This window comes from Centroberyx affinis, unplaced genomic scaffold, assembly GCF_046629955.1.
Source record: "Centroberyx affinis isolate AG114_WGS23_722 - 3 ecotype Tasmania unplaced genomic scaffold, CSIRO-AGI_Caff_v1 ptg000755l_1, whole genome shotgun sequence".
Classification (NCBI taxonomy): Eukaryota; Metazoa; Chordata; class Actinopteri; order Beryciformes; family Berycidae; genus Centroberyx; species Centroberyx affinis.
Window position 1 is genome coordinate 107,401 of NW_027279367.1, and position 72,089 is coordinate 179,489.

General features: G+C 42.9%; 1 protein-coding gene across 1 annotated transcript; it reads left to right on the forward strand.

Annotated features, from left to right (window-relative positions):
- The first annotated feature begins 27,997 nt into the window (after positions 1-27,997).
- Positions 27,998-60,420, forward strand: sema3d (sema domain, immunoglobulin domain (Ig), short basic domain, secreted, (semaphorin) 3D). Its single transcript, XM_071519974.1, has 18 exons — positions 27,998-28,215; positions 35,724-35,990; positions 40,438-40,598; positions 42,272-42,334; positions 42,487-42,606; positions 42,735-42,828; positions 43,532-43,660; positions 45,317-45,453; positions 47,532-47,646; positions 47,902-47,971; positions 48,073-48,217; positions 48,869-49,091; positions 49,720-49,808; positions 50,137-50,178; positions 50,985-51,142; positions 53,401-53,465; positions 53,648-53,787; positions 58,975-60,420. Exons 2-18 carry the CDS (start codon positions 35,777-35,779, stop codon positions 59,440-59,442), a joined length of 2,433 nt encoding a protein of 810 aa, XP_071376075.1. The 5' UTR covers positions 27,998-28,215; positions 35,724-35,776; the 3' UTR covers positions 59,443-60,420.
- The last annotated feature ends 11,669 nt before the right edge of the window (positions 60,421-72,089 follow it).

A 72,089-nucleotide genomic window follows, 5' to 3' on the forward strand; every position in this document is an offset into this window, starting at 1 on the left:
AAGCGCCGAGCCAAGTGTTGCATACTGTTGGATGGCTTTGTTGCCAGATGAAACAGAGAGAGAGAGAGAGAGAGAGAGAGAGAGAGAGAGTGAGGGAGAGAGAGAGAGAGCGCTGAGAGACAGACAGAGCTGAACTTAAGTAACCCTGCTACAGTCTCTCACACTTTGAATATAGCAAGAATTTAACTGAAGAGTTTAACTTTCCTGATTGTTACCGCCTGAACTTACACCAAGCACACTGACAAGGTGGAAGTATCAGCAACTTTCTGAACCTTTTTACTCTATCATCTCAAACAAACAACACTGTCAATATGCCAGAGTACAATCATTATGCTAAAGTAGCAATGGAGGAGACACTGTGGAGTTTGAATAGTCCTATAAGGAAAGTGTGTAGTGTAGAGATAATGGGAATGCCGCAATATCAATAACCCCTTATGGCATGCCTGCTTTCAGCCATGCCCCTCAAACATCCAAGCCAGCTTTCTACACAGGTACTTCAGATCCTGTGTATTGGTAAATTGTGTATGTGTGTGCATGTCGGTCAATATGTGTGAGTGTCTTTTGTCCACATCAAGCCAAAAACAGTGTTACTGTACCTGCTCTTTCCAGTGTGTGCATGCTTGCAGGTACAGAAAACAAAAGGCCTACATCCTCCACACATGGCAACAAATAACATGCAGCAAAACTCCATACTTCATTTGCATATTGCCATAAACATTTTGGAGACGTCCTTCATGACTGGAGACTTTCCCGGCATTGTGTCACCATTGAATTGTCAAAATTTGATTGTCTCATGTTTAGAGAAAGAGAAAGAGAGAGAAGCAACAGAAAGAAAAACATTATTTTTGCTGCTGTGATCCCATTGAAAAGCTAATGAAAGAATCAATTTTCGACTGGTGACGGTAACAAGGTTGCTTACAGAATGCTCTGGGTGTCTACAGCTCTGATGAGTGTCTCCAGTATTTGTTTACTTCAGATTTTGCAAAGTGACTCATGCACTTCCTCTGAGTATAGTTTGAGGTCATGAAAAAAGTCCGGGTGGAGGGAGATATTCTCATTTTTTACTGATTTACTTTGCCCACAGCGGCATGCACTTTTATGCACAGTGGGGGTGTTTTAGCATAACCTTGATCCATGATTGAGGGCTGACTTCACTCCACTGTGTCAGAGTCAAAGGTGTTGCACAAGCACTCGCTTTATCTCATCTTACCACATATTCTCCTCGCCCTTATCCCAGTCTAAAACCTAATTCAAACTTCAAACATAAGCTCTATACACACAGGACTAATATTACCTGGGGCCGTGAAGTGATTTGTATTAATTGTGGAGATAGTCAGTGATTTTCAATCCCATTTGAATCTACCATGTCTATAATTTGTACTGTAAAAATTCCAGCATAAATTACCTACCTTATTTTGGTGAAGACGGAGGTCCCCTGATAATGCTATTCACGTTCAAATCAAATTGCTAATTTCAGCCGTAATTTGTTTTTGGCACGGCGTTTCTTTTTCTTTATTCGATCTTCCCCTTAGACATTTTTAGTGATTTAGCCTATAGTTCTTGGCAGAGCATACAGAGCAGACAAAATGCCTTACAAGGAGGCACAACTGATATTCTCATCTGGAGAGTAGATGTTGGCAACTCTGTCATGCACTGGCTATATAAAAGCCCTTGTAAGCATGATAACCATTCAGAATATGGGCTTCATTTTGTTTATGATCATTCACATACAGTAAGAGGCTTCATTGTCAGGAAGCCAGATGGAAAGATTTATTTTAATGGATAAAACCTGCAGTCTTGCTTTTGTTGTGAAAACTGTACCCATGTCAACAACTGCTCCATACATTATGAGGTGTGCACTTCATAGCATTCACTTTATATGGACATGTACATGTTAAATTGTATGTACTTTATAGTATGTACTTTATCTTGATATATGCGTGTCACCTGAGGGTTGCTGACGACAAAGCAGTGAAACTCTGAAACTGTGTGTACAGTATGCATCTTATTTTAATAGGTAATTCCACTTTATCATGTGATATGATCGTGTGCTGAATGTTGAAATAAGTGTTGTCTGCTGTAACTGTTTTTAAGCTGCAAAATAAATTGCCTCAATGAGGACATTAAAGTTTCCAGTTGGATGCAGAACGGCCAGCAGAGAGGAGAGGTGCTATTTTCAATACTAGTCTCAGCCGGGTGTTGCTGTGTGACCTGCGATATTTGTCAGTGGAAGCTGGTAAAATGTTCCATCCTGGTTCACACACACACACACACACACACACACACACACACACACATGCAAACTTTGAAATGACTTTAAATTGAACCCCCCGCCACCATAGCACCACTAACCCCCATCACACACACGCACGTGCACACACACGCATGTGCACACACACACACACACACACACACACACACACACATACATTAACACCCTAAAAGGGGCATGCTTTTATAAAGTAATGGAGTTATTTTATCAGTCTCTCCTCTCCCTCCCCTGCTCTTTGTAGTTTCCTTCTGTTGGGTGGATGCAGAAGTGTGGAGAGCTACAGTGGTGGGGATGAGGTGGATGAATAAATCCTCTGGTTTATCACTCTCAGCATGTGGTCCTGTTTAGGCAGCCTGTGAGAGAATTCAAATCGACTCCTCTGGCTCTGACTCTGGGTTTCTATTGTTAGACCCACTGAGACTGGGTACCTTTCTTATCCTTCCTTCGTTCTACTTGGTACCTTTTCCTAGTTTCTCCTCTGCTACTCTCCCCATCTCTCTTCTCATCGGAGGTTGTTAAAAATATATTTGAACATGGCTTCAAAAAAACATGAATTAGCTGGGTTGCTCTTGCTTTGGCCAGAAAACGGCCTTGAAAGTCTCACTTGGAGAATCACTTGTAAGATAAAACCAATCAAGCAACCTTGAGGCAACTGTTTGAATTTTGAGGACTTCAATAGCCAGAAGTCTTAACCTTGATGTTAACAAACTGCGTAGTCTCCTACCTAAAATTTCTTCCTCTTAGTGGCTGGGACAGGTGGAGATGATGAGGACATTTTGTTTTTGTAGCAAGTTCAGCCATCAGTCCAGCTTTCTCTCACTCGCTGCCATTTAGGAGCATGTTTTGTATTTCACTCTCAAGTTTTGATTTGTCATTTGCTGTGCATGGATTTCCTGCCAGTGACCATTCACAACACTCAAATTATAATAACAAAATGGGCAAATTTGGCGAACCTATGTTTTCTCGATTGGAAGGATTATTTTGGCTGATAAAATGGGGGTATTTTTACGTAACTTAATTTTCCACAGGGTGGTGGTGCTCCAGAGGTTAGAAAAGCGGGCTTGTGGCTGAAAGGTTGTTGGTTCGAATCCCCAGGCTGGCTGGGAAAATGTGGGTGGGGTAAATGAATGAGTAATGCTCAATAAATATCATCTTGAGCAAGCCACTTAACCCTCAGCTGCTCCAGTGGAGCTGCTCAGCGGCCAACAGTAGAAGACTGTTACTGGGCAGCTCCCAGGTGAGAATGTGTGTAGACCAAACTATATGTGTAGTGTGCTTGGTCGACTTTCCCTGGATAAATAAAGGCTAAATAAAAATATCATAAATTAAAACAGCAAAACATAAATATATTGCCTATAGTGCAGCTTATCCCATGTCCTCTCTTCACTCCTCTGCTGACCGGAGCAGGAGGACGGACTGTTTAGATTCTCCCCATGCTGAAGTGACAAGGTGACAGACGGTCAGATGAAGGTAAGTGACTGTCACATCATTCATCACAGAGAAAGAGAGAGAGGAGCGGAGGAAGACAAGAATATGTCATTGCATCCTTTTCAGACACCTCTGGGCCAGAATACAGAGAAATAGTCTGTCCCAATAATTTTGACAGGTCATTGAAAAATCCCGAGTCATTCCAGAATTTATACGTTACTAATCTAGCATAACCTTGGTGGGTCCTAATGCACGGAGTATAATATAAAAGCTGTCCAAGATTTTTCCTGACAGAAATCTGCAAGGTCTGAAATGAAATGGTCAGGCAGTGATGTCTACAATAAGTGACAGAGATGACTCGGGTCCTAATGGGGAACCATACTGTATGGCCTGCTTCACATTAACAATTTAGCCCTGAATATCTATTAATCTGCACGATAGGCTCCACAAGTCAAATATTTATTAGCTCTGATTAGGAAATTCATATTTTAGATATGACTGTGTCTCATTCCTCTCAGCTCATGAATATTCACATCATTTCAGATGATAACCTCTGAAGATTTCAGACCAGACAGAACTTCTCTGTCAAAGGTTCAGCTGTCCAGAGATGTAACATCTCTTAAAAAGTTTCTTTGAACTTTGTGTTATTGGGTATTGGAGGTTGGTGGATGATGATGTCAGACACTTGTTTGCATTTGACTCAAACAAGAACCCTGATGTGGTTTCTGTCTTTTGTACTTAGAAAGTTTATGAATGCTTGTGTATATTGTTTCTGTGTGTGTGCATGCGTGTGTGTGCTTAAATTGAGCTCTGCAGATGAGTAAGCCTGGGAATTCTCTTGGGGACAAATGAAATCTTCAGGAGCAGCATAAATAGGCAGCAGATAGAGAGGATGGTGTTTGCCAAATTAGCCTGAGATCAGACTATGGATTTACTGAAACCGGTCTGTGTGTGGTCACATTGTATGTGTGCGTCTGTGTGTCTGTGTGTGTGTGTGTGTGTGTGTGGTGTGTGTGTGTGTTCATTGGCAGAGAGTGGTGTGTTTGCGAGTTGAAGAGACCTCCTATTGGACTATGTGGGTCATGGGAACTTGCTCTCTCAGGGTCTCCATTGGCCATCTCATCACACACCCCCACGCCACACACTCACACACACACACACACACACACACACACACACACACACACACACACACACACGCACACACACACACACACACACACATCAGAGGTTTCAGTGTGACACGGTGATTCTCCCAGTTGCTCAGTTTCCCAGTATCAACAGTAGCCTCTGTAGAACAGATTAGCACCACTTGTTCTTGCCAACTAGTTTGCAGCTACACATGCCTTAACCTGTATTTAAGACTCCAAGGGCCAACGGTCCCACACTTAATGGTCCAGGCCTGGTGTGTGTTGGTCCATAGGTGGGATAGCAAGGCTGCCGCAGAGCAAACACAAGATTACACAATGTTAAAGAGAAATATAGTAGCTCTGGATTGATTCAAATACATTCCTGTGACATAGTGCAGTTTGTAGTAGTACTAGGATGACGTGTGTGTGTGTGTGTGTGTGTGTGTGTGTGTGTGCATGGATGGATTACTGAACGGGCCAACCGGGCACAGGCCCAGGGGCCCAAGAACTCAGGGGACCCCTGAGCCAGAACCTGATACATGATGATGTATCACTAACTTCACATTTACTGCCCCACAGTCGAAGGGCTTTGTCATTTATTTATTTACCAAAGCCCCAAAATTCCCCCATAATAACCTAAACATTTGTTTTGAAGGTGTCAACATGGCGCTGTCACAGTGAGTGTTCCCCTCAGTTTATCTATAGCGCTTTAGCAGTAAAGCTCTGCGTCATTGTCCAAAGGCCTCGTAATGTAAAGTGATGGTTTACGAAGACCCCAAAATGTTGTTTTCCACTCCTGATCTGTCAGGACCCACTGACTCATACCATGCAGCTACTGTGTGGCCATACAGTAGATTTTGGGGCATTACAGGCAATCAGAGGCATTTTGCACTTAAAAATATGTTTTTTAGGCCTAGAATAATATGTGTTTGCACCTTGTAATTCCTTTGTAATTATTAGAATTTAGTTTCTCTCCCATAAGGGGACGGTTCACATGCCGCGACCATGGTGCACTGAGATACAAATATCTCAACTTTTTGGAAGGCCGCAAGCGCACCGCATGTCACACAGCCTGACAGCCTGAAAAAAGCCTTGAATCGCTCACCATCCAAACGAAGGTCCAGGATCTACCAGCGAAATTTCCGTACTCTCGTATTTTTGCGGGCTTGGAGAGACACGGATGCATTCATAGCGGGGGGCCTTAATAGCTATCTGTGCCCATGGGCTCTTTGTCTCATAATCCGCCGATGTGTGTGTGTGTGTGTGTGTGTGTGAATTCTTAGAATGAGTGATATAATTGAAAATCGCAGTGTTGCATTCAGTGAGATTTAAACACAACAACGTCAGACACTTTATGATATGTACTCCGTTCCCTCAAAGACCCTTTGCTCAGTGCAAACAAATGGGCAAGGAGAGGCAAAATGTTTGAAAATGACATCGGAAATGATTACCCTTCTTAAATCAGCCGACAATATGATGCATTACTTCAATTAAGCCCGTTTTGGGGGGTTTGGTGATTTGCAATCCATTAAGCAATATGCAAATGGGTGTGTTTGTTTGGGGAGATTGGGGAAGGATGGAGGCACGGGAGGCAGAGAGAGGGGAGGGAAGGAGAGGGAGGAAGAGGAGAATTCAGTATAATTGGCCAGGCTGCTATCCTCTGCTATGGGCCTAATGAGGTACACACACACGCACACACACACACACACACACACACACACACACACACACACACACACACACACACACACACACACACACACACACACACACACACACACACACACACACACAGAATTTCAGAGGTAAACTGCAATGGTTGGTTGGCCTTTAGTATGCAAAAGTGCTTATATTCATAATCCATAAAGTTGACAAGGCAGAGTTTGGAGGGATCTGGGAACATCTTTTTGTATATTCATCATCTACCTGCGATTTTATTACTTGTATTGTGCCAGAAAAACTGGATCCCATGAAAAAAACATTTACTAAATGGCTATTTAAAAAAACAGTTTCATGCCAGAAAATGTTTGTGTGTTTTTGGGGAAACTGGGGAAGGCTTGGGAGACAAAGAGTGTGCAGTGTTGCTTGTTTGTCTCTGTTGTGCGTGTGTGTGTGAGTGTGTGTGTGTAATGGGAACAAATCACGGCATTGCACTGGACAGGAACACTGATCATTGACGCCTCAACAAACAGACACACACGCAAGCAAACTAACCAATCAATAAACAAAGAAAAGAAAAGAAAAGGAAAGAAAAGAAAAGAAAAGAAAAGAAAAGAAAAGAAAAGAAAAGAAAAGAAAAGAAAAGAAAAGGTACTGACTTGCAAATAAAAAGGTCCCACAGAAAACTTCACCTTGGCCCATCCCTGGCTGCCCTTTCGATTCCCTCTCTGCCTCCGCACAGAGAGAGTAAGTGTACGACCTGTAATGAGCTAATCCGAGTGCAGCCGCGGTCCGGCTGCTCAGGGAGACTGTGTTCTCTCAGGCTGAACCATCACCGCGCTGTCGCCTCTCCAACACTTAATGACTTTCTGCTCCGTGGACAACTTGGACCACGGAGATTATATATATATATATATATATATATAAAGAAAAAGACAGAGAGAGACAGACACAAGGACAGAGCAACACAAAGAGAGAGAGAGAGACAGAGAGAGAGAGAGAGCAGTGAAGCATGCCAGGTCCTCAAAGGTTCTGTAAATTGGTCCAGCGCAGTGTTGATCTTGATTAGTGTTAGGTTCGAGGTCCTGTTCCATCCCCTGCACTAACGCACCTACAGCAAACTGAACATCTGGGCGAAACCTCATTTTGCCAGTCAATAAACGTTTGCACAGGTTAAGACCTGGTGAGTTTTCAAAAGCAAGACAAGGGAAGGCTGAGCCTCCAATTTGGATGATAACAGATTATGCTGCCAGCTGCGCTCAAAGCTACTGTTGTCAGATGCGTTTTTGGAAATTTGCAGATGTTAGTTAGTTTGCAATTTCCACAAACAAAATAATGTGGAGCCTCTGAACTGTAAGGTGCTGCTGTTGTGTGGCATTGTGTCAAACCAGCGCTCATACCCTCACTGATGCTAATGTATCACCCCACCTGAATATGAAACCATGATCACCAATGGCACCGTGATTTCAATATCAGATGGCTCAGGCTGACAACAATGCCTCTATTATGCAGGCAGATGTCCCTCACAAAAAAATGGATCCAGATACAGACAGCACTGTAAATGTAACGCTTAGAAAATACATGAAATAAATGTTCCTCTGTCTCTGATAGCCCCTCGCCTCCTTTCTCCCCGTCCACCCATTACAGGCAGAATGGAATTTGTTCCCTCTGTGTGCACCTCTCTTCCTGTGACCCCTGGGCTCATTCTCATGCTAAACTACTTTTCATTTGCTAACGACGTGGCACGGCTTCAGTCGGCCCGTCTGAATATGGATGGAGACTGTGAGGGGGGAACAGGTTTTATGGAGATGTGGATCCATCGCTCTCGCTCTCTCTCCCTCTCTCCCATGGTCTGTTCCATTACGGGCGACCCTGAGCTCAACACATACAGTAGATGTCTGAGTGTGCGTGTGTGTATGCCTGTGTCTATCTGGGTGCATGCGCGCTCGCGCGCGTGTGTGTGCACATGTGTGCATAGGCGTAGGTGTGTGCGTGTACGTTAACCCCTCGTTCAGTCATTACATCCACTAATGCAGAGTATGCACGACTCTACTCATAATAGCACTTCTCTGATATGCAAAACGAGCTTTCCACTGCACCTGGCATCCAGACACACACCTCTCATCAGCAACAGTCTCCTCACCCTAATTTGCTTCTTGTTCAAATGTAATAGGAAACCACTCATAGAGAAAATGGTTTGTTTTGTCTGCCTTGATAATAATGTGTTGAGGGTGTTTGTTGAATGTGTGTGTGTGCGTGTGTGCGTGTGCGCATTTGTGTTTCTGTGTGGGATAAAGGCTTTGTTAAGGTGCAAACAACAGGAAAACAGGAAATGCAGATGGGGATGATAGAGTGACTACAGGTGTGTTAAATTCTGCACCTATAACACCGGTGTAAATTCATTTCCTTTGTCTGCACAAATAGCGGATAGATCAGTGCTCTACTCATGTGGGCCAAATTGTACATGAGGATCTTGATGACAGCCAATTACTCTAGTAAATGTATTCACTCTTGCTAAATCATCTCCAATATGTGTGATAATTAATCATCCAGCGTCATGTTTCTATTATCGACCATGTTTCATGTCTTCAAGTGTGTGTGTGTGTGTGTGCTCGTGCGTGTGCGTGTGTACATGTTTTTGTGTGGGTAGAGGCTGGAACACAAGGTGTGCAAAACTGATGTGACCACAGGCTGCAGATAAGCCAGTCAACCCTGTCTATCCACACCTCTCTTTTCTCCCCTCTCGTCCCCTCGACCGATCTAAATAAGATCAGCTAAGTGTTCAAAGGCTTGACAGCGGCCAAGTCCCCATCCCTCCGCCTAATCGATTACAAATGCCTGGCAATAAGAGTTCTGCACTGGTGAGCTCTATTGCACCTGAGGGAGAAGAGCAAGCAGAGGGATCCATTTAGAAAACAATTCAAATAAGAAGAAAATTGACTGAGGAAAGCCCAAATGACTCTGAATGACTCGAAGGGAGATGCTATTTTTAAATTCAAATCCCTTCAAGGTTTGTGTAATTTTTCCATCAGGTCCATCATAAGCTTGGGTCTAAGTTTAGCTTGTTTTCACGAATTGAGGATAAGTAAGTTTAGAATTTTAGTCCACAACACAACGAGCTGAGTCGGTAATGTGGTATATGTTCACGCTGGCTCTGCTCTATGTGTGTCAGATTGCTAAGGAGGAACAAACCCTGCATACCTATCTAAAAAAAGGTTGGGAAGGGACACATCACCATGACAACACAGGGAGGAGTAGGACCTACTCCATTAAAAAGATGGAAGCAATGTTGTGTGTCCTGGCATTTCACCCGAAAAACACAAAAAGATACATTTGTGTGCACGGATATAAGGAAGTGTGCATAGGACACACACACACACACACACACACACACACACACACACACAAACACACACTTACACAACACATGCGCATGCACTTATCCTCCAACACCCCCCCCCAAGTGCACAATTTTCTCCTAATCAATTTATTCACTCTTTGCCTAATTTGCCACAGTGATGACAAACTGAAGTAATTTCCTCCACATCTTTTTATTCCAGTCCAATGAACTCTTAAACAATTCAGCCTGAACTTTGATTACTTACTGCTCATTTGCATACCCCCAGTCCAAGCCAATATGTCCTTAAGCCAGCAGAGGTCAGGTATCCTTGAAACACTTTTTTCAGAAGCACACAACACAGACCAAGGTTATACATTATTGGCAATCAGAATTATTATCATAATAAATTGTATGTTTGTGTCTGGGAGATGTGTGGAGATATGTAAAGCCAAATATAATCCCTTAAATGCTTTCCAACATTTTCAGCTGCTTTGAAACCAACGACCAATTTGTAATTTTGAACAGTTTACTTAACTTGTTGGCGAGTGTTAGTGTGGTGAAAACAATAGATCTATCTTGGGCATCAGTTTGAGCTGAGCTGGGATAAAGCCAGCTCACCACCCATATTAGACTGAGTTTCAACTCAGAGATAATAGTGACATCTAGTGGTTACTCAGGAGAAATGTCAGCTTAGTGTCACATTCACATGGTGCATCATCCTGGTTTTAGAGAGCGAGGAGGGCAACCTGAGCCTGTAAAAGATACAAGAACTGCTTATGCCTCAGTTTCACATTTTTGCTCCCTAAAGAAAATGACTGAGGAAGTCCATATGCTGGGTAAGAAAATTGATATATAATAAGGCTCTCGTTTCGCTTGTAGGCTTCCTGAAGAAGCCTACGAGCGAATGTCTTTTCTGTTTGCCAAGCTGTGAATTTTTTATTCGAAACATGTAAAATAGGCTAAATCAATCAAGATATGTTTTTGAGAGTGCGGATTTCCCTTTTTTTGGTGCTTGAATTGCTCCCTAAAGAACAAAGTGCACAGGACTTTCTGTGTACTAACTGTATACTTTGATTCTTCTTTGTTTTGTGTTTTCCACTGGCAACTCAATGCCTCCCTCTCTCGTCTCTCTATCTTTATCTTTCTCTCTGCGCCTTTTACCAAACACACACACACACACACACACACACACACACACACACACACACACACACACACACACACAGAGTCTGTAGCTCTAGGAAGGCTGAATTTCCTCTGTGACATCAAATTTATTTAATCAATCCGGCACAACCCCAGCTGTCCAACATGAAGTGTTTCCCAATTATCTTAATGTGATTTGCTCCCTGCTGTTGGCTGCTACACTACTGATTACGATGTAATAAGATGCTGAGTGTCGACAGGCGTGAACACACACACACACACACACACACACACACACACACACACAAACACACACACAGATGCACACATAAAACACTCACAGGTACGTCGCTGTGTCTTCTGCGCTCCCCTGTCATCGGATGGCCAGTGTGAGTAATGACAGGACAAGCTGTGACAAAGGGGGGACAAGAAGACAGAAACCCCAGGTGAGGACGGATGGAGGGACGGAGCGATAGGCGGACGGAGGGATAAAAAGGCAGACAGAAGCAGAGCCTGCGGGCCCCAGCGGAGCGTACAGCAGCCGTCCCACTGTCATCAAACCCGCAGTGTGTCCTGAGGAACGGCGGGGCAGACGTCCTCCTAACTACGTGATGACAGGGCAGAGGAGACGTTAAATACACATTAGGAGACACATCCCAACCCCTACGGAGCTGCCTGGGGAACAGACAGACAGATGGAATAGAAGAAGACAGAACGAGATGACAGATCAGTATATCAATGCTTTGGCCTCAGAGGTCTCGTGAATCCCAGCAGACAGCCGACTCCCTCGCTCGCTCCCTTCGGCTTCACGTTAATCCTAAAAGGCGGATATAGGCAACACTTTTGTGACTTTGCGATGACAGTCTGAACTCAGGTCAGATAGAGAGATAGTACCTGCGAAATAGTGGTGCGGAGATGTGAATGTACAGTAGAGTACAGTCAAGGAGAGGGTCACACAGTAGACGGCAGTGTGAGCGCTGCAGTGGGTCTGCTGTCAGCGGAGTGGCTCGGTGACAAACGAGGGGAAGGAGGTTAAAAGAGGGAGGAAGCTGCGGCTCTCCTGGGCGTTCTTTGATGCGTGAAACCCAGGAGAGGGTCTGACCCCCGGAGCTCAAACCCCCCCCCCCCCCCCCCCACCTCCATGACACTCAGTAACCTGGGCACAGGAGAGAGGAGAGAGGATGGAGGATGGAGGCTTGTCGCAGCTCTTGTTTTTGGCGCCTAGAAGCTGAAGAGAAAAATAAAATCTTTGGAGCCAAGTCCCTTAGATTAACAGCAGAACAGAACAGTAGGAAAAGGAACTATAAAGAGCGAGACGAGGCGGGAATCTATTCATTCATTATGTATTTTTATGTATTCATTATGTAGATTTGGTACTGCACAATATTATTAGTACAGTACTATTATTTGATCACAGACAATACGCCTGCATGGGCTTAATTCTTATTAAACCAAGTGGGGAAAAACAAATGCAGTTCTTTTCAGGGGATTATGGCTTTTAGGGCGCTGAGCTGGGGCAACATCCAAGGATATGACCCGACCTTGACTTTTGAAATCCATGAGACACACTCCTTCTTCTTATTTCTCTTTCTCTCTGCTTCTCTTAAACATTTCTGTAATCCTTCTGTGATTTTGTCCCAAACCTCATTACAAAAATGTCTTAAGTCTTTCTTTCTCCTCTACTTTTAATTATTTGACTAATTAATTTCAGGGCCCTCTTATATCAAAGCTGTGATATTTATGTTAATTGCTACTTCAGTTCTGGCCCTGCAACAGCTGCTTTTGCTTATTTATACATTAACCACTCGAACGCTAGCCGCACAAGCTTGTTGTTTTGAACATTTTAAGAGTAATTGCCTCTTCACTCAAGCGTCACATTTTGTTTTGCATACTGTAAGTGCCAAAAATGAATTCTGCAATTACATTACAGAATTGTTAAAAACTAATTGGAACCCTTTTCACATTTGCACTGTAGCTTGGAGCAGAAGATGAAGTTTCTTTACTGTATGTGGCATCTGTCAGTGCCACAGTTACACACTTAGCAATACCTAACAATTGTCAGGGAGTTTGAGTTGGCACTGACTGTCTGTACGAAGCCTATCTGATCTTGTGCTGAATGGCCATTATGAAGTTAGTGCAGTGACATTATAATGGTGTCTCTGTCCCTGTTTTCAATTTCACACTCAATGGCTTCCATGTGGTGGAGAGTAATTGGGGCATCATCAGGGGAGTCTTTGGATCTCTATGTGTGTGTGTGTGTGTGTGTGTACTGTATGCAGAGTCCCACTGTTTTACTGTCAGAGAAGCTTTGCTAAAACACTTTTATGACTTTAGCATCCATAAAAGCAGCTCTGTTACAGTGCTTCACCCTTAGCGAGCACACTTAACACGCTCTTAAAAAACAACATCAATGGCTTTTTATATCAAAAACAGAAAAGCCCTATACTGAAGTAAACATCTGGAAGTAACAACAACAGCAGAACATGCCATTAACTGTGGTTTCTTTATTGTCTTGAGTCATCTGGATTAATGTGTTCACTGACATAACTTAATCAAAAACAGTATATCGAACAAATAACTAACCAAATGATCGGTATTGTGTGCTATTGAATGTTACAGTATATCTGTGTGCTGGATGCAACAGTCCATGGAAATAAAATGGGAGACTCTAGATAACCCTGCAGTGAAACTACAGAGGCAGTGAGATGGAAAGACTACACAGAACCCCCCTCCACCAACATTTCCCATCTCTGATTCAAATGATTGAATTTCTGTGTCCCTCCTTGAGAAAACCATAGAGAGGAATCTGGTTTCCCTGGAATAGACAACAAAGGGAGAGGATAGTTGACTTTGGTGCTGCCGCTTCTGTTTTCTTTGAATCCGTTGTCAGTGTTTATGGAGCGTTAGGTGTCAACATTTTGTTCCATCTCAGGATGAAAAAGGGTATCAGAGTGCAGGATCTGCATTTATAAAGTATTTTTGAATAGGAGTGCTGAGTTGAGGCAGTTTGCCGTTAAAGTCCTAGTGAATTTTATTGGGTCAGTAATCCAGTTACTGTGGTTCACGCATGCAGTCCTTGGTCTTTGAGCAACCTCTCATCTCATGCACTCCTCCTGTTTAGTTTCAAAAAGCCTATCAACACATAATGTATTCATTAAAAAGACTTGATTTAATATGAAGACAAACCTTGATATCTTTCCAGAAAAAGGAATTTACGGTTTACTTTGATAAAAATGTCTTTTTTTAGAATGTTCCAGGTGTCTGCTATTGGTTTGACTGTTTGACCTCCCATGCTCAGCCCAGCTCACACACATCAAACACATCAACCTCAGTGACCAGCAGCTAGTCTATACAAGCTCTATCACTACCCACACATCAAAGGTCTCAGTTCTCTCTCGCTCCATCCCTCCTTTCATTCCTTCCAGTCACTCCCCGGCGCAGAGGGATTGTATCAGCTCTTTGGGTTAGGCATTCAACAGAGGATTTCCTTATAAAGGTAATAATAAAAATTCACTGGCCTCAATGGAGAGTGAGTCCATGAAAACAGGTTTACAACTTAATTGGCACAGTCTCCGAAAGGGCTGCAGCTAAAGTCAGTAATCAACCATCACCATCTATGTCTTCACACTTACTGTACCAGATCTAGTTGTGGCACATTAAAAGAGATTACTCTGATAGCTGTGTTGACAGCCATTATTAGGGAGATGAGGTTACACAACCTTGATAATTGTTTTATCATAAGCAATATTTATTCCTGATGATTCAATTCTATGCAAGCAGAACAGCTGTGAAATACAGACACCGGCCATATGGATAGCCAGGTGGCTATATGTTTATACTGCAGCTCTGGAAACATAAAATAAAAACATGAGTGAAAAAAAGTGGAATGCATCAAGATACACTGTGTTGCAAAGGTAAAGTTAAAACATGTGAGTTATGTACAAAATATTAGGGACATCTTCCTGATATTGAGTTGCAGCCCCTTTTGCACAATCCACGTCAATTGTCTCAAAGCTTAAAAATCCTTCTCTAACTCATCTGCTTCTCTTTATCTACATCTCCTCCTATGTGATTGGTATAGATTTAATAAGAAAATAAGGGATAATGGGCTTTTACCTGAATTCACCTCATCAGTGCACATCATGAAAAGAGTAAATGTCCCTAATATTTTCAGTGTACATTCTGTATGGCTAGTTGAACTGAGAGCGTATCCCGCACGTTATAGGATGAAGGAATTGGAGACGAAACTAAAACGATCTCCTCCATGACTTGGACTCATGCTAAAACATGTAATGTACACACAGTTGTAATACAATTGAATGGTATGATGAAAGAGGATCTGTCACATGTGATGATATGGTACATTAACTGCAGCTATCAGCCGTAGCTATTAGAAAGATCTCTGCACTGACAGAAACGGCTTGGAAGGGAGGGAAAGAGGAAAGGTGGGAGGGGGTTAGGGGGGACTCGAGAGAAAAAGTAAAATCAAAGGGAGAGCGTGTGTTTACCAAGACCCTTCCTGCATCAGCCAACATGCAAGTGGAACAGGTGTGATGTATCAAGCCAGCATATGACTTTTTTTGTAATCACTTAACATGCGCACTATAATCATTTCCAGAGCTATTTCTTGAAAAATGCAAGTATCTTTCCCTGTATATGTGATGTGTGTGAGAGCATGCATCTGTGTGTGTGTGTGTGTGTGTGTGTGTGTGTGTTTGTGTGTGCGTGCGTGAAGGCAGGAAGCTAATCAAATGAAATACACTCCATATTAATGTGATTTATTACTGCAGCGTGGCCAAAATCTGATCTCGCAGGCCGTCAGCAAAGGGAATGAATCTATTTCAATCCTAACTAACGACACATGCCACAGGCCCCAGGATGTGCTGCTTTCCTGTTTGCTGACAGCCTGTGTTCCTCTGTTCTTCTGTCAGCCCCAGGGGGTTGTAGGATTGTAGAACTCTGCCGTATAGTTTCGCTGCGAATGATAAGGGTAAACACACAGTCTCTCATTAGAATAAAATAAGTGAGGCCAAGTAATGCTTCGACAAAACAGAGCGAGCAGACATTAAATAGCACAATCTGTATGTCTTCATGGAAAGGCATTGAGTTTCTCGCTGAGCATGAACTAACTAGGCCAGAGTCAACACAGAGGCCTCTCTCTCTATCACATAATCCCTCCATGGTTGGCTTCAGGAATATTAGCTCCATATCCTCAACAAGGCTGTGATGCTATAAGGTGAGAGGGAATTATCATCAAAAAATGACACAGGGGAACAACACTGAATTTGAAACAGACAGGAGAAAAGATTAGGCAAGTAGAACCGAAAAGTATACCTGTTTGCTGCATGAAGCGAGTGTGATAAGAGAAACGAGAGAGAGAGAGAGAGGCTGAAAGACAAAACATTTCATCCCGGTTGCCTCTGTTCCTCTGTCAAAGGAAGAAAAGGTTGTGAAGCTGTGGGAGAATATCGGCCCTATTACTGTGCCTACCTGTCAGTCAGAGCGCTGCCACTAATTGGCCGGTGCCATGTCGTAAGTTTGGAAACAAGGGGTCACACGGCATTCACAAACCCTGGCGGTGAAGGTCGTCCGACAATCACAATCGCGGCAAGGAGGGTCGCTGAAAAACACGCCTCTCATAAAGGGATTGTTCCATTCATGTCAGGCGTAATGAGGTTTCCATTCAGCTTGGATCCGAATTTTAGAAGTGAAGTCAAAATTTGCGGTAAGGCAGTGGTACATATGGCAACTCCGATCCAAACCTCCTGTCACATTGTTTCTGCTCTGTCTTTCACTGAGGCTAAACCAGGTCATGCATCATTATGTTGGCAATTCCTGAAGTAAAAGTGCATGTGATCCACCTCGATACCTTAGATATGCTACAATACTTTTGATATAATGAATGGTTTCAACACACACACATGCACACACACATGCACAAGCAGGCGACCTCACGCCAGACACTTCATGATTGATCACCACCCTAGGGCGACCCGCTCTGTCTGAACTTCCTGCTTTTTAAGGCGTGTTTCCTGTGAGGATCATTGCATTTTGTGATGTGATTAACTCACTAGAATGAGGTCATGATTCATGGTGGGTTCTTCAAACAGGTAGAGCTTAGAGACTAGAGACAGCTTTGTAGGGCATGCTGGAAAGCCATTGGTGGTGTGTCAGGGTTTAAGGTTAGGGTCTGGGTTGAGGCCAGAGAAGGGGAAGGGCGGTTTTGGGGATGAGGGGGCAAAGGATCGCTAACCCACTAATTCCCCAACCCAGATGAGAGGATGTACTTTGTTATGCAAATTTAATCGGCAGACATTGTGAAACAGTCTAAGAATCTGGGATATAATCTAAGCTAAATATAGTGATCCTAATAAATACATATACATTCGGGTTTACATTACTAATTGGCCTGCAGTGAACCTCATCCATCAGGACATCGACTCAGGAGAATCCATGCTCTGTCCCCACTCAAATAAACACACATGGAAACTATCTCTCCTTTTGTTTCTCTGCACTGCCCCGTGTAGCTCTCTCTCTCTCTCCACCTTCTCTTCTCTGTCTGTCCATCTCTCTCTGCCCTCGTTTGACCCCCTTAGCTCGCTAATTGAGTTTCTTCCGCTAACAACCATATGGTATTGGTTTCAGTTTCACTATTCTTGCTCCAATCTAATGAGCTATCCCATGTGGAAAAAAAAAATACTTTAGATTTACAACCAACTCCTTCCAATGATTCTAATGAATGACCCCATGGTTTGAACGTTTAAAAATTTACTGCAAGCTTGCACAAACTTAGCTAATGACCATTACCGCAGATGAAAAGCAGATAAGGGGTTTCATTTTCCAAACTTTACCACTGCTTTACCCCTTTCCCTCTCTTCCCCTCCTCTCCTCCGCTTTCTCTCCTCTAGATTTATGGTCCCATACTCAGGTTATGGGTGTCAGAGAGTCAGGCAGCTGAGTGCCCCAGACTCCCCAGGTGCTACCACTACATTTCATACAAGCAGTCTTCACAGCTACAGCAGATACGTGCTGTAAACAAGGCTGGAGAATAACACATTCATGGAGCAGCATTACAGTAATGTGATTACAAACCCAACTAGAAGGGCACTCGGAGAGTGCAGACCTCCGCCAAGGTTCGTGCTATTATTGCTTGTTCGTGAGTCGGATCCGGATCCGCTCCAAAATTTAATGGGTTCTTCCTTGGCCCATGCTACACCATTCCACGAATTTTCATGAAAATCGGGCCTGTAGTTTTTCCGTAATCCTGCTAACAGACAAACAGACAAACAGACAAACAAACGGCACCGAAAACATAACCTCCTTGGCGGAGGTAATAATTGGTAACTGTTTCTGAAAAAAGATAGCTTTTTCTGAAAATAATAGGTGACTACTATTTAACTACATTTTTCATTAATTGGAGAAGCATATTCAAAATAAATTGTTAGGTTATTGGAACAAAACTCTCACTCAACTGATTTAACAGTTAATGGTTATAGCTTCATCATTACAATGCATGAACAATATGATTCAAATTACAGTCAAAAATTGTGAAAGTGAAAGTATTCAGATTACACTGTGGTCCAATATATTATGGCATTAAAACCAATCTTCATCTGGAAATCAGTGTCTCAGATTCCATATGGAAAATGTCAATCCCAACCCTGTATATAAGGTTGAATAACTGCAGATGCCGTATTTGAAACTTGTTTTTGATGTGTAAATTCCTTAATAAAAATGAAATATAAAATGTTCTATGAGAGTTAACTAAATTGGTAGAAATTCTGTTTAATTTCTTCTCCTGAACAGTTGTGTATATCAGGTTGCAAGTGGGCAGTGGTGAAGGTTTAGCTGTTTAGGTTTATTCAAAGCATGTTTTCCTCTGTGCGCTACCGTACTGTACCACATCTGTTTATGCAATCAGCCGTCAGAGATTATTGTTGCATGACACAATTAGGTGTTACCAGCCTGTGACAGTGTGAAAGAGGGAGGTACATTAACATGGAGTAATGGAGAACGGTGCTTGACACTATATTTGAACATGGCCTGCCACTTTTGTTGTACACACATAACACACACACACACACACACAAAAGAGGGTCACAAGTTCCCTTCTGTTTCACGCCATGAACGCCAACACCCTGCAAATTAATAAGCACCACGGTGGCTGGAAACCCTGCTGCCCCCCCCCAGCCTGTCCTGGCCTTGTACCGGCGCCTCTTCCTCTTCACAGAGAGTCATTGTACCAATCACTCCTCATTTCCTCTCCACTGAAGGCTTGAGCTGTGTGGTAGGAGCCAGGGAGCTGCATCCAGCAGCCTTACACAGCACTCATTATGGCCTAATGGAGGTGAAGGTGTTTTTATGGCTCAATCTGGCCCAGTCACGGTCAGGTGCCACACAGGACCCTCTGAGGGCCTTACTACAAATGTACCTACACACATGCATGCACACACACACACACACACACACTCACGTAATTACTCAGATTTCCCACCTTACTGAGCCCCCGGGTTTTTGCACCTTTCCACCCAGCACCTTATTATTTGGCTCCATCATGGGCCAGGCGTGGAAACCTCTGCAAAACCATTCTATAAGGGGTCTTACTTTTATTGAAACTCCTAACTGCTGCGAATTGTTCCCAATTAGTCCAAATTGGACAGTTAAGGCTTAGTTTTATAGTCAAAGTAAGTTACTCACTGAATCACCTCAGCATTGATTGCGACCACATTAGAATTTGACTTCTCTGTAATGGTGTTGGTTTCACAATCTTCCGCATGTGTGGGTAATTGGGTGGCTAACTGCTTCTAATTGTTTTGAATTGTGTGAAATACAGTAATAGAATGATTTATAGGCCCTAGCACTAGACATCAAGACTGAGCTTTCCCCCCATGAGAAGCAGCAGATTAGAAGCACACCTGAGTTAGACTATTGGGATATGGAAGTCATGCTTGACTGGTACACACATTATCGTCAATACATTCCTCTGAGACCCAGTGAAAGCTATGTAAATGCATTCCATTGTTATAATGAATAGGTGTGGAAATATAAGCCTAATAATAACTGGCTGAATGTAGGAGTCAGTGGTGCAGTAAAGCAGATTAGCAATAACAGCAGAGTTGATGCTGTATCAGTAATTTGATCATACAGGCCAACTTTGGCTGTGGTATGTTGGCATGTCTTTCTTAACTTCCAGTGAAAGGATGGCAGGTTGGAACAAAGAAACTTTGGTGCTGGTTGATATTAAATACGTTAGTTTCTGGCCTTGATGTCTTTTTGTTTGACAGGATTCATTAGCGGGCACCGCAGAGATAAAGAAAGGCCGTCTGAAACCTTCAGAGGAGAGAGAAAGCTCCCTGGCATCATGACGGCCTCGAAAACCTTAAAGTTAACTTAAACGAGGGCAGTGAGGTTATCGCAGAATCCATCTCCCTGTCTATTCTATGCTATTTCTCCTCTCTCCCTCCATGTTCTTTCTTTCTCTCTCTCTCTCCCCCTCCCTCTCTCTCGCTCTCTCCTTTGCTCTCTCTTGCTCTTTATGCTCGAGTGGCCACAATTACAAGCTGCAGCCAACACAGGATGCGGCAATGATTTAAAATGATTCATTTAGGGAATGCAGAGAGCTGACACACTGAAATGCATACCCCCACTGCAACTCCCCTACATCCCACCCACATACACAAGACTTAGTGTACAGCTACACTATATGTATACAGTGCTTCTCCCTGCAGGTATTGACTGAATACACACACGTCCTATTTAAAGAACCATCTTTAAAATGAAGCCTCTTAGGTCTGAGTAACAATGATATGTGTGTTCATTGTGCAGTATATCTATTTTATTTCTCCTGTATCGCCACACACGAGCACAGCACCATTTCCTCTGGCACGTCTAACTGCAACTCCATCTTTAAAGGTGACCTGTTTCAGTGTTAGTGAATTTGGGACCACCGCTGGGGACCGGCCCCCCTCTCACTACCCTCTCTAAGTGAATTGTGATGGTTGATAAGCCGTGAGAACTATGCAGTAAATTCAGCCTAGCTGGGCCACAGGCATTGCTCTGTCTCTATCTCCAATCCTCTCTCTCTCCTTGGGCTTACCCTACACCACACACACACACACACACACACTTCTGTCTGATGGCCTCAAAGTGTAGATATGAATCACATGTCAACAAAATGTAGCAGTGAGAAATGATGGTGGAGATGGAGGGAAGGTGAATGAAGGTGAATAAGACAGAGACAGAAAGGGAGAGAGATAAAAAAAAATAGAGAGCAGTTTATCTGCATATCTGTGTAACCCTGCCGTCCCCACTGGCACACAACAATTATGCCTGCTGACGGGAAGTAGAGCACGCATGCCTCCCATCTTCACTTCCTCTCCCTGCTGCCAGCATCTGGCCCTCGCTGATGACAACATAAGTCATAACCCCTCCATGACCGATGAATCACATTGTGGGGTCACAACCTGTTGGCTGCGTTGCTCTGGGAGGCGATTGCAGTGATTACAACATCGTATGGGCTCTAAACTCAGAGCGTTGTCCCTTTATACCCATTTCTGAGTTAAGTTAATAAAAAGACATGTTTGTGTTGTTACTCCTTCCGTTTATCCACCTCAAAGAAGAAAGGAGTTTAAAGTCATGGGACAGTTTTATACTCATCTGTTCACCATCTATGCACAAAGCCCGGAAGGATCAGTAAAAGAAGTTCTGCCCTTACAATGTTTTGAACTATTACTGTATAAATCTTGATTTATTGCACGCAGTGAGAGCAGCTGATCAAGGGAGGAGAGGGCTCCCCGATAACATGACACAGAACACAGCTGTGCTGCATCACACACACACACACACACACGCACACACACACACACACACACACACACACACACACACACACACACTACACAAGGGAGGATGTTATTTAGTGTGTTTTGTTCAAAGACTCCCGGACCATCTGAGGCCGCATGTCAGCCTCCTCCCCAGAAGGTCTAATTTACACTATCCTTCTATCAGTCTGTCATCCATGCCTTCTCCTCTCCTCCTCCTAACGAGTGCTATTGGCTAATCAGATCAGATCCGCAGATGTTTATTTCACTAGAGAGGAATGTGAAGGCCTATCAAGATCTCAGACAGAAGTCGGCTCAACTATTTAGTCTGGACGCCAAGCCAAACCCGACAGTGTTACAGTGTTTGTCTGGATTGGATTTGAGGGAAAGTACCTTTTTGACAGGTTAAAATTATTGGGGTTAGGGTAACAAAAATCATGCAATCTGCTACCTGCTATAAACAGAAAAAGAAAAACCCAAACATCTCCAATATCTATACTGTAGAAAATGAAGCTCAAAATTTATATCTGTTAAGCCAGTTTGGATGTCTGTTAAGCCCGTTTCTGCTGATGATTTTCCTCAGAATAACATTCATCTTTTCAGGTCATGGCTGCATAACAGCCAACCATTTCCTAGGGACAGGCACTCCCTCCTTCTGATCATCCCTCCCTTCCTCTCTCGTTCATTTCTTCATGATCGCTGCTTCCCTCCTCCTCTCTCCTGCCCAGAGAAGATAAAATGCTAAAGAGATAATGATATTGATATTGGCAGCTCTTCTTGAAAACATTTGTTACTACCTGACAGAGACATTTGCGGTTTTCGTTTGGTTATTTCTGCTGCACAGGTAATTTCTGAGAGAATTTAAGCACGGTCCATTAACTGTGCACAGTGGAAAACCTGTGGAAACCCTTTTCTCCCTCTCAGCTATGCAGCGCAGGCCTGAGACTTCCAAAATACACAGAAAGAGGAGATGCAACAAGAATAACAAAGCAAATACTCTACAAGTCACAGGTGTCTTTCTCTCCCTGTGCACCTTCCAACACTTTCACCAATAAAATAACGCCAGTATCAGGATTCATGACTGCATTTAATGGGAATATATCTTTTGAAACTTTTTTCCTCTGTTCCATTCTTTGCTTTACAGGCCAAGTATGTCTAACCGCCTTACCACTCACACCCTCGCTTCCTCTCTATCCTTGGCGTGAACCTTAAAGTTTACACAACTGGGTTCAGTAAGGTTATCAAGGAATCCATTTTCCTGCCCATTTTTGTGCTATTCCTACTCTATTTCTTGATTTTTTTTATTCCCCCTCTCTCTCTTTCGAGCCACACTCTCTCTCTTCATGCCCAACTGGCCATAAACAGAGAGAACATGGATTGATTAGCGATACAAGATCATTCCCAGTATCTCTCACTCTCTCTCTCCTCTCGCAGCCATAGCTTTAGGCTAACAGTGAAAAGGGCGCCTGCTGTACATCCCACCTGTTTCCACTTTCACTTCACTTCACTTCACTTCTAGAGCGGGTCGTTCAGTAAGCCACAAAGCTGCACGTTCCTGCTGGAAACAAATAAATAAGCCCACGCTCAGACGCTTGCCAATCACTAACAAACTCAGAACATAAACAAACAGAATGCAGACACACAGAGAGAAAAGCTCATTTTCTCTGTGTGTGCTCACTCTCTACCTCTCTGATTGCGTGTTTTTGCTACAGTTGCTGTCTAATGGGCCCGCGTGTTTGGTGTTTACCTTTATCAGTGCGGCTTGGTGGAGTCTGAAATGTGTGTGTTGAAGTGTGTGTGCGTGTGTTTGTGTTTGTAAATGCATAAAATCGGCTCTGGGTTTATTGTTTAGGCTGCATGACTGTGACGCTTGAAGCAATGTTTGTTTATCTCCTATTTAGTGAGGGATATGTGGTCTGGTGGAGTTTTGGTAAGGCAAGTGTGTGTATAAGAGTGAAAGAGAGAGAACACTCGGCAGGGTGCCTACACACAGCGACTGATTTTTTATGCCTGAAATGAACCATTGTTTGTTTTAAGGTTATAAAACTACAGAGACGTAACTAAAGCTTTATGGGAAGTTACAGGGAGAAAAGAGGCAGAGAATGGGCGATGTGTAGCTGGACATGAAAGATTGATCGTATGATTGTATGTTTTTGTTTTTTTTGTTTTTGTAAATTGTATGCTCAAATCCATAAGAGGAATTCTGGCTATTTTTTCAAAGAAAAAATGTCTGTTAAAACATTTTTTTTTGTTGTAAAATATATTTATTATGTGAAGCGCTATTATTTTATGATATTTATTGCAAAAGACAGTCTTAAATTTACTCATGTCTGAATATAACAAAATATCAAATACTTACTGAAAAATTAAAGGGTGGCACAAAAGAAAACTATGTTAACTTTAATGCAGAAAATATATTAATTAATGAAAAAATAGCAGCAACTGGCTTGAGGAACCACAACTGATTTCAAGGGCCTTTTGCATGCACAGTAGGTGTATGGTGTGCATCTGTGAATTCAGTCATTTTTTACACCTGCAGCGAAGATGAGGTGTTAGGCAGAGCGGCCCTAAATTCATACTGTGGGGTGGGTGAACCTCTCCATTGGTCTCCCTCTTACACAGCCACACATCGTTGACAGGGAGTTACAGTTGGATCTATAAGTTATAAGGAAACACTCATAGTGTGATAAACCAGCCATTCCCCATCATATATAAGGAGCTGCACTGTCAACACCATCCTCACACAGCCGTAACCTGGAAGCACTTTGACAACTGTTTGAATGTCGGCCATATAGTTTCATTGTGTTCCCTGTCACTGCTTTCACAATATATTAAAGACATTTATGGTTACCTGTCCTGGGATACTGGAAAGAGAGGCTTAAGGTAGACTGGCTATAAATAAGCCAATAGTGCAGTGTGTGTGTGTACTGTAGGTATCCTCAGGCGATGAGGCAGACAGCTGCCATACGTTTTCATGGATACCCGGTCACAATCAATGGTCCATTTCATTTAGGTTAGCACTCAAATACAATTAGGGTAATACCTGCAAATCAAAAAATGCATGATCTCCTTATAACTTAATCCAATTCCACCTATTCTGGACTGATCTGTCAAAGTGGGTGGTTTGTGTGTGTTTGTAGCCTGCTGCAGTATGTTTCAATTATCTGGGCAGGCTCAACTTTAGTCCAACTACTCACAACCCTGTTGACATGTCTAGTTGAGATCTAATTAATGATCCTTATCCCTAATCATCGATAAGTGACAATCACTGATAATTAGCTCTGCTCTGGCTGTTTCAGAGCACAAGGAGTCTGCTGGTGGCTCACATAATCAAGTCTTACTATGATTAGTTAATCAGTACTATTGGAGCTAATGTTTGGAGGCCTGTGTGTGTGTGTGTCTGTGTGTGTGTGTGTGTGTGTGTGTGTGTGTGTGTGTGTGTGTGTGTGTGTGTGCGCGTGTGTATATGTGTGTGTTCCAGAGAGAGAGTAAGAGTCCCCAGCGGGTGGCCAGGCCTGGCTGACTGCCTCGTCTCGCTGGAGATCAACTTCACGATTACCGTCAGAAATTACTCACAGATTGCATTGCATCCTAAAGTACCCTAATACACACTAATGTGTGTGTTTGTGCACAAGCCTCTCTCCCACTGGAATGCCACAAGCATGTACTAAGAAAAGCTGTTTCCTTCTCTAAACAACTGAGGACTGCAAACCTACTAATGGAGCGTTAATGCCCAAGTTTATAACAGTTTCTGCACTCTCACCTCATTCCACAGAATATTTTAACCTAGACCATAATTTAACCTTCATCGTAATGCCATCCACCCGGTGCTTTAGAGATGGTTACAGAGGGAGACAGAGGGAGTACGAACCAAACACTGTGAAGTAATACATTGGTCACTTATGTATCCCAAACACATAATATACTGGTGAAAGTGGATCTAATTCATAAAGAGTTAATCCTTCTGAAAGAGAGAAGATTTGGCTCTGCTGTAGAGACATTTCTGCTCCTTTCTGACTTCACATAAGTTATTCTTCCTCCTCCGATGCCCAGGATCTTCTCCTGTTTACATTTTAGTAACACCATCTAAACTTTGCGGGTGGAGATAATGATCAGCACTTCCCAAGGTGGTATATTCCTCTGAAAACCACTAACCACTGATCTCACATTTCTGCTGCTTCCCACCTCATCCAGAGTGAACAGTTGATCCTCCTTTATGAAGGATAACCACTGTGTAGAAATGACTGGGGATTAGTGGGCTATTCTTTGGTTTGCTTTATCATGTCTTGTGTTGCCAAATCCTCTCAGTTCATTCACACTCCATATATCAAGGGATAGGGGTAGGAAAAAAACAAAAACAAACCAGCATTGTGTAAGTAGTTAGAGTGAGGAGAAACACTTACATTTGGTGTGTGTGTGTGTGTGTGTGTGTGTATTTATGTGGGTGCATGTTTATGCACTGTATATATACTGTATGTATTTGCATGTGTGTGTGTGTGTGTGTCTCTCTCTCTCTCTCCCTCCCTCTCTCTCACACACACACACACACACACACACACACAAACAGGCACACAGTGTGACTAATAAGGATGAGCAGCATTGATGACATAATTGTATAAAACAAACACAGACATTGGCGTATGATATCCGTATGTCCATTCCATCCCTGCCCATTCCCCAGAGGGTTATGTTAATATTGTGTGTGTGTGAGTGTGTGTGTGTAAGTGGGAGTTGTCCTGAGGAAGGGCACACCCTGACATAAAACCTCCCGCCAAGGAGGGAGGACACTGCTTTAACCTGCTAACCTAATCCTTGTAGGTGACTGGGACCCTGTCACATCTGCTACAGAGACACACCCACAGCTGGAGCAACAAAATACCACCAAGGCGCATATAACAAAGCATATTCCATCTCACTTTATGAGCGGGACACTCTGCAACTCTCTTTTCTGTCAACGGCAAGTGTGGGGCCCAGCATCACAACTTAACTCAGTGTGACCTCTGTGCGTACTTGGCCATGACCCCGCCGCCACCACACCTTCTGCCAAAAAACTAGATGTGTTTGAATTGCCTCAAGCCTGTGTCTACATGTGTGAGTGTGTCAAAGGAATCCATGTTTACTTCAAAGCTAGCCAAGGGATTGGGAACGCGCTCTGTGTCTGGAGGACACACGGCCAAGGCATCCCGCCCTGCAGGATCTCCTGTCTGAACCAAAAACGCAGCTGTTTCGTTCCTCTCCTCTCAGCGCCGACACAGGAAAACCCAGAGGAGCCTGTCTGCACTCTGTTCAGACAGATCATCAGCACAGGCTTGGACTGGATGTGCATGCCTCACAGCGCAAATAAAACAATTATCAACGTTATCATTATACCAGTGGCATTACTTTGAGCCAAACATTCTATTAAATGCGCAAGTTCACTATCCGTCCAGAGAGCAATTTGTCACTCCCATTTACTGGAGAATATTCCAGAAGTCTTGGAAAAATAATAGTTGAACTCCCCACCCTAACTAATATTCCAATAGGAATTTACAGTGTGTCTGTGTTATCCCATCATACCTTATGGTATTTTTATTTCCTGTGGTACCTATAATACAGGATATTACACATATACAGTATCCCCGTATCCTATAGGATATTCTAATTCTGCTGTCATTTTTCTTGTATACTAGTAGAATAATTATTACAGGATTAACAGGCTATAGTTAGGCTATTTTTTCCTAATGTAGCCTACTCTCCCCTCTTAATGTAGGCTACATTTATTAATGTAAATATTTATTAATTTTCGGGAAAACATTTACATTTCAAATAGAGCATGCTGTTATTGTTTAATAAAATTAAACTTATTTGTATAGTACTTTTCTAAATCAGTTTACAAAGCGCTTCTCTATCAAAGAAAAGACAGAAACAGTGCTACACAGGAAAGGAGGAGGACAGCGACAAAAACAAAGGGGTTGGCGTGCGGTACGGACAATGTTTAGGTTATACCAAGGTTAGGTTAGGTTAGGTTATATACTGCGGAGTATACTTGCGTACTGACCACGGGGCAGTTCCCTCCACAGAGAGCCCGGCTGGCAGCGGTACAGATGCTGAGGGCCCCTCCCCTCCGGCAGCAGCATAATTGGGAGTTTGCCGTCTGTCTTTCCCGGGGCGAACTGCCACAGAGTCCCAGCCATCCAATACACAGAGTGCACCGAGAGTTCAAGAGCGTCGGTGAGCGGCTCACTAGAATTGAGGGCAGTGGAAGTATTGGGGAAAATATTGAGTTTATCCATCCACTTGTTTTGGTTGGGGAGAGGTTGCGCAAGTGCGGTAGGCTACTTTTGCTTACTTTTGTTTGTGCGTCAGGCAATTAAGGAGAGTGACTCGGCTGTCCAGAGCGTGGGCATGTGTTGCATGTGAGAGAAGACCAAGTTGAGTGCGCAGGTAAGACGCAGCTTGCAATAATGATGATAATGATGATGGTAATGAATGATAATTATACTTTAGCCTGTAATTTATTCAACAACTTATCTTACAAATAAGGCACGCCACTATGGGTGTGGATTTTTTTTTTTATTAAAGCACAAGATTACTAGTTTATTTCGTAGATTTTCGTACAGACATTTATTCAGTTCTACCACCATACGCATAATGCATTTTGCAAATACATCGTGGAGATTAAGCTGTTTGACCTGGTCCGTTTGATATAAATTAATAAATTGGGACTACTAACCCTATAAATAACAGAGACATCATATAGGCTATATATTTTTTTATTTTTAGGAAAAATCATGATGTATGTACAGATTTTTTTTTGCATCGTAGGCTATATTATGTTAAGATTCTGGCCAAATTTGTGAACGTAGAATATTTGTGTAAGAGTTTGGAATGAAACTGTTAGTCTCCTGACAGTTGTAATCCTCCTTCCCCTCTCTTTGTGCTTTCTCACCTAGGTGCCAGTATCCCAGGATCTGAGCTATTGTGTGTGTGTGTGTGTGTGTTTGATGGAGAGAGAGAGAGAGAGAGAGAGAGAGAGAGAGAGAGAGAGAGAGAGAGAGAGAGAGCAATCAGATGCAACAAGTCTCATAAGTGTTAAGATGGCAATATTTTTTGGCTCCATACTAGTATTACTTTGATAATGAAATGACAAAATGTGCGGAGGAGGACAATGTGCAGACTGACATCTTTTAATGGAAATTGGATGAACATTTAAAGATACAGTACTTTGTGTTTGTGTGTCCTTATTTCAGGGTGCCAAAAGTGTGTGGATGGGGGTGGGGTGGGGTGTGTGCGTGGGGGTGTTTAACTGTTTGTGGCTGCATATACCCTCAAATTAAAGGTGACAGTCTAAACTTAAACATCCTAGTCCTTTTTGTCGTTTCACATCCAAAGTAATAACACTGTGGATCTAAAAGATTAAACAATGTGTCACTGTGCAAATACTGTACTTATGGAGCTCACTGTGTGTGTATGTGTGTCCGTCCCAAATGTGTGTGCACATGCACTACAGTTTTAGTGTGCCAGTCAGAGAGTAGTGCAGGAAAAGAGAAAGAGCCAGTCATGAGGGTTTAGTAGTGTTGCTATTTCGCCACCCTTCTCCTGTGTGTATATCTAACAGTCTCAAGGACCCGCTCTCCACTTACTGCACTGCTAAAGGTTTATCTAACTCCCTACAAGGAGCTTTGGGTTTGAGGGGGTTCTGGGAGACAGGCAAAGAACGCATTGCAGAAAGGCAGAGAGGGGGGAGAGATTGCAGTTGTGCGGATTTTGATTTTTTTTTGGCAGGGTTCCAGTGCTTTCGATCAGCGTGACATAGGTAAATAAATGATTGGCTAATTTCTGCCTTGTGGCCTCGGAAAGACAACTCAGAAAAACCTCCTCTGATTTTTCTTCTTTAAACACCATCCAATCATTGCGTCACCGAGGCGGCGTCAGCCAGGCATGCTTAATACCGCCTGCTGTATGCACAGGCAGACACAGGGATGGGGCAGGCCGTGGACAGCTGATGAAATCACAGCCGGGGATCCACACTTGTGAGCCTTGGAGGACTCTTGAAAGGCTCTTGAGAAGTGACAACATGCTTTGCGGCGGGAAACGGTCCCTTGATCTCGCCTCCGTGAGAGCTCCGGTATGACTTGGAAAGCGGATTTGATAATAAGAAGTTATTATGTGGGAATGGTGGTGGGGTTTTGGGAGGGCACATGGCGAGGGTTCCTGCCTTTGCTGCATCAATCAGTCCAAACCCATGCCGTGCTAACCGTGATCCTACAGTGTGCTCACTCCTGTTCTGTCTGTCGTATGGCGTGCCTAGACTGATCCAGCATTACCATAAAAATCGTAGCATCTGTATTTCTGCTGTGTTTTGAATGGCCTACAGCTCCATTCCTGAGCTCTGCGACAGCGGCACGGAGTTTGTGCCGAGGCTTTTTCCTGGACAGCGATGAAAACCCGAAAAGTGAATGAGTGCTTTCTCAAAACTCTACAGGTTTTGGGTGGAAAGTGTTATTGAAACAGTCTTGTATGCTGCACACTAGCCTGCCCTTATATGGTGAGGTTTCCAGATTCCCAGAGAGCGGAGAGACAAAGAGGGGCACCTTTACTGGGCTGGTGATGTTAGTGTGTTTAGAGTCTACAACGGCTAGGTGCCAATGACTTGCAGACAGACAGCTGGGCTGGGTTTGATGGTGTGTTTCCTCCGTCTTTGTGGAACTGAGCTGTCCTGGAGCTGGTGTGGAACATAACGCTGCTAAGTTAGCAGCATGAGCCTCTCCAGCACTGAGAAATAACACTTGAGTCACTTCCCGTATCTGTAAAAGACAGGAGCGCTCTTGAGAAGTGTTGTTGCATAGCACACATGGGTGTACCCTTCTATCCCCAGGCCATAAGGAGACAAGTGAGAGCACTTCCAACTGTCAGTCACTTTTTTCATGCCCTATTGCTCCCATCTGCCTACCTCAGGATGGTATTAGGTTACACACACATATGCACATGCACACAGATACACACATAGATACACACACACACATACACATTCAGAGTTGCTTGCCCTGGTGCTACCCTGGTCAGGATGTGTAGAGTTACTTGTTTTGTTGTTATTATTAACAAACCGATCCACATGTTTATCTATTAGGTGTTGTCTTGGTTACCAGAGAGCACAGAACATTCTGTATTTTGAATAGCCATTCAACTTTGTTTCCACTTTGTTTTTTCCCCCCCTTTTCCATCTGAACACTCTGCTGTATTGAGAAGAGTTGAACCGCAGACCCAGTATCATTTCCCACTCCCCCCTCTTTAAAACTTGTGTGTGACAGCAGACCTAAGCTGGCACTGTCTCAGTTACATATGCTTGAGTAGGAGAGCTGAGGGCTCGCTCTTCCACTGACAGAGATGGGCGGATTAAACCACAACATTAAACATCAAGCAGGTCTTTAACAAAGGCAGCACAAGACTATTATCTGGCTTTGGTGTATTCTGTTACCATACCAGCAGTCGCCCACAGTATTCTCTTACCACTTTTTTCAGATAACAGTGCAGGGCACAGACAAAATGTGGACAGACAGGCCGACCTCAGGGTTGGAATCTTATCCATCTCCTTTGGTTTTCCCCCAAAGACTTTCTCTTCTTCCAAGAGAGAAGGACATTCCACTGGAATGTCCTCTTGTCGTAACTTTACCGTTCATTGATTGGATGCATTGAGATTTCAAGCAAAGTTAATGTGTGTGGATTGAGGTTTTTGTGTGCATGTGTGCTGGGTTTCTGTGATGCTGAACAGGGCCTGAATTATTTTCTTTGAGAAATCCCCCCACACACCCTTTCACCAGCTCGGTCCAGTTAACTGTCGGGATTCCACTGCTGTGTTGCTGTGTGAGAGGAGCGTTCTTTGAGCAGACGTTCTGTGGGTTTATGATTTATAGGATTTATTAGGAGGTAAATGACTGCAGGAAATACAGTTTTTCCTAATGTCAGACGATCAGTCCGTAGAGAGATATTGGATATCCTTGCCTAACATGTTTTGTGATATTCATTATTTTGGGTAATTTAGTACAACAATTTCAACTTCAAAGCCCATCACTGTCTCAATCGCCATATTTTGATGATTAAAATATTTTCATGTAAGGGGATATTTTGGCAATCCATTTAGCATTCAATTTTAGACTGATGTGTAATTTCTCAAGAGATACACATGCTGTTCTGATAGGTGCGCTGTTTGTTCAGATAAGCCTGGGCAATGTTTCTGATTCAAATCTAAAATGAATCACAGCCTCTTGCTGTTATGTTTACTTTATGATTTGAGTAAACAAGACTCAGACTTGCGACTGCGACAGCTGAAGTTGCCAAAAAGCTTTTGCATCATAGTATTAAAGCTTAGCTTTCTGATCTGTGTCCAGAATAATGTTCCATTGCCACAAGGATTGCATATTTCATATTTACTTGCTCTCTGGCAACAGTTAAATCTCAACATACAGTAAAACACAGGGAGGTCTGCGTTATGTTATCGCTGTTAGGTTAGGCAAGAGAGTTTCGAGGTGAGAGGTAGAAGACATTGACACTGGACATTTAAGACAAATATTAGTTAGATAGTATAACTTGTGTTTATGACTGGCTGTTGGACACCTTGTGGTCCAGAGATGACTTTTTGACTTTCTTTATGTAAGTCATTTTTAGCTTTTTATGGAGGGAGAAATAACAAATTACTGTTCCTCTAGAATATACAATATACTGTACATTACAGCACCAAGACTGTTACAACTGAATACATGACTGAATACATAACTAAATATTAGAGTGCCATTATTCTATAGTTCAGCATTGCAGTGTTTCCTTCTTTACTGCTGTCTATAACTGGAGTTATAGCTAATAGAGAAAAGTTTATGCTCCTTGTATATACTTTAGTTTGTGTTTAGTGAAAACACAAACAGTGTGGTCTAGTGGCCGTTCTGTATTTTCCCTGCTAGACATGAACTCACACAGACTCACAGGGGAGTCAGCATGCTTGCTTAAACCCAAGGTAAAAAAAAAAAAAAAAAATGATTGATTGTTGCCAAGAAAAACAACTAACGTCCTGAGAGTTAGAAACAATTACCTATGTTATTATGCCAGACCAGTGCCTGTGGTCAGGGAATAAAGACAAATAACAGGGCTAATGCACTCTGTCCCATAGAGATGGAGGGATTTGATAATGGTACACTCTACTGGGCACCTCGGTGTTGCTAAATGCCTCATTAGGGGTGGTCCCTCTGTGAGTATGCCCATGGCTAGTACACTTCTCCTCCATCTGCTCCTTCCTCATGACTGCTGACAACTTCTGCTGGGAATATAGTGGCATCTAAAAGTTAAGCGCATTTCAAGTTCTAATGCATGACAGTTTGCATCCTGACTTCTGACTCTCAGAAGTCTGGATCAGTGTTAATTAATAACTGCTGGTGAATGGTTACTGTATGGCACTTATGTTTGCTTGATGCTGAGCTAAAACTGAGAAAAGGCAGTAAATTTCAAGAGTTGTCAGCTATAAGATACTATCTGTTGGTTTGGGATCAGAAGCCAGCAGCACCGTATTGGCTGCTAGCTCTAAATCTGTCACCATCGCCATCAGAATTGTTTCCCATCACCCCCTGCACAGTGTGCCGGCCGTGCTGCCAAACACAACAGGGACTGTAGCCCGCCAGGAAACAGGGATGTTAGCTTAACCCACATGGCACAAGCTGCCTAACTGTTTCACCTCTCTCCCTCTCTATCTCTCTTTCTCTCTCCATCTCTATTACTATTCACTCTTTCCAAAGGCGTAGCTGGCTGAAAGTGTATACTATGTCTTTCCCTCCTATATCGCCTGTTGATCTCCTGTTGTCATCCTCCTCACAGCAGATGGAGTGTTTTGTTAATGCTCCTCTTCTAACACTTGAGCTTTCTCCTTTGTTTGGGGGCCATTCTTCTGGAGGGGTGCCGCACAGGCCTGTACTGCTGATAGATGTGTGCACTCGAGCGGTGAAGAGAGATACATTACATGAACTCTCACATGGGTGAAATCGTGTCACTGCTCCCCTGATGTCAGGGAGGAGGACCCCCACTGCTGCTATCAGTCTCTCACTCACAAATGCCTGCTTGCAAAGACTCCTGGAGGAACAGATTTAAACCTATAGGTGCACACACATACACGCCAACACCAACACACATACTTACACACACACTCTCGAACACTCATGAATTTATTGAAGTTTTCGAAATGTGCATCTCTTTCTCTCTCTCTCTCTCTCTCTCTCTCCTATCACACACACACACACACACACACTCACACATACACATGCACACACACACACACACACACACACAAAACACTAATGTTAAATTGTTGCTGATTGACCATCCATCAGACACAGCTCTATATCTGTATCTCCAGCCCCGAGGGTGTCTCAATTTGTCAACTTGAATAAACAACAGTCTGTTTATCAGAGTCTAATCCTCTCCAATTTAAAGCTGCAGGGTGTCTGGATTGGTGTCAATCTGTCACACTGGCCTGATTCTCCATAATGAACTCAAGTTTCAAACATTGGATGACAAAACTGGACAATGAAAATAAATTAAGTGAAATGAGTTGTACTTTTACAGCTGGTGTCTGTCTGACAACATGCCAATGTACATTTTATCACACACTGCAAGTTCCTGAGTGTGTGTGGGTTTGTACAAATGAATGTATGTGCGTAGACGAGTTGTAGACAAAGTTTGAACATGGTAATTGAATGATCACCTAGTATGGCTTAAGTGGTGTGTTTGTCATCTCTGGCCTACATGCCAAATTCTTCCAACTGGAAGGAACATGATTGGTTTCACAAATGCAGCATTTGAAATATGTGAGTGTGTGTGCTACATCAGATCCATTAATCCATTTTGACATTGTTTATGTTGTCCACGGACAGGTTGATGTATGTTATCTATGTTGGGGGTGGAAGGAGAGGAAAGAGGGAGAGGTAGCAAGGGCAGAGGGGGAGGACATGCATTCTTTTGATTCATTCATTAATTTCTTCGGCCTTGATTGGCTGGTTAATAAGTAGCTTGACCGTATGTGGAATGTGCAGAGATGCAGCTCTAAGAAAGAAGACAAACTGCTGTGTGCTGTATGATAATTCATATTGTCAGTTGAATGGCCTCCAAATCAGTGTCCTTTGTATGTTTCTATATTATAAAGTTTCAAGTTCTCTGTTGAAAATAACCAAGACCAAACTTCCAGCTTCAGCCTCAGTTGTACCACTTTGTCCTACATACATTAGTGCCCATCCTTCAAGTTCTCCTTCCTTATTAATGACAAAAAAGTCAGCGGCTTCTCCTTTGACTGTGCTGTTTGCTCCAGTCCTACTGCTCACTTTTCAGTGAATGCGGACTAATGTCTAATGCAGCGTGAAGTCCCAGACAGGACATTGCCCATTTATTACAGGACATAAAGGAGGAGCTGACAGGGTCATCAGCCAATGTTAAAACTATTAGCAAGAATCATTTAGGTAAAGAATTAAATGAGTTTTCCATGTGAAAAGAAGGAGAATGAGAGAAAGAGAGAGAGAGAGACACTGGTGAAAGAGGCGCGATTGGCTGAAAGATGGCAGAATGTGACTGTTTTGTTGGCCTGACCTTTTGTTTTGGGCAAACAGATTTAAAGGGGACACAAAAGGAAAGCTAGTGACGGGCAACAGCTGATGTAGGACTGGTAAAGAGAGGGGACATGCCTGGAGGGCTCCATGGTGAAACAGCTGAATAGTCCCAACAGAAATGTGTGTACATATCCTGCTAGGGGTTAGGATAGACTGCACTCTACATGTGCGCGCTCACACACACACACACACGCACGCACGCACGCACGCACGCACGCACGCACGCACGCACGCACGCACACACACACACACACACACACGATCACACTGAGCTCCTCCCTAGCTTGACTCCTTACGTCGATCTCCTCCTTCCAGGGCAGCAGAAAAGAAGAACAGAGTGAAAACTGAGTAAGACCTTCTCTCACACCATGAAGACAGAGGAGTCCGGTAACCAGAGTCTGACTGAGGTAGAGAGACGCCGCTGTCCTGTTAGGATGCAGGTCGGGGCTCCGTCTTGGGTGTCTGGCAGTAAGGTGCTATCCCACCCTGGGCTCCTGTTAGTGGGAGTGATGTTGCTGGCCACCCTTCCTGCTGGAGCAAGCATCAAACAGAGTGTCCCCAGGGTCACACTCAGCCACAAAGGTATGTTGTTGATTTTATCGTTAATTTTATTGTTGTATTAAAAAAAACAAAAAAAATCTTCCATATATTTAGATTTCACTTTGTACCCTCAGGAAAAAAAACACTGTACTGTATACTTCTCTGTGCTAGCTTGGGTGATTTGAGGTCATTTGTCTATTTTATCTCATGTGGAGAGAAAATGCTCATTACTCTTTACTTGTTACTCACTCTTCTGCTTCTCCTTTCTTCTCTCATCTCTTCATCAGTTTTTCCTCTTCAACTGTTGTATGATCCCTTCTGAGGTCATGACTAGCTCTCTCTATCCCTCTCTCTGTTACTTTCTGTTTCTCTATGTCTCTCTTTTTTCTCTCTCTATTTCTCTGTGTGCTTTGTGCATACAGAAAAGAGGCAAAGTTAAGAAGTGAGAGATTAACACACACTTAGTTGCACTGTTAAAGTAAATGGTGTTTGAAAGATCACTGTAAAACAGAATGAGAGATTTAAGAGCGGTGGTGGGTAGATTGATGCATTAACCCACTTCCTAATTCCCCATTTCTCACACTTTTGATGGACCCGAAAATGTTTTCTGTGCTTTCTTTTGTAGAACATGCATAATCTCTTAATCCTCTATGGTGATGTAAATCTTTATTGCATAAACCTGCAGTCAGGTTTATGTTTTGGAATATTTATGATAGCAATGGCAAAATGGCAAATATTTGTTTTTAATGAAATACACTGCTGCTGTAGAGCAGCCATATATTTCTAAGTAACATACACAACGTGCATTTCATGGCTCCTGGTCCATAGGAGACTGTTGTTCAGTCCGTCATGTGTGTATATCAGCTTGTCTTTCTGCTATGGCGGTGTGCACTCTGTTCATGTGTTTAGTGTTAAGTCAGCTAAGTCTGTTTGCTTTGTGCCACCATGGGAAACCTAAGTTATTGCTCCCTTAAAACCCATTCTAAACTCCAGTACAAACTTTACTCCAAACTCTCCATCCTCCATGCTGTCCGCTATACAACTCTTCAAGAAACCACCCAAATGAACTTAAGTCTTGCTCCATAAAACTGAATCCCCACTGTGACCTAAAAGTAAACTCGCTCTGACTTCAACCTCTAAAACCTCTCCTCTGGTCAAAGGCTTCTGAAACCCAGTATGTCTGGAAATAGATGCACATTTATGTCCTGTGTGTCCAACATAAATACATGTAAGTAGCAGCAGGAATAATGATTGCTAGGAACAGTGTTTACTCAGCAGTTAGGCCAGCATTTAGCTCCACAGTTTGTCTTATTTCATGTTAGTTCAAAGCACAGCAGTTGATAAAATGAATTTGTACATTCATTTCACATATGATTGCATTTTAATAGGGCCAATGTTCTAAGACAACTGCATTTTTCAATATTCTATCAGAGTGTGTTTCTTGAGTTTGATTCTCTGGAGATTGTGTTGTTATGAGTATAACTAACTGCTCTTTATGTCCACTAATTTGTAAAAATGGCCATCTGAGTATGCAATGGTTTCTCTTGGACCTCAGAACGAGGACGATACAACAATGTCCATGTTTGGCTCTCTCAGTCAGAATGACTGAAGCACAAAAGAATCCATCAAAAGCAAAATCATCTCCAGCCCAATGCACACATCATGCACACATCTTGTCATGATCATTATGAGTTGATACACACACTCTTCAAAAGCAGCACCATCCAGCAGTGATCACACTCTTCAAACATCACATCACCCTGTGGAAGCACAGCTTCAATGAGTGAAGGGTGAAACGATCAAAGTGAAATCATCCCTGATTGAATGAACATCTCCAAAACAACCGTCCTTAACCGCAGACTCGTGAACTTTCCTCTGAATAACCCCTCAGTTGACGTTTCCTCTGTGGTGTTTTGAGATTCAGGATTTATCATGAGACACACAGCATAGACAATGTGGCTCTCTGCCAAATGGAAAGTAAAATCATCTGGTCACAATGTAAATATTTGCATTCTGCTGTTCATTTCAATTGTTATTATGCCTTTGTTCTTGACGTGTGATCAGAAGGATGAAGTTAGACCACATGCATGCTGATGTATCTGCAGTCTTGTAGCTTATATTAGTCATAAACCACAGCTTATGGATAATATAGGAGACTGCTTTTCTTTCCATTAACTAATTTTAAACAGTTTGCTTTATAGCTGTGAATTACATGAACAGCAAATCCTGTTTTTGTTGCTGTCTCATAACCCACAAAACAAAACTTGAATAAACTTGAGTAAAAGGGAAGGATTTCTTTTTCTAAAACAGAATGATCACGATTCTTAAACTAATTTTCCTTAACATCTTATCAGCTTCATTGTTTGACATCAGGACCCATCACTGGACACTGACTGTGACTTTATACAGTGTCTTCTGAAACCATGGATTGAACATCCTACACTGCATATTAATCACAGACCTGGGCTGTCATGCAACATGAAAACAGGGGTCTCAACTCAACTAGCCAGAATGCAGAATACTCTGAATGCATAGCCTAATGAATATTATGCACATTCATGCTTAAATAATGTGACTGTTGCCATGGCACACATGGCAGATTCATATACAGCATCGTTACTTCATGCTTTAATTTCAACTTCAGACAGAAGGCACAGCTGAGAGGCTGGTGAAGTATCTCCTCATTAAGTTTTCTGTGTCAGGCTGTCTACATCTGTACAATAGTAGACATTATAGCATTATAGAGCTTAAGCCTAGTTTATCAGCAGGACCTAAACCCACTGGCTACGGGCCAACTCAGTGGTCTCTTACTCAAATAAACGTGTGGGTGAGGGCGCTTCAGAGCTCCGGCGGAGAAGCTCATCAAGAGCTGTTGAGAGGGGCCGAGGGGCCGAGGGCTCTCCTCCCGGAGGAAGGTGTGGAGCGCTATGCTAAGCAGCAACAGCTAAGCAGACTCTTTCAATGGGCTCACAGTGCTGTGTGTTTACAGAACAGATTAGTGTTAGCCAAAGGCTAGCTTGGCTAATCTCTCTGTGAGGTTTAGCTGGTGAGGGCACAGGGGCTGTGAGTGTGCTGTGTCGTGTGTGTGTGTGTGTGTGTGTGTGTGTGTGTGTGTAGAGGTGAAAGATATGAGCATGTGGGGGTGTTGCGTGTGAGCATGTGTATAGGAGGAGGTATTAAGCAGGGCTGCGTGGGGTGGGGGGTCCTAGAAGTTCAAATATTGAAGGTTAGTAACCTCCTCAATCCTTCACACCCAGAGGGTAATCACAATGTCAATCCTTTCAAAGTGACTCCCACTGGACTCCCCCACATTGAGCCAGTGTTTACTCTAGGCATGTTGCTATACTGGCGGAGTGAAAAGAGCCTGGTGATTGCAGAGATTTCTTCAGATCAAGGACACAGGGTCTGCACTGAGAATGTAGTCAGCACTCAGCTCCCAAAAAACTCTCTCTATAATGGAGGTTGGGGAGTCCACAGACCAACTGTTACTGTTTGGAATGGAAACATGACGACAGATAGAAACACACATAGCGTATTAGTGGGGTGCTGGCCCACAGGAACAAATACTCAGAGTAAAAAAATGTAGCTGCACTCCCAGCTCCGAACAGCCGGGAGTGCTTTATTGTTTCGACAGCAACACTCACTGACATTCGTCAGGGTATCAATGGAAACATGGCTTACCTAAATATAATTTCACCTTATAATATTACCTATATTTTATCCATTTTGTTCCAGTATAAATCATAATGTAGATTAACAGGAAAGCATAGATTCGCAACGTAGTTTAAAGGAACTATCTAGTGTTGACTTATGGATGAGCAACAGGCATTCAACCTGCTCGGAGCTGGATCTCTGATCATGATCTAATCTTATATCGGCCATGACAGGTATATGCTATAGCTACAGCTAATGTTTCTGATGATGTTCAGTCACCTGCAGATGAGCTCTAGACAGGACAATATTGGTATTGAGACTGGCAGTTTTAGAAACAATATTAACTCATAGCTCCAACATTTTCCTTATTTGCTTTTCAACAGCTGGCCAAGCTGAGAAATATATTTTTCATAGCTATAAAGAAATGCCTTGATGATGATACCTGATAATGCCCCCACTGAAACAGTGTGCTGTCAAAGCCTCTCCTACTGTATCTCTCATCTGTCACTGTGTGTAGTTAAGGTGTTGAACCACAGAGGATTAGACAGTTTCAAGTCAAGCCAAGACACGCTGCCTCTCCTAGTGGAGGAAACCATGTGCTTGTCTTAAGGATTTCGGTATGGTGAACCGCATCGAGCGAGGTCAACTTTGAGAGCATGATCCTGCTGAAAAGCTTTTGCAATATAAATCAATACTATATGGTGAATTTTCAAATGTAAGCTGTTTGCATATACTGTACTGCAGGGGTTCATTAATCTCTCTCCCTCTCTCTCTGTCTCTGTCCCTCTCTCTCTCTCTCTCTCTCTCTCTCTCTCTCTCTCTCTCTCTCTCTCAGAACTGGTGCAAGGTGGCAGTGTATCTCTGTTCTTGGGCCCCTCTGAAGGCCTCCACTCCCACACTCTGCTGTTGGATGAGGAGAGGGGTCGTCTCCTGCTGGGAGCCAGGGATCACATCTTCCTGCTCGACCCTGACAACCTGGCCAGAGGTCCCAGAAAGGTACAGTATGCTGCCGACAGGTCAGATTGGGAATGAGATATAATATCACTTCAACAGGGCTCCAAACTCTTAGGACCGTGTTTTAGGAGCGTAAAACATGGCCAAAAATAGAAGGCAATAAATAAAAGGCAGCTTTTGGTTTCATAGCCGTTCAGGCCATTTGCTGAAGTTGAGAGTTTGTTTAGGTAGACTCAGAAATGTTTGGGGCCTTTTTGAGAGTCCGCGGACTCGCTGACAGAGGGAAAGTGCTGGAAGAGATTCAAGTCTGAACAGCTGAGGTGGAGTAACTGTCCCAATCCTCAGACATGCAGACTCACGCATGGAGTCACTTGAGACATCCCAATAACCTCAGCTATGTGCTGTGAATGGCTCATTATTGTAGAGACAGTCATTTAGCTTCTCCTCGTGACACTTATACCAGTGCTGTTTCTGCTAAGCTGGAATGCAGAATGCGGTCACGTATTGTTTTAGAGAAGTAATAGTTCATTCAGTCAACAGCTTTCTGAAACTGTCTGCCTGGTGAGGTCTGGGTCATAATCTTGAACATGATCTTCAACCTGCTCTTCACCCCTGTTACATGCACAAGCACCGATACACACACACACACACACACACACACACACACACACACATACATGCATAAAAGCGCATACAGATATACACAAGTATGGGTATGCATGCGCACACTTACACATATACCCAAACACACAAATGCATTTGGAGGGATGCCATATGTTAAAGTTTGTAGATGTGAGTGTGTGTTTATGCAGCTGTGGTTGATCCGCGAGCGAGACGACATTGTGTTTATTTGATCTTTATCTCGTTGTTTTAACTCTTAGTCCTGCTCTCAAAGTGTTGTCTTTCTGTTGCCACTCTGGTCACTGATACTGATGCTAGGGAGATAAAGCCATAAAGTCCAGCTTTCTGAGACTTTTGTGTCATGACAGTGAATATGATAGCCATGCAGAGACACAAACTTGGAGTTTATCACTTAATGGAGAGGCATACCTGGTAAGAGACCCTCAGGCACTAAAATTAGCAGCCAATTAGTATTCTCTTAACAAACATCCCAGTTATGTCTACCTAGATTTCAATAGATAGCTAGATAATAGATAGCTGCTGTGTTATAACATGTCATACCACAGTCTTTACAATGCCCCCATAGGCTGTTGTGAAACTAGGCCACTGACAATTTCATGTTGTAGAAATAGGTTGTAAATCCAGCTAAAGGTTTTCTGGTTTTCTCTGAAGTCCTCAGTGGCGTGCAATCATATGGAATCATGGGATGATGGAATATGTGTGCCGGTGTGTTTGCATGCGTGTTGAGGCTCTATCGACCCATGAATAAGTTTGGCGATAGCTCCCCTTGGTAGGATTTAGGGGTAGAACACGCTAAGCACATAAGCCTGTTATAATACATGTGTGAACATGGCGGGGTACATACAAGGGACACTGGACGTTATCCCTCCATTGCTCTCTAATACGACTGCCTGCAGGTGTTAATTGTTGTTCAACTGAGATCAGTCGAAGAATAATACACAAAATACTGCAGAAAGTAGAGCAAGGAAAAATAGGTTATAGCTTATTGCAGCTTCTCATTGCTATCAGACCTGATGTTCAAAGGCTCACATTTGGATTTTGAGATGTTACTCCCTTTATTTATCTGTTCTCAGATCAGCTGGCCTGCTCCCCGAGACAGAGTGGAAATGTGCAAACTGGCAGGCAAAAATGCAAATGTAAGTGCTCCCGGAGAAAATCACATCTGAAACAACCTTGACAATAAATCATATGCATTCTTAGCAGATCAAACACTGTTGTGTTGTGAGTGAATGCCTGGTAAATCTTGACTCTCCTTCTGTCCCTGCTCGTCCCTGACCCGCTCTCCCAGTTGGAGTGTGCTAACTTCGTCAGGCTGCTCCACAACTACAATCGAACACATGTCTATGCCTGCGGGACAGGAGCCTTCCACCCCAGCTGCGCTTTCATCGAAATCACAGGGCAGAGAGAGGTAAGGTATATAGGAGTCAATGAATCTGAGCAAGAATGATTTCGGCATAAGTTCAAAAGAGTTGCATTTTGAATTTTTGGAAGTCCTTGGTGTAAAATCATCTTCCCCTCCTTCCTGTCTTGTGTCAGGACGGTGTGTTCCAGCTGCTGTCTGCTACAGTGGAGTCCGGCAGGTTGAAATGTCCCTTTGATCCCTGGCAGCCGTTCACCTCAGTCCTCACAGGTAAGAAAAGCCATCGCACAATACTTTATCTGTTCTACTTAATCTTATCTCTCATACACCAGGATTTTATTGCAATACCAGCACCATTCCCCCAAGAATACACAATATTGCTCTTCATGCGTCTTCACTCAGTTGTGTGAGTGAATTTGTATCCAAAGATGTGCTTTTCACAGCACTTGTCTCTATCTTATTATGACCTTCTTTGGTCAAACAAGAGGCAAGCAGGCATTTCTCTGTCCAATAAAATGAAATCAACAAAATGACTTGGCAGGGAATTGTAAATACTGAGACATAGAAATGTTTTTTACCATTATTTCTCCTTCATGTGTTTGTTTCTTGAAATATTTCTCTGTCTGTGTTTTTGTGTATGGGTTTGATGAGGTAAGCCAGTGAAATCATAAAAGCAAAATAATAATGTAAACAATGTCAAATCTATTTTCTCATTCATTTTTATGGAGAACATACTGAAACTGATTGTAAAAACATAACTCATACCAAAGAATGTCTTACTGTTTCACTCTTCAGTTCCAAATATCTGACTAATGTGGGGTTTTTATTTGGGGATTAACGTTCTATTGTCAGCATCACATTTTTCCATTTTATGCCTTGACTGAGTTTTGACCAACAATTCAGATCCTTTCATTGTAACCCATCCAGCGATGTTCAACGACTGATTGATCTTCCTCTCTTCTGATTGGTCCAGACCAGTACCTGTATGCGGGCACAGCCTCAGACTTCCTGGGTAAAGACACAACGTTCACACGCTCCCTTGGCCCGCCGCCTGACCAGCACTACATACGCACTGACATATCAGAAGACTACTGGATCAACGGTACACACACGCTCGCCCATGTGCACACAAACTTTCTGAGTGCTGTCATAACTTGTTATTGCTTCTTCTCTAATCTTAACATTTCCAGCCTCTCCATTGATACAAAGAGGCTCTCTGTGCCCCCGGGGTGGTTATTGGCATTCCAGTCCCGAGGAAACAGCCCACTTATTCATTTAGCAGGAACTTTTATATGAATGCCATAGCTGAACAGGGACCACACCTACTGGGGAATTTACAGTGTGCCACAGAGTTCACGGTCTTAGTCACACAACCGCATGCTGCCACACATGCACAGACTGATGTACGCACACACACACACGCAGGCACACACATACACACACACACACACACACACTCACACACGCAGGCACGCAGGCACACACACACACAGTTATCAATGGGATGGAGTCTCCTCTCTCTGTGTATATGTCTCCAGTCTAGACGGTTTTACAGCCACTGATGGGTTGTCGTGTATCAACAGTTGTCACCAGGATCTAAATCCTTACACATAGTCTCCACATTTCACAACCATCGAGTCAAAGTGTGTCGGAGATGTTTGGAGTAATTATGTCTACCCTTCTCTCTCTGTCTCTGTCTCTCTCTCTCTCTCTCACTCTCACTCTCTCTCTCTCTCTCTCTCTCTCTCTCTCTCTCTCTCTCTGTCTGTCTGGGTGTGTGCATGACTGAGTGAATGTTGATGCCAGTGTGTGTATATGCGCACGCATTTGAGTGTGACAGTCAGAGAGAGCACATCATTTCTTTTCTGTGTCTTTCCCTGTGGAACATCTTTCCAATGCTGAAGGAATAACAAGGCCCCTCTGTGAAGTGTGTGAGCAGCCGCACACTAAGCTGCTCCAGTCAGGGAATCACCCGGGGGTGGTTGGCTTGGCTTCCAGGGGTTGAGCTAATGTTGATGTAATGCCACTGCAACACTTAAGCCTTTGGACTAGTTTCCCCCTGACTCAGGACACGAATGGCAACATGCTGTAGATAGTTTCTCCAGAGGTCGTTACCCTCTGCTTTTTCCTACCTTATTTATTTTACTCAGTGTTCTTCAACTCGCCTCTAACACTATCTTTATCACTCTGTAACGTCTTAAAATAGTAATTGCAAGTAATTCTTGGAATTTGTAACCTACTTGGAGGAACAGATGGTTGTGACTGACTGTCTCAGGACAGTAAAAATAATAATGTGATACTTTATTGATCTCCAAAGGAATGTTCTCTCTTTGATTCAGCCTTCAACAGGGAGGTCAGAGCACAAGGTCAGCTATAAAAAAAGTTAAGAAAAGTAAACTTAATTGGCTTTAAAATTATTTAAACATTCTGGCAATCACTGTATTATCCTATGTAGCAAACTGTGCTGCCATCTGGTAATCCAAGCAGGTTAAAAAAAAAGGTAAGACTTATTATTTGTAAATACTTTTTTTCTTCTCTCACCTCCCTTATGTGAAGTTTTAGCTTAGCATCTGGAAATGGTAATAAATCAGACCGTTCTGTAGAGAGAGACTAAGATGTAAACACACGTGTGCTAAGTGTAGATGCTGAAGAGTGTTAATCCCGCCTTGCGGATGCAGTGCATGGTAAGGCTGTAAATATTACTCAGTTCTATTTTAACACTCCCCACCGCTCTCTCTCTTTCTCTCTGTGTCTTTAGAGGCCAGGTTCATAGCTGCTCATCCCATTGCAGACACCTACAATCCAGACGATGATAAGATATACTTTTTCTTCCGTGAGGTGTCGCGGGAGGGGAACGACAAGAGCATCCTGTCCCGTGTGGCCCGTGTCTGCAAGGTGAGATATTACACAGCGAGGGAAGAGAGGGGAGGAGAGAGGGAGGCATACAGAGGCAGGAAGGAGAGTTGAATAAATGACAGAGGGGTGGACAGGGAGGAGAGGAAGAAGAGGATGAAACAAGGCAAGCCTCAACCAGGAAATATGGATATTGAGACCCAGCAAGCAGTGAGACAAATGAGGAAGGGATGGGAAGATAGAGAGAGTAGGTGAGACATAGTGGGACTAGGAGAGAGAGACAGCAGCAGTGCAAGATCCCTTACAGGGTTTGGGGGAGTCATAACTCTTAGAGTGATCTGATCGGATAGATCTCAGTGTCGGCCACCACAGATGTGCTTCATGCCCCCCGGGGAGAGGCCTTCCTGGTACATTCCTCTTTTGTAGTGTGCTGAAAGAGTAGCGGGCCGCTACTGTCAGTAGAGGTAAATCATGGTTTAACCCCTTTGTGCTCTGCTGACAGGGCAATTCAAGCGCTGTTCCCTGGACAGACATTCAGATAGATGTAGTCAAAAGAGCTCTGCACCAGTTCCCAGCTAATTTCCTTCCCCAGAGGGATTGCATGTTTTCAGTGTGAGATTGAAATAATATTTTTGAGTTAAATAAAGACACAAGACTGTCCTCTTGTCTGATTCCATCAGTTAAATAATGGCCAGAGACGTTTTCATTTTCTTTGGCTTTAATTGAAATTTTATTTGGTGAGTTTGTACATGTGCCATCACCAAAGTCCCACTTTTTACTTTTTACACCAGTGAATTTCTGCCACAAATTTACTCATACCTGAAATGAGTTGTTTGGGAAAATTCCCAAATCTTTGCTTTTCAGCAGTAATAAGGTGCAAGACATTTGAGAAGCACAAGTCATGTGTTACAGTGCCCACACAGCGCCCATTTTACAGCACTTAACAACAATATAATAGGCTGGGCTGGCCACTGCAGTGCGGATCCGATAGATTTATGATCAGGGACCTTTACAGGGGCCGCCATTTTATGTTATATATGGATCATAGTTAGTATCATTAGTGGTTCCTCATGGGACTAGCCCACGCACCAGTGCTGTATTAGCATTCAGAGGTCTATTGCTACATTCTTAGAGAAAAGCTTTCAGAGTATTTATGACTTAGGAGTAAGCTGTAAGGCAGACTGGAAGGAGATTCCTCTAGATTACATCTCTCTCTCTCTCTCTCTCTCTCTCACTCTCTCTCTGTCACACTATCTATCTATTTATCTATCTATCTTGCTCTTTGTGTTTTTCTTTCACTTTCTTTCTGTCTGTCTGTGTGTGTGTTTGCAGGTGGGTGGGTGTTTGAGTGTGTATGCCTGCATGTGAAAAGAATGGAGTTAGATTCCTTTCTGGTCAATGAGAATAGCAGTACTTCATCTTTGAAGTTTATCGCCATTGGAAAACATCCTCATTAAGTGCTTTCATTTATTTCGTCTCTCGAGTACAAGTGTGTTTTTGTGTGTGTTGACCCATACTGGTCTTTTTCTGTATTGTTTGGTAAGTGCCCAGGCCAAGTTAAATGGGGAAGTTTTTCTAAGAGTTTTATGCAGGACAAAGAAGTATACTTGAGGACTCTTGCCATAGCTCAGTCAAAGGTTACTACTTGAAACAGCTATTCATATGCTAACATGAAACCTGCATAATTAATGAGTAAACCCATTTGATGTTAAAACTCTCTCCCATCAATCTGCCCTTCAATTTTTTCTCTTTTCCTTTTATACACTTTCTACTCTCTCTTTCTGTTTCCCTCTCTTTCTCTCTCTGTATCTCTCTCTTTTCAGTTGGTCCTGACTGTCATTATAGTAACAAGAGGGTCTCCTTTGTGCTAGTTAAATAAGCACATCCATACTAGCGGCATGTGGTTCACCTGTTTATTTTCCTAATTAGTCCGTGAAATAGGAGTCAGACTGGAACGGTGTGTATTGTCTTCAAGCTGTGTAAGTCTATTAGATCGATTACAGTTGGACTGTGGTTTAGAACAAAGTCTGTAAAATTAATTGCGGCTGTCTTTTGACCATGTTACACAGCTGCGATCTGCTGACTGTGGTTTAGTCACAGAGTGTGTGGTTGTGTTTCAGAATGATGTGGGTGGGCTGAGGAGTCTGACCAACAAGTGGACCACTTTCCTCAAAGCCAGACTGGTGTGTTCCATCCCCGGACCGGACGGGGTGGACACACACTTTGACGAGCTCCGTAAGTAACTGTTACATACGCATATGCTCTCTCTCTCTGTGTGTGTGTCTCTTTCTCTCTCTCTCTCTCTCTCTCTCTCTGTGTTACTAGTTGAGTGGGAATGTTATGGGTTTTAATGGACCAAGACTCTGGACCAGCTGGGAAAATGTAGGCTACGAAAGTATATTAATGCTGTTCCAGCCCTCCATAGCTACCGTCAAAGGCCAAAAGTAGTAGACAGTAAAAAAATATATTACTTTCCTCTGTGTGTTGTAGAGGACATCTTTCTGCTTCCCACCAGAGATGACAAGAACCCTGTAGTGTATGCCGTCTTCACCACCTCCAGGTATGTTCAGTATTCATCACACCATCATCGATCCCGCCTGCGGTCATCTCCTTCTTCCCTAAGTCTACTTACCTTGTCTCTTATTTGCTCTTCTCTCCCAGCTCCATCTTCCGCGGCTCAGCCGTGTGTGTGTACAGCATGGCGGACATCAGGGCTGTGTTTAACGGACCTTATGCCCATAAGGAGGGGCCGGACCACCGCTGGGTGGAGTACGAGGGGAGGATCCCGTACCCCCGTCCTGGAACGGTGCGTTGGCCACCACACAGAGGGACACAGAGGCAGACAGAAACACTAGCAGCTCACACTGATTTTTTACTAGCTAAGGATGAAGTCATTTTTTCACAGATAACATCAACACAATCCTCCGCTTCATTGTTAATTAAAAATAATAAACATTTAATTTCACGGTTTCAAGGGTTAAAATTTTTCTGTGTCAAATGCTGCAGGGTGTGCATGCTCACATGTGCACATGCAACTTCATGATGTATGCTATGACCTGGGCTTTGATGAGGTAACTACAGGTTGACATGCTAATCAGATTTTTGTTTCACTTTGTTTGAAAAGTTAATCAAGAGGGCAGTACTGATGTATGGAGAACTTTTGGGCTTGACCACTGTTTGAGCCCATATATAGAGAGGGAGAGCAGGACCAAGGCAGATGTCCCAGATGTTCTTTACCTCCTGCAGTTCTTCAATACACCACCAGAGGGAGACCTACCCCAGGAAATTGTTGGACAGAAAGTAGCAGTCAATGCAATATCATGCTCACTGTCAGAAAGCGATATAGAAAAATAATCTCAGCAAACATATAAAGGGGATAAAAATTATCTGTGCGTTTATTTAAAATGGCAATTATGAAAATTTAGCGTAAGATCAACATATTTCTGTCCCCCATTAGTGCCCCAGCAAGACCTATGACCCAAGGATCAAGACCACCAAAGACTTTCCAGATGAGGTGGTCAGTTTCATTCGCTTCCACCCCCTGATGCATCGCTCTGTCGTCCCTCTGACTGGCCGGCCGGTGTTCACCCGTGTCCGGGTGGACTACACCCTGACTCAGATAGTGGTGGACAGAGTCATAGCAGAGGACGGACAGTATGAGGTCATGTTCCTGGGAACTGGTGAGAGAGAGAGAGAGATATACACTCACACACACCTCTGCCCAACTGTCTGCTGCAATTCTAAATTTGACCAGCAGAGGGCAATAGATCATCATAAATTGTTCTCAGCCAAACAGTCCTAAATGATTTTGCTGTGTGTTGGTCTTCACATTGGTGCTGGAGGAAAGTGTGAATGGAAGGTTTCACTCGGAACATTTATTTTTTCTGTCCAGTATTCTGTTTTAGTTCTTCTACCTGTCACACACACACTCTTTCACACACACACACACACACACACACACACACACACACACACACACACACAACCTCAGCACTCACTCCCTCATGCATTTTCAACAATTAACTAAAAAACTGAAATTGTTAAGAGCTTGAGAATGGTCCAACACTGAACTTTTGTTACTGCCCTAGAGGAGGGAGTGACTCCATGAACTAGGAAGCCTCATCTTTATTGAATTTGAAAACAGTGCTCATACCTGGCTGATTTGCATTATTCACCTGATGATGAAAAATACATGTCTTGTGGTTTGCTTGATTTATCATATTCTCCTCTCTTTCATTTTTGTGTCTCTCTCTCTCCTTCTCTCTCTTTCTCTCTCTCTCTCTCTCTCTCTCTCTCTCTCTCTGTCAGATGCCGGCTCAATTCTGAAGGTGGTGAGCATCACTCAAGAGAATTGGTCCACAGAGGAAGTGGTGCTAGAAGAGCTTCAAGTGTTCCAGGTTTTGTACAGAACACAACCACCCACACCCACACCCACGCGTATACATATGCACACACACACACACACACACACACACACACACACACACACACACACACACACACACAGCCTACATTGCTTTTTGATAGACAAAGCCAACTGTTCTCCAGTGGTCCTCGGTGGGCCAGTTGACTCATCAAACAGTGAAATATTCATCATGTCTCTATCCTAAAAACTGTGCAGAGCTGCTGATGGATTTATGTGAGCCATTCATCAACAGACTCATCTGTCATTTTCACTCAGAAAGTGAAAGGTCTGTTGATTGTTGTTTGTCTTTCTTCTTGCAGGTTCCCACTCCCATACTGAGTATGGAGATGTCCTCTAAACAGGTTAGACCTCATTCCCATCCTCCTCATTCCCACGCTCTTCCCTATCCCTGTCTCTCTTCTTCACCTCCGTGCCTTCTTTTTTGCCACATGCACCGAGCTGTGTGCACATGCTGTATGAGGCACAAGCCATGGAATCTACAGTTTTTATCCCCATTTCATTAATTTAATCGATTTAATCCTCTCTCTCTTCAGCCTTCCCCTCTTCCTTCTGGCACTCTCTCCCCCTTCTCCCTCATTATCCGAGGGTCAGGGGTGTCAGTAGACACTTCACCCCCAATCACAGCCTCCCTTTATCTTCAGCAGCATCTGACCTATGTGTGTGTATGTGTGTGTGTGTGTGTGTGTGTGTGTGTGTGCATGTTTGCTAGTGTTTCCAGCGCTTGTTTGGAAGTTTTGTTTTGGAATCTCCTCCACTTCAGACGAGTCGGAGCAGATCCTTAGAACTACCTTCCTAAAAATTCCTCCCGTTAAGAATTCCTTCAGTCTTCCTCAGTCAGTGGGGACTTAAATGTTTGTTTAAAGTTTTGACATTTAAATGAGTCTTAGAGTTATGATGCCTTGACTCCCAGTCATGCCTCTTTGACTGAGCTGGGACCCTGAGGAAATTTTCCTGGATGTGTGCAAAAGGAAAAAAAAGCAAATGTCAAAACAAAATCTGCATTTTTCCACAAGAACAAACTGCCTCATTGTCACAGTGGCAATACAAAACAAACATTTTATCTTTTGCCCAAGCCAGCTAATTAAAGTGCTGTTTATATAACCGTAGTTACCTCCTTTGAAGCTGAGTGTTGTGTGTTTCTCCATAGCAACAGCTGTATGTGGGTTCCAGTGAGGGGCTGGCCCAGGTGTCACTCAGTAGGTGTCACCTGTATGGCCAGGCGTGTGCTGAGTGCTGCCTGGCACGGGACCCCTACTGCGCCTGGGATGGACACACATGCTCACGATACATCCCTGCATCCAAGAGGTACAGTATGTATGTGAAGCTCTTGTTCTCCCTTGAAGTGATGATGAACTTTGGTAGTACCTTGGATTGTAGCTTCCTGGACATGATATAACCCCAAAACTGGTGATTCTCTGTTATCTGTTGCTCCGGTAGAGACAATTGGAGAATTGTGTTTTTTTTCTTTCTCCATTCACTGCCATTATATGGCGAAACAGGTCTTTCAGTTTGAAGGAGTTTTCAGTGTAACACTGAAATTCTTCTGACCAGGTTTCCGTGTTACATACTTGGTTTAATAACATAAAGAAAGCGATTCACTTAAAAAAAATCAAGCAGAATGACCATTTTAAAAAAATATATTGTCAGAATCTGCTTTGTCCATGTTCGTTTGTGCTATGGGTTATAACATGTCCAGGAAGCTACACAACCCAAGGTACCACCAAAGTTCAACACCACTTTAAAGGAATACACCAAGTTTTCGGGAGATTGATTTGTTGGTCAACCTACCCGTTAAATCATGAGAACATAGACAACTAAAATCACCCATGTGACCCGAGTAGATGATTCTCTCCTGTCTCCATGCTAACTAAGTTGTTAGTGGTTTAGCAGATTCATGATTTTTCATGATTTTTCAAACATGTATTCATCCGCTGCACAGTGATTAGCTGTAGAGTTTTCCCTCACCCACTACTATCGCTTCCTATGGGAACAGACAGTCATCGCTGGTAGTTCAAAAGAGTATGTCATTCTTCATATATCAAATTTCTCATATTTTGTTTGAATTTGACCAAACTACTCAAAACTGCCAGACTTCGGCACATATGATTTAAGATTACTCAGCCTTTAGCTTTAGAGCTGCTACAAGCTGTTCTCATTTCTCACTTTTGAGATAAAATGTGCTGTGTGATTTCGGTGTCTGTTCTCATCATTTAACAGGTTGAACAACGGGCCAATCTCCCAAAAACTTGGTGTATTCAATTCTCTCTCTCTTTCACTCACTTACACACACACACACACACACACACACACACACACACAATCACATGGACGTACATGTGTAAGCACAAAAACCATGACATGTTCGGTAGGTCTCCCTCTCTCTTTCACCCTCCCTTTTAATTACTTTTCTCCCAGGTACACTCAGGCATATTCATTTCTCACTGTCATTGGACTGTTTTGGAATATTGAGATGTCCAGTGGTTTGATTTACAGTAATGAACCTGGAGAATATTGGTGTCAAAGAAAGAAAAAAAATCAAAGAAAAAAGTGGTTCTTTAATCTGACCGTCTGTCGGCCTACTTCTCCAGGGCTTGTGTGTGTAGGTGTGTGTGTGTGTGTGCGTGTGTGTGTGCGTGTGTGTGTGCGTGTGTGTGTGTGTGTGTGTGTGTGTGTGTGTGCGTGTGTGTGTGTGTGTGTGTGTGTGTGTGTGTGTGTGTGCGTGTGTGTGTGTGTGTGTGTGTGTGTGTGTGTTTTTCCAAGGCCTCCTGGTCCTTTATTCTGGGGCTGTCAGAAGGAGTTCATAGTTCTTGCTAAATATGTTTTCTATTTTGGTTCTTTTCACCTCTTCAGCATTTTTCCATGCCAGAGGGTGTTAGTCCATTTGAGTGCTGAGGCATTGATTAGAAATGCTGTTCCTCAGATGATTAATGCTACTGTCATTTCACATCTCTAGAGGTGCAAAAGTGTGTGTGTGTGTGTTGTTTGCTTGCTTGCATGAATCTAGGCTACAGCTAGCATGCTGTGCCCTACAGATGGGGGTCATACTGCTACATTATGGGCCAGTGTGGATGCTACTGTGGTTTGCGGGATAGTGGAAGCCCTGCTTTTAGTCTAGAGGGCTCTTTGAAAGCTGATCTTTGCAGTGTCAATGGGTGTAGGGTACAGACGACCCACCGCAACAGGCCTGACAGATAAGGAGGAGGAGGGGAAACGGATACAAAGTGAAGGAGTTCAAGTGAGCAAAACCAAGCTAGAGTCCAAACAAACTTTTGAATACATTTCCGCAATTACCATTCTGGAGGAATGTAGTTTGCTACATGTGTGTCAACAAGACATAGACACTGTGGGTTATCAATAATGGAAGGGCAGCTTAAATCACATTTTAAATGCTGCGCTTAACAACCCTGAAAAACGGTCGCCCACAGGCGGTAACCAGGCAACTCTCTCTTATGTGCACACCAAAACCCACACCAACAGGACATGAACTCGTTACCTCATTGAACTTTGAACTCAAATGTGTGTCTGTGTGTGTGTGTGTGTGTGTCTGTGTGTTTGCTCTCCAGGCGAGCCAGGAGACAGGACATTAAGCACGGAGACCCTGCCAGTCAGTGCTGGGACACAGAAGACAGTACGTAGACTTTAATCCCTTCAGAAGTTCAGAGGGGCTTGTTTTGAAAGCTCAAAAGAGATATCTGGTCAGCTGGGGGAAATGAGCACTTCCAGAGTCACTAATCAAGGGGAAACCTGCATGATATACCTTTGTAGAGTGCAAGGATGCCCACAGTAACAAGAGATTCTTTTCTTCTTCAGGTGTTGGTGGAGGATGGGTGGAGGAGAGGGTTCTCTTTGGGGTGCAGAGCAACTCCACCTTCCTGGAGTGCATCCCCAAATCTCAACAGGCCCAGATCCGCTGGTACATACAGAGACCTGGATCTGAACCCAGGGAGGAGGTCAGTGAGTGCACTCATCTACACACATGCGCATGTACTTATGTAACACAAAAAATATCATTTTCGAAAGCTCTCTCTTTCTCTTTCTCACTCTCTCTCTCTGTCTCTACCCACCTTTCCTTCCTCTCTCTGATGTCTGAAGGTGGGCCTTGTTTTTGTTTTCCATGGGATTACTGTACCTTAGGGGTTAGATGTTTCTCAGGGCAGGTCACAAGGCATGGATGTGATACAGCCAAAAACAGACGTTCATAATTATCACAATCCTCCCTTACATAAGAACTTCAAAGCCTCTTAAAACAGGGTTCTCCATCCATCATGTTTGACTTGCTTCAACCTCAGCCACCGTTTTGCCACAAATCACAATGTTGCTAGTCCTGCTTGTCTTAGGGAAGATAAAAACAATGTTTGGAGCGTGGAGTTACCGTTAACAGCTGATCAGTGGGGTCAATACCCAAAGGTCACATCCAATGTGGAATCATAGGAAATGAAGGAGCAGCGCAGGGTCTCACCGGTTCCTTGAATGAAGTCATTACTGATGTTTATGAGTATCCAGGGCTCCTTAAAATCTTCTACAGCTCCTCTGTCTTGGAGAAAGGTGAGGAGTGACTGAGACCAGACACAAGCTGGGAAACAGGGATGGAATGGCTTCTATCTCACATGAAAGATGGGAAAATGAGTATTACAGATAAAACATAGAAAAAGACATCTTTTAGTGATCTGCAAGGAGATATACTGTGTGAGGGTTTTTGGGATGTAGAGAAAGAGACATGAGTGTGCTTGTTAAAGAATATGGGGAAACAGTAGAGTCAGAAATTAACGGCGGTTAGGGGCAAAAAAGCCCTTTAAAGTTCATAAAATGCCCGTAAAATGAGGGGAAAAAAATACCCCCAATAACTAGGAGTAAAGTTTCTTTTCCATTTCATCCTGTTTATATTTTTTTCATTGAACTGCCGAGTATTCATGCATGAATGCAACTTCAGGCCACCATCAGTGATTTGTGGGAGCCTACGACCAGGGATTCCTTCTAGTGTGTTTTGGGCGAGAAAAACGGAGCGTTTTTTGATCTGAGACCGATTGAGTAAACACACTCCAAACCAGCAGAAAAGTTTGGCAGCCAGCAGTAGGAGAAAATGCCGACCCCACACAAACCACTGCGTCAACAAAAAATAAACCAACCAATATTGTAAAGAAAGGGTGGAAGAGGGACTGGTTGGGGACAGAGAGTGGGGAAAACCATCCCATCAAGTAAGGCCTACTGTGAGTTTCCAGCAATCAGAAAGTTAAAACAAATCTTAGTGGTACAAATTGAGTATTCATTTGCAAATATACAAAATATTTTGGCCTGAAAAGGACCAAAATGCCCCTAAAAATCAGATCAAGGGGGCAAAAAAGTTAATTTCTTACCCTGCAGACAGGATGGAGGGAGGGACGGAGAGGTAATGTGTTTGTGTTGGAGGTGTGGAAAGGAACTCATTGACGATGACACTCATCTCCTGAATGAGACAACAGAGATTCGCTTAGTCAGCACCTCAGCGCCCACCCCTCCCCTATCCAAACATGCACCCCCCTCGTCCTGCACCCACTCCGACCGGGCCGGCTTGCCACTCCACCCACTCACTCCTCTCCTCCCCTCCCCGCTTCCCACTACACTTATTTACTCCCACTCTCGGTCCCCTGTCCTGTCTGTCAGGGGTGAATGTAAACAGACTGACAGGTGCAGGGGCCACTAAAGACCCATGTGTTCCTTTATAGGCCCGAACAGCAGAAAGCACAGCGTTTCCCTCTGTGTGTGTGTGTGTGTGTGTGTGTGCGTGCGTATATGTGTGTGTTTCTTTATGATCCCCTACAGCGGAAATCATAACATAGCGCTCCCTAGGGACAGCCATGTGTTTTCGGGGTAATGAACACAATGGGGTGTTTTTTGTGTTTGTGTGTCTAGGCATGCAATAATATGTGACCTATTGTACTCTAGACAAAGTGATGAGGGAGTGAACGCAGAAGCTCTCCCTCCCTTAAGATTATTATGAAATGGAAGCTAAAAAAATACAGCAGAATGTGCGTTACTCGATGGATCAGTGGTGAATTCAGCCGGGTTTGTATGGGCTGAGAGTCCAGAAAATGTTGGTGTAACGTGGTCTAAATGCTATTTCGGAGGCTGTGACAGCACACAGAGAAAAAATACTAGTCGTCTCACATTCAGGAGATGAATGCCCGTCCCAGAGCAATGCCTCTCACTTGTGCTTCGTGTGATTTGTGAACAAAATGTTTATTGACTTACTGCGGCTTCCATCTCGCAGGTGGGTTTGGATTATTTGTTATGAGGTTGATGTAGGTTTTTTTTTTATGTTCACTTCAGCCACGGTGGTCCAACTGGTCTCACAGCTGGGCCCGTGGTGTTAGAGCAGGTGACGTCTGAAACGTCTGGTTTGTTTCAACATCTCCCTCCCTGTCCTTTTCGTTCCCACCCTGTTTCCTCCTGTCTGTCATCCCGTCTCCCATCCTGTCTCTCAGCCTCCCTCATCAGCCCCACCTTATCGTCCCTTGATCTCTCCTCACGTCCTGCCTCATGCCCTCCTCCTCCTCCTCTTGCTTTGTTTCCTCTGTTGTCTCCCTAACTTCCCAGCTTCCCTTCCTTTCCTCTCCTTCCCCGTCTTTCTCTCCATCCTTTCTGCCCCCTGACTGGCTTGGATAGAAGCACCCCCGGCCAGCTGCTCACAGCACCTGCAGCCCACTCCAATACAATTCTCCTCATCCGCTCATACACACATTCCCTCCTCTTATCCCCTCATAAAACTCAGCTATTAAAGATGTGAGCTGGGAGAGATCTCTTTTTTGCACTCATAGTGTATGTGTGTGTGTGTGTGTGTGTATGTGTGTGTTTGTTTGTTCCTGTGTGTGCATGCACCTCCTGGAGCCTGGAACGCTGGCCCATTACAAAATCAGTAATGAGAAAAACATGGATGACATTGAATTTCGTCCTCGGTGTTCATTAGAACAAAGCCTCACTGACAGAAAACAGCTGAAAAGAACAAGATGCCTGCAAGATAAGATAAAATACTATAAGATAAGATACTATAAGATAAGATAAGGATACGAAACGATACGATACAATATGATATGATACGATATGATAATAATAATAATAACTTTATTTGTATAGCACTTTTCTAAAAACAATGTTTACAAAGTGCTTTACATACAGTAAAATCCAACAGCAGCAATAAAAAAAAATAGGCATAAAAAGTAAAATATGATGTAGACAGGTACAACAAAAAAAACAAAAAAACAAAACAAAAAACAACAACACAAACCAACAGAGATACAATTAAAAACAGATCAAACTTTTTCATAAAAGTGTGTGCCGAAAAGAAATTATAAAAAAAAATGATACGGTATGATGTGCTATGATACTTTACGCTACGGTACGATAAGATAAGACTATAAGAAAAGACTGTAAGATAACAGATAAGATAAGATAAGATAAGATGCATTCCCTCATTCCAAAAGCCTGGACTCAAGCTTCAAGATCACACAGTCTTCCTGAAAGCCTGAGAAATACGTAACCGTTTTATTTTATAGAGTTGTGATGTGTTTAAAAGACAATTAAACTCTGCCTTTCATTAGGTCTGTTCCCATACATGCACACTTGTTCACACATACACACATATGCATCTAAGTGTCCCTGCACACCCAGGCTTCCATACATACACTCATAAGCTTCCTTGCTATTCCTTGCTATCTTCCATGCAGGACTTTGTTTGCTCAAATGCACACACAGACACAAAGACACACATGCACACACACATATTGCATACAAATAAATGCACACCATCTGGGTGAGTTTAAATGTTTGGCATTGCAGTTTAGTCACAGATGCCTTGATTTTGGACTGCAAAGAGAGAGCGGCTTCAAAGGCGCACAAATAAAAGCACAAATACTGATAAAATTATTTTAGAAATTGCCCTTGTTTCCCACAGAGACATTACATAAGTGTGATTTTATGTCTACAATACAGATCCCATGTCATTTGTCAAGTCAGTCCATTGGTTAGAGTGTGTCAGTGAAGAAGAATGTGATGGGAGACAGACGAGGAAGTCTAATGTGAGTCAGGGTCAAGGTCCAAAAAGCCTCTGTGCCTTAGGGTCTGCCTCTGGCTGGACAACACATCATCAGTGTCAGACCTAAAAACCACCACAGAGCCACACACACACACACAGACTCACATGTAGAAGGATATAGGAGAAGAAACCCACAATACTCACACAGGCAAACACACATGGTTTTCTACCTGGAGTTAATGCATGGGCCAGATACTCTCCTCCTTGACTGAGCTCCCTTGCTTTTTCGCTTATCAGTTTCACCTCTGACTAGGGGGTCAGAGCAAGGCCCTGGGAGGTATGCTTTTGAAGCATCCGCATGCAAGCATACGGCGTACACACACACACACACACACACACACACACACACACACACACACACACACACACACACACACACACACACACACATTCTCTCTCTCCCTCTTCTCTGAACACAGCTGTGTTGTTTTAGGCCCTGACAGCAGCCATGCCACCTGATGAATCATGGGAGATGCTAGTCTGCATGGAAAGAGAGGGCCATAAACATTAGTACTCTGCTCACCCCAGGACCTACAGACACATGCACCAACACACACACACATACCAATACACACACATCAACCTTTAGCCAAACTCCTTCCTTTGCCTGTGCTTGATGCTGATACTCAACGTGCATCTAAAGATCTCTCAGCACCACATAACGACCTCTGGCCCCCCACCCTGTGGGTGACACTCACCACACCCAATTCAGGATGCATCCTGTTTCAAGGGTCATTACCATGCTTGGCTCACCTTGGATACAAATCAGACGTGAAAATATATGTGTGTGAACAGCTGGGAGGCATCAGGCAGGTGTTTTGTGAAAGGCAATCAAACTGATTGATTGGTCAGGGATCATGATACACGTAGAATTTCTTGTAGTCTTGTTGTAAAGCTTTGAATGTTGATATACAATGGGATTTTGCAAGGGCCACTTTGGATAGTTATATTTCATGTGTGCTTTTGTGTTATATCCTATACATATATAGCTACCCATCTCCTTTGTGTTGAGGTTGGTGACTTCTCTGTATTGTATGTGAACGTATTGCTGTTCTCTGTTTTGTTCCAGGTCAGGCTAGACGACCGCGTTGTCCACACTGACCGAGGTCTCCTTATTCGCTCCCTCCGCTCCTCTGATGCCGGTGTGTATGTGTGTGTGGCTCAGGAGCACACACGCTTCACCCACACGCTTCTCCGCCTCACGCTGCGCCTCGTCACACACGGGCACCTGGACGGACGACCGAAGCCCAGCGAGGACCCCGCGGTGGAGCTACGCCACGGAGGGGAGACTCGCCAGCGCTACAAAGACTACCTGAGAGTGATGAGCTCTCCCATCGCCTCTCTGGAGGAGTACTGCGATTCACTGTGGCTGGAGAAGAGGCCGTCAAGAGGGCGAGGAAGAGGCACGGGGGCGGGGAAATGGAAACACATCCAGGAAATGAAGAAGAGTAGGAACAGGAGACACCACAGAGAGAGGGAGGAGAGACGGGAGCGAGGGAGGGTGGAGAGGGCAGCGGAGGAGAGAGGGAGATGGTAAGGATACATTAAGAGGTTGTTTTTAGGGACGATATGGTGTGTATCCCGAGGTTGGATGATGAGATAGACGTTACAGAGAACTGTGGAAAATGCATTGGCATCAATCCTCGAGCCACAGATATCAAGAACCAGCACAGAGTTGATGGAACATGACAGACTGGCTGAAATATACAGTGCAAGAGCTCACTTAAAAAAATATCCATTTTAGCAAGTAATTTAGTATTGGATTGTTTCATCATATTTTTCTAAATCTACCAGTGGGATGAGAAAATGTCAATTGTTTCTAATGAAAAACTGCTTGTTCAATGATTTTCTTCAATCATGGAACATTATCTTGAATACGTACTACAGGAGTTATCTGCCTTATTTCAAGATATTTAAATTCTTGAAACAAATGAAACTGCACTGGAAACAAGTGAAATTATTATCCCACTCAGTTGGCAGCTACTTGTTTCAGGAAAACACATTTTAAGGCTGAATATGAGACTAAATGGCTGATTAGGATGGACATTTTTTTTGTTGAACACAAAGGCAAACTGGTAAGGACACCACTCTAACCATCAGGTCATCAGACTCAAACCTGACACTTCTGACAAGTTGTTTCACAACACTGCTGATAAGACAGAGGACAAATAGAGGCGATGATTTGATGATATTGAAACCCATGGTTATATTGGTGATATTAGAAAAATATATATATGAAAAAAAAAAAGGAAAAACAGAAAGTTGTTGTTGCTTGTGGTAAGGAGAGATGCATTCATGTTAGACTGTAAATATTTATATAACATGTACAGGAGATGCAGCATGCTCAACTTTGGCTACTTACTGTTCTATATGACTATAATGATAACCATGTATTATGTGTGGGCAGAAAAAGTGACATATTTTTGTACAAAATTAATTTCAGTATTTAGTAGGTTCAGTCTGTGTTTCTTTATTGTCTTGTTTGAAAATTATTTAAATAAATTTTCTAAGAGCCTGTGTGCCCTTAATTGCCGCTTGCTGAATTTCTGTTGAGAGTCAAAGAACAAAACAATATGCAATAAATCTATAGAAAATAGAGGATCGTGTTATAGACGTCTCCAACATACAGTAGAGAGAGATGGGTTGAGAATGAGTTAGGGTGAGTTCAGCTGAGTCTATCCTGATATAGCAACAGTAGTCCCTGTGCACTGTATGCAGATGTCAGGATGATTCAGGTCCACCTGGTCTTTCCGTGCGTGTGTGTGTGTGTGTGTGTGTGAGAGAGAGAGAGAGAGAGAGAGAGAGAGAGAGAGGGAGAGAGAGGGAGAGAGAGGGAGAGAGGGTGACTGCAGGAGATGCCATGCAAAATATGAAAGCTTGTGTTCAAACTCAGTTGTAGGTTTATAGAATACAGTGATAAGCTGTAAAGACAGTGCTGTATTTAGTATGGAAATGTGATTTTAGACATCTTGTGAATACCGGCATTATGCGACCCCATGCAGCTGGCCTGAACCATATTTGTAGTCTTACATAGCTATGTAGATAATATGATGCACAGTGCCTACGTCAGGACTAACGTTGACAATAATATGACAAGGATCTCTCTGTGTCTCACCCCTCCCAGGCAAGGTTTTTATCTGAGTCATGAGTTTTCGCTGTTTTAACTGATTTAATGCTGATGTCTCAAATTAGATTTTTGTGGGACTAGTGAGATAGAGTACCTCAGGTAAGATAGGTTTATATGTGTGTCTGGTACCACTATATAGATATAGAAAAACTTTAACCTCCCTTTCCTGACTGGCAAAACAGTCTTCCTGCTGATTATTTATTTTTTCATTTATTTCCTTTTTTATTTTTTTTTTACACTGGCGCTTTATTCAAAGTCAGGAAATCTCCATTTTGTTTATCTCCACAGTGATTTCTCTGGCGGTCTTGTAACAAAGACGATGAATATTTCAAGCAGTTCTTCCATGTCTATTGTTTATTTATCAGACAGCTGCAAAGAACAAACTACATCTCCCCAAAAAAGGAAACAGCAAAGGGACTCTGAGGAGAAGACAAGAGCAGGTTTTATCATAGAATCACAAAGCATAAGTGACAAGCTTTATCCCACTCATTTGCATTATCCACACATATATACACATAATATAATTTGTCATCAGAGAGGTAGAGCTGCAACTATATATATATTTTTATGCATTGGTGGTATAGAAGAATATTAGGGCAGAAATCAGTGCTGGAAACATTTCGCATGGCTTTGTTTCTAAATTTGTTAACACTCTGTTGATCTTGAATGTCTATTTATACCAGTCATTCTTCCAGTCCTGCCCCTCAATAACTTTTCCCACTGCCCACCACTTTCATGTGTCCAAAACGCTATTAGGCGATTAGTTCACTGAGGTGAGAGGAGAGAGTGGGGAAAATGGGGCGAGAGGGCTAAAAAAAAAAACAGATTTGAGGGCAATCCGGACATGGAGTGGTGAAACAAGAGGGAATGAAAAGATGCTGAGACAAAAGGAGGATGCTGGAGAGAGTTTGAAAGACGAAGCAAAAAACTTGAGAGTGAATTGAAGGAGTGAGAACATGAATATGTGAGACAGGGAGAAAAGCAGGTTCGCTGATAGGAGCTTCATTTATGGGGCACAGTCAGTGAAGCAGCGCTCCACAGAACTGTGTGCCCCGCTGCAGCATGAGGTCCTGCATAAAACACAGATATGGCCTACCTGAAGTCAACAGTTGCCGCATCCCTGAACTCCTGAATGGTTCTATTCAGCAATGCTGAGCAGGCAGCAGACCACGTGTAGAGCTGGGGGTGGGTACCGGACAAAGAAAGAACTTTTCCACCTTCCAGTGTTGGCTGCTGGTGATGCCATTGCCCTAAACTGCGCACTTTCACCAACAAGGTTATTACTCTTTCACATATCTGCATGTACGTACGCTTTGACCCAAATGTACTTTCCCTACATAAAAGGCCCATTGTCAGATGCTCTCCTTCCACACATGGTGCTCTTCACAGAGAGGATTCAGATCTGCATCAGGCTGTTGCTCAGCATGCCACTGTGCACCTTTATTCTATGCCTGACTAAAAGCAGTGCTTAATTTGTTCATTTGGCCCACAGAGTCAACTTGGCCTTCACATTTGGCTGCATAGGAGCCAATGAGTAAGGATGACTTGCCGTGAGACAGACAGGCAGACTGAAACAGCAGGGGTCAAAAAAGGAAAACAAGTTCGGGGAAAGAGACCAAATTTTGGGGAAGGAAGTACTTAATTTGATGTGATTGGTGTAATGAGCAAGAGAGTCTGGTCTGGACCCTCGCAGAGGTCTGAGAGGATATTCATACATAGACAAAGGCACACATAGGGGGTCAGACAAACGAAACATCTGCTATTATTGATGAGGACGTTTCTGATTACAAAATCATTGTTTTGGCTAGTTTAATGGATCAAAATCTTAGTTGAATTTGGCACATTAAAGTAGATAATTACCTTGAAAAGATGTAGCATTCCAGCAATCCTTGCATTTAATAACAACCTTGACACTTACAAATTACCTTACAGATCGTTAAATTCCAATATCCGGTGACCTAAATACATCAATCTGTTTGCTTCCATTATCTTGACATCAGCATGCACATATTTGTCAGTTTATACAAGTGTGCCCACCAGGTGCAAGGATTCAAAGCAAAGGTGTTTTCCAATAAACACTCTGTCCCAGAGCAGAACTCCAAAAGCTCCCAAAGCCAGAATCAAGATATCAAACAACCACATGACAAGAAGACTAGAGAGGGGAGAAAAGAGAGGAAAGGGGGAAGAGAGCGGAATTGAGATGTCAGCCCGCCAAGGTGTTTCTGGCTCTATATTACAGGGTATTTACAGCTGTGCAGATGTGTGTGTTTGTCAGGCGTTGACAGTGAACTTCTGGGCCCAGGTAGAGACAGCAAAAGTGTTGTATGGGAGCTGTCGGGGCTGGGCGGTATTGATGGTTGCCCGGGGGTATTGGAAGGCTGGAGGTATGTGTGTGTGAGCTAGAAACAGTTGTTCCCCAGGAGTAATGACTACCTGTGCTCCCTCTGCCTGATTTACTGACGCACATGATCTCTCCTCACTGGAGGATGTGTGTCGGGACAAGCAGGATGCAATGAATATCCTAAACACACACACACACACACAGGTGCCTGGCTACAACACAAACACACACACACACACACACACACACACACACACTGTCTGATGGATGATGATTTAATTTGTGAAATGTTCAGAATTGCTTTGTAACTCACCTGAAAGATGTGTTGGAATCATGGTTTAGTAACAGTTTTCATTACATGACACCATCATTATGCGGTTGCCAGTAGTAAGATCGTAATCGTCTGACACATTTTTTTTATAGGGTATTGGGAGGAGTAGGAGATGTACTGGTGAATGGGGTGAAGGCAGATGAAGAGGAGATCTTGTTTTCCACTCTAAGCGCTCCCTCCCTTGTCGTTCTCCCCCTGCTGTGGTCAGCGCTCTATAGCTGTGGTATGTGACTGACTTGGGATGCGAGTGCAGTAATGCTGATTGGATATCGGGTGTCACGGGGCATTGTGCTTCCATGCATATCTGCTTTCACACAGGTTCTGATCATGCCCATGTTCTTCTCATTAGAGGTCAGGGGTCACAGGAGAGGCTGCTGGGAACGACTCAGATGTCTCCGGTATCAAAGCTGTGTCTGATTGCCTGGCGTACAGCAGGGATCACACACCATCAGGCTCAGATATTAGGGAATACTCTTTTTAAAGGTTACAGGGACAGGGGGAAGTGGGACATTTCTTTATTTTATATTACACTGAAAGGTCAATGACGCAAACCTAGTGAGAGGATTTCATATGCGAGAAAGCCATCTGATCATATAACCACTGAAGGTGCAGTTTGTGGCCTATAAATACATTCCTGGTGATGATTTACCTTCTCTGTCAAAGTCCATCAATTACTTCTCTCACTTCTCCGACCAGGAAACAGTTGTGGTGAAGAGACGCATCAGGAAGATACTGCATATCCCTGATGCATAAATCTCAAGAGGTATTTCAGCCCTATGGCTTTAAACTGTGTGTTTACGGAGTGTTTGAAGAAGTGTTGGGAATGTTTCACTTACTACAATAATAACTTTATAAAATAATAACTTACTACACTAATAAGTGTAGTTAAGAATGAAGACATTTCTCACTGATGGATGGGGTTGGCATCAAGAACATACATGATGACATCCTTCATTGGTTGATGAAGATGCCCAATAATTTGATACAAGTTCATTTTAACTCAACAAATCCTTTGCAAAATGCAAATTGTTGTGCAAATGAATTACAAAACTGTGGCTGATTGTGATTGTGTCATGGCTGAGCTGCGATATCTGTCTCTATGGGATAAGAAAAGAAGTTTATTATCCCATAGAGGCAGATATCTCTTTAGTCATGTCAGGATCTATGTTAGTAGTGAAACAGCCACTATTAGGATGTAGTAATGTGTCACTTGTGATATTTCATGTATATAATTTAGAGTCCTGAGGGGAAATGGCCTTGGTTTCCTCCTCTACATTTGAATTATGTTTGTTTTGATAAAGAAAAAATATATAATTTCACTAGAATGCTATTATCCTGCCATTATTGCTAATTTACCGTATTATTTTCCATTTAGTCATGGAGGAGGTCATCTGTAAAATTCACATGCTACAAGCGTGAAATGGATTATAGAAGAGCTCACCGCAACAATATACAGTGACCAGTCATAACAGCATGGAGATTATTTTCTGAAAATCCTATGTTAGTGTTAATAATCTTTTGACCCAATTCAAAGAAACCTATCAGTCCCGTCACACGTTTGGTTCTGGGAAAATGTGTATCTTTACACTGTTTTATAGAGACTACTTTTTTGAATTTCCTTGAAATGAGCACGATGTCTCAAAGTTCAAATACATGCTCCATGCTACATGCTGTATTCAACAAACTTTTTAATAACTATCAATAATTATGTTGTATTATGATTGTATGTGTGTTTGTATTATATATGAAGAGTTTATTTGCAAAATTAGATATCCACCATTTGAAAAAAGTGAGAAAATCATCTGGAACCAAAATATAGGCTATATATGTACCCAAACCCTATTGGGGTACTGTATAGTGTTGGGGTAAAGTAGGTTACTGGAGTTCATGCCGACAAAAAGATAACACTTTACCTGGCTGTATCATATATATTTTGGAGATATTGAATAATGCATTTCAGCTAATATATACAGTATATCTTTCTGCATTGTAACTTGCACTGAGATGCCAAACAAAAGCAGAGTCAAATATTAGGCTACCTCTCAGAATCCAAATGTTCAAAGAGAGTCATTATCATCTCTCAACACCTGGTTTCCATGGTGAGGTATTATACACAACACAGATTGGTCTGATTTGATGGCTTTGTGGCTGCACTGTCATGCTGAGAGAGAGAGAGAGAGAGAGAGAGAGAGACAGAGAGAGAGAGAGAGGGGGGGGGGGGGGGGGGTAAGAGAGAGGGTGGCCAAGGTGTCTTGCATAGTTGGCAACAATCTCATATGAAGTGCTTCTGTTTTGGTTACACGCCTGTGACCCTGCCTGGCTGGCTGTCCCGTGTCTGCACTGCATTGTGGAAACCCAAACCCACAGGAGAATACCTTTGGCCACATCAAGGTTAATGGACTCAGTAAACATGGAAATCTTCCAGAACATTGTGAGCCACAGAGGATTTTCAACTATTTTCCATTCTTGGGTGTGAAGAAAATACTGAAATTTCAAGCATGATTTGTCTCCATTATTTTCCCTTTTTAACATATCCCTCTGAAAACAGTCTGAGGTTAGCCCAATTTGCAGGCAGTGTAATGGGTTGAGTTCTATCAAAATATAGAAAGCATGTATTACACTGCATTACATTCTTGGCAAGTTTGTCAATGGACATACATTCACATATAGACCATTCCTACAGTATGTTGTATGTATAGGTTTCAGTGCTGTGTTGGCTTAACCTTGAGCTGCATAGAGTTCGCACTCAGGTCTGAAAATAAACAAAGGATTAGATATGACTGAATGGTCATTTCAATGTCCATCCTCAAAACAATCTGAAGGATTATTGTGTTTGCTCAATGTGGGAATGTAGATTACTTTAGATTGTATGAGGATCACTCCCTGGATATGGAGGCAACTTTCTGAGAAACAGTGAAAGGCATTTGCTGATGTCCAGACGGTTGTTTCACACTTCTTAGTCTCACTTATATACCGTGCAAATGCTACTACAGGTATAGCATAGAGTTTCATAGATCAGTAAAGAGAGGAGACATTATAAATAAAGTATTACCTCTACTCACGTGATATGTCTAAGACAACATATGCAAATTATACAAGAAGTATTTTTTGATTATTGTATTAAGGATTACACTGTGTTGAAATAGCTGGGTGTGTGTATGCAGAGCCAGAGCAGAAGCCTCGTTGGTAGTGTGTGTGTGTGTGTGTGTGTGTGTGTCCATGCACATGCATGCATGTGTGTCTCATATTGCTGCTGGCATCCACAGATCCCAGGGGCAAGCGCTGTGTGCATACCCATGTAATGGATATGGCTTTCAGTACAGTTTGATGCCACACCTCATTGACCTTTAGCCTTTTAATCGTTTTTTCCAATTGGTCACATATTCTTACTTTATCCTTACTGCGCCCTGGAACCACATGGAATATACTAATCTCATTTGGAAAATATTATCCTCACTTATGTAATGGATATCAACTGTGAATAAGGAAGGATAGGATAGGGCATATGACTTTTGCCGTCCTGACTGTGGTGAGAGAGTGACTGTCAGACACAGACACTCATATGATTGGGAACAGATGGACTAAAATCAGATCATACTAAACTGAATTATGTCAATTAGTCTATTCATAGCTAGTCTATTCATAGTCAAAATTAGTGCATTGAGAGTTCATCTGTGTTAATCGCTGTTTTTTGTGTCCTTTAAGACTCTGGCACATTGACACTGCTGGACTCTATTAGGAGTCCTGAAGCAGTTCTCCCACCAGAGAGAGATTACACCCTCAGAGCCTCCATCTGTTCCCCCCGTCCCCGCTCCGCTCCACCCCAGCTAGAGTCTGCCTCAGCTGGGAAAGAAGCCTCAGTGTTGGGACCCTCCAGGCTCTTGGGAACTGGAGGGAGGTGGTAGGGAGCATAGGGTAAGCTAGCAGCAATCTATGACCTTTGCACACAGACAAAGGTTTGCAAGGCTTTATTTCGAAAAGGTTATTGCACACAACATTTGCGCTTACAACCAAATTCAAGTTGTAATTTTTGATAAACTGATCTTGGTTTTTCTGCAAATTTCTACCATTACCCAAGGTATAAATACTGATATTTGATATATATTGATATCATTTTATTTTTTTTCTTTGTTTGTTCTTTGAAATTATCGTACAATTGCGTTTACAGTAGGATAAAGTCAATGAACAGTTTTACAAACGAGGCCCCTGGTCTGACAGATGCAGGGACAAATAACAGAACAGTAGGACAGAGATAAGGCGACAGAAAAAGAGATGGAGATAAAGCGTGAGAGGTTTTCATCATATTGATCTTGGGAGACTAAGTGGAATACTTGGCAAGTGGTCAGAGGGTATCAGATGTTAGGCGAGGAGAGGAAGGAGGGGGGAGCGAGGGAGAGAGGGAGCGAGGTGAGAGAGAAAAGTGGATACTTGAATGGGATTAGTATCTTTCTGCAGCCTGATGGAATGCGATGGCATGTGTTTGGAAACTACCTCCTCCCTCAGTCGCACCACGTCACGTCATACCGCTGAGGATTTGCCAGCTGATACCAGCCGGTATCAGAACACCCTCTGACACCGGCCTCAGCCTCGGCTCCTTCTGCTTGACTCCGAGGTGAGAAAAATTCCTTCTCTCTTGAAGGCCCATTGGTGAACCATTATGACTAGTGACAATGGCTTTGAAAGTGGGATTTTTTGGTGAATATCATCCTTTTTTACTGTGTAAATTCAGTATTGTTTACCATGTAACATTACTAGCTTGTGTGGACCAATAAAGTAAACATTGCAGAGGTAATGAGATAAAGAGATCTTCACATTTCTAAAAATATATCAAATCATATAAGAAGGTGTGACAGTGCTCAAATGTTTGTGGCTCCTTCAGAGAGTGACTTTAGCTGTGTAGAAATGTATCATAGGCCTATTTAACACATCAACGAACAAGGTGGCATAGACAGTCATGGGTGTTTTTAAGGATGTGTATGTGTGTATGTGTGTGTGTGTGTGTGTGTGTGTGTGTGTGAGGGTGTGTATGTGTGTGTGTGTGGTCATGCTTGGTATGTTCTAAGTATTTTTTTGAGAGGTGTGAAGGGTGATGAGTGGCCAGCATTGGGAGATCAAAGTCTTAGATGAAATGCTTGTCGCTATAACAGCTGCAGCAATGTGGATTTCCACTTGATACTGTTAAGCACAGTCAAGACTTCAGACACCTCTATTCTTAAGTCGCTGGTGAATGAATAAGCATTTGCAGTTGGTTTCCTTTGACAAACACACACACACACACACACACACACACACACAAAAGAAAAAAAATTGGAAGAGTAAGATCCTATTTGGAAATTTCCTCATACTTACCTTTGTTCGTCACTTTCATTTTACAAGGTCCACACTGGCTGTTTTGCAAACAATCTATTGTTCTTTCACAACAACACATACAATGTTCTTTTCTGTTTTAATATGGATGGGCTCCAAACAGAACTGTTTTATTAAGACCAGGGGTATTTGGTGGAAGTCTCCAGGTCCCATTATATAACACAGAATCTGGACAAAGTTTACCACCAGAGGAGGCAATAAAAGTGGAAACTATTTCAAGAGGTTGATTAATGACATAAATTCAAGTATTCAGGTCAGCAGACAGATCTATAGTGACCTTTAGGGTTACCCACTAAACACTGCGTGCAAAGCGGAGGAGAGAGCTGAGTCATCACCCGACTGAGATATATTAAGATGGGATTTTGAGGTGTCACATTTCGATTTACGATTGCTAAGGAGAGTCAGTGCTGACACCCCAGTAAGAAACAACGCTGCAGCAGTGTGAAGTCAGTAAGTATTGACGTTCACAGTGTTAATCAGTATCAGAATTGAAGATGGATTGAAGGCATTGGACATGCTCCTATTGGGTGGAATTCCTTTTCAGATGACGGCCCATTCAACTGTCCCAATAATGAATGCCAGTCAGAGTAGAAGGGGACCAGATTGCAGGCCCTATATTATACCTCGAGAAATGAAAAATGACATCGGCAACACTACATCCCACACATTACATCATCATTCATAAAATTGATGTCATGGTCTGGTGATGGCAGCAGACCTTCACGCAGCTTCCTTGTATTTCAGACTGATTTATATGACGGATGAGTCAGTGCTTTCATAAAGGAGAAGCCGCCTGCGCTTTTTTGCCTGTGATAAGCCCCAGTGTCCCGAAGCATTTTGTCTTAATGAACTCATTCTACATTCATTGCTGGCTAATTACTTTCCTTAATCGTCACCAGACACATGGCGCTCTATTATTGTTATTATCTGTGTCAAACTGTGCAACTGACTGCATTTTTAAAGTTTGTTGTCTCTCTTTTCTTCTTTCTTTCTTTCTTTCTTTCTTTCTTTCTTTCTTTCTCTCTCTCTCTCTCTCTGTCTGTCTGTCTCTCTCTCTCTCTCTCTCTCTCTCTCTCTCTCTCTCTCTCACATTCGAACCATGCTGCCCCCTATGGTTTTGGTAACCTTACCCATATGGCTGGGTCTTTGATGTCTTTCCCAGACCTATGTGCATGTTGGATGTCATGGTGCCTCACGGCGGTCACTCCTGTCTTCCACCTGAGTGTGATAGCCTCCCAACACACACACACACACACACACGCACACACACACACACACACACACACACACACACACACACACTGTGTAGCAAACTCTTTTCAACTAAAGAGTGAAGTCAGATGTATGATATGACTAAACATGAAATATTTGATATATGAGAAAAGTCTCAGATGTGTGATGAAAAATGTATGAAATACTTGTCAGTTTGAAGGATACATATTCAGGAGGAAATACTCTTTTCCACATGGCATTAAAGCAAAGATTTTTTTTTCTGCATAAGATATTTGACATTTGAAAGAGTATGAACTTTTTTACTTCATTATAATTTGAACCCAAGGCCAGTTATTAGTTGTTCAGTCTTTTTCATGACAAATAGGGACAAATAGGGACAGTGTGACATGATCAGCAGAGTCCAGTGCCTGCCTTTTCATTTTCATAACTATGTTTGATGAAATACAAGATTGTGATGCAAAGTACTTGCATAGAGAGAGGCACCAAGGCACCAAGTTTTGCCAAGCATGAAGGGCACTGCTATCATCAGAGCAGAAGATGTTCAGTAGCCTTCTGCCAGTGACAGATGACCGCACTCACTGCCATTTTATGGCTCCTTCAGCCATGCTTAAAGTTGAAATATGTGAAAGAATAAGCATAGAATATATTTCACACCAGACATGGAGGTCACATCAAAACTGCTATGAATTTTATGGTGGTTCAGTTTCCTACACATTCAGTGTGTGTGTGTGTGTGGGTGTGTGTGTGTTAGAGAGAGAAGAAATAAAAGTCACAATTTGCTTGATGAATGGTAAAACAGTCTCAGTGGAAAGTGTCATTTCATAAGATTCATGAGACTCAGCCCTTCCAGCTGTTCAGGTCTGCTCACCGCATTCAAGGCTCGACTGTTCCTGTCAGTGGCGTCTGATATCTGGAGAGCGCTAGACGGTTTAAAAGACTACGGACTTGAACTTCATTCAACTGGGCTTTTTTCCCCATCATTAGAATAGCATTTACTGTGGTATGTACTGTAATCATGTCACTTTGGACACTTTTGAATTAAAGATTTATCATTTTTTCATTGCATTATTTCTGTGGTGTTTTAGTCAGCTTCAGCTTAAATGGAAAAATGCTGTAAGGTAATTGCTGATTACATTAATATGTAATATAGAAGACAAGCTATTTAATGGTGGAGGTGTAATTCATAACTGGTCATTTGGCTGGATCATATTTTACATTCCGTTCACAAAAGTCCTCTGTCCCCTTTTTACTGGCTTCATTAATGCTAAGTACATGCTAATGCTTATTCTACCTTGTGTGTGTGTGTGTGTGAAAGAGAAAGAGGTAGAGAGAGATAAAGCGAGAGAGATTGATCAGAGGGAGGTATTACTCCCCTGCGAGTGTTGTCAGGGCAGCCCTATTATGCAGATAAGCAGGTTAAATGTAGTTGGACACTGCCCAGTGTGTCATTAAATCTATAATGGCAGCGGGACCATAATGTTAGGCTGCTATTGTAATGCTGTCCATGTCTGTCCCCCTGTTCTACATTGAACAACCCTGAACCACCATTAACCACCTGCCAGAACTATCTGTCTCTCTCTGTTTTTTTTTTTTTCCTGGCTTCATGTCTCGCTGCTTTTGTCTCATTTTCTCTCTCCCTCTTCCACTCTCTCTCTCTCTCTCTCTCTCACTCTCTCTCTCTCTTGCTCCCTTCTTTCTCTTTCTTAGTCCGTTCTCTCTGTCTTGTATACTGTCAGACAACCTGAAACATCCTCCCAGTTGAAATAAAAATACAGACACAAGGAG

Excerpts from the sequence above, each read along its gene's own strand:
- sema3d (XM_071519974.1), top strand. The coding sequence starts at position 35,777 with ATGAAGACAGAGGAGTCCGGTAACCAGAGTCTGACTGAGGTAGAGAGA. Across the intron at positions 42,829-43,531 it reads GTTCACCTCAGTCCTCACAG|ACCAGTACCTGTATGCGGGC; the intron begins GTAAGAAAAGCC and ends TGATTGGTCCAG. Across the intron at positions 51,143-53,400 it reads TACATCCCTGCATCCAAGAG|GCGAGCCAGGAGACAGGACA; the intron begins GTACAGTATGTA and ends TTTGCTCTCCAG.